The 72,089-nt window shown below is 37.9% G+C and overlaps 1 protein-coding gene and 4 non-coding genes across 6 annotated transcripts; 1 reads left to right on the top strand and 4 right to left on the bottom strand.

The window, feature by feature from the left end:
* Positions 1 to 5,988: 5,988 nt before the first annotated feature.
* On the bottom strand, positions 5,989 to 6,061 carry Trnaa-agc (transfer RNA alanine (anticodon AGC)). The gene has a single exon. It is a non-coding gene; the product is annotated as a tRNA-Ala (tRNA).
* Positions 6,062 to 6,201: 140 nt separating this feature from the next.
* Trnay-gua (transfer RNA tyrosine (anticodon GUA)) lies at positions 6,202 to 6,291 on the bottom strand. Its single transcript is given in 2 exon segments — positions 6,202 to 6,237; positions 6,255 to 6,291. It is a non-coding gene; the product is annotated as a tRNA-Tyr (tRNA).
* A 483-nt stretch (positions 6,292 to 6,774) lies between these two features.
* Trnay-gua (transfer RNA tyrosine (anticodon GUA)) lies at positions 6,775 to 6,867 on the bottom strand. Its single transcript has 2 exons — positions 6,831 to 6,867; positions 6,775 to 6,810 (listed from the first exon to the last, which is right to left on the bottom strand). It is a non-coding gene; the product is annotated as a tRNA-Tyr (tRNA).
* Positions 6,868 to 7,233: 366 nt separating this feature from the next.
* Trnar-acg (transfer RNA arginine (anticodon ACG)) lies at positions 7,234 to 7,306 on the top strand. The gene has a single exon. It is a non-coding gene; the product is annotated as a tRNA-Arg (tRNA).
* Positions 7,307 to 20,700: 13,394 nt separating this feature from the next.
* On the bottom strand, positions 20,701 to 71,522 carry Dnajc5b (DnaJ heat shock protein family (Hsp40) member C5 beta). Of its 2 annotated transcripts, none has more exons than XM_026410026.2 (5): positions 71,491 to 71,522; positions 62,344 to 62,471; positions 33,770 to 33,983; positions 32,085 to 32,256; positions 20,701 to 21,980 (listed from the first exon to the last, which is right to left on the bottom strand). In XM_026410026.2, the coding sequence occupies exons 2-5, from the start codon at positions 62,460 to 62,462 to the stop codon at positions 21,886 to 21,888; spliced, it is 600 nt and encodes a 199-aa protein (XP_026265811.1). In that variant the 5' UTR covers positions 62,463 to 62,471; positions 71,491 to 71,522; the 3' UTR covers positions 20,701 to 21,885. The 2 variants fall into 2 exon arrangements, with proteins under 2 accessions (XP_026265811.1, XP_026265810.1); XM_026410025.2 differs by having other exon boundaries at positions 71,373 to 71,501.
* Positions 71,523 to 72,089: the final 567 nt, after the last annotated feature.

Genomic DNA, 72,089 nt, shown 5'->3' with positions numbered 1-72,089 from the left:
GAAAGGGGGATTCTAAAATTACTTTTACTTTTATGTCAGCACAACAAATAAAATAAACATGTACTGAGTACCAATTGCTTTGTATAATAGCTCCACCTAACAGGTATTATTACTATCATGGAGCCAGCTATGGCTGAACAAAGTGTTGTCCAGAGTCATATGATTGCTAAGTTTGTGACTCACACTTGAAGACTCATCTTTTGATTACAGGGCTCATGGTCTCACCCTGCAAGCTGTGCTACTCCCGTGAACTACAGTAGTGCTGTCCATTAGAATGGTTTGCAATGATTCGGGCATGGTGGTGCATAGCTGTAATCCCAAGGACTATGGAGGCTGAGAAAGGAGGATCCCAGGTTCAAGGCCAGCCCCAGCAATTTAGCAAGACCCTGTCTCAAAATAAAAAATAAAAAAAGAACTGGGAATGTAGCTCAGTGGTAAAGTGATCCTAGGCTTAGTCCCAAGTACCTCAAAAAAGAAAAAAAACCAAAAAAGTCTGCAATGATGGAAATGTTGTGTATCTGTGGTGTTTAACCTCTAGCCACATGTGACTACTGAGTACTTAGAATGTGTACAGTGCAACTCTGGAACTGAATTTAAAGCTTTATTTAATTTAAATTTATATTTGAATGGCCTCATATGGTTAGTGGTACCACATTGAACAATCAGCTCTGGAACATGAAATATAAAAAAAAAAATTGGTGAGAAAATTAAAATGCATTTGAAAGATTCACCAACAGGAACTGGATCACCCACTTTTGGTGGATTCTGTACTATAGCTAGGGTGATATGAACCCCCTCTGGCCACAGAATGCTAGAAGACCAAAGCAGACTTTTCATCCCAACTTTCAAAATAGTTCTGAGTATTTTGAAGATATAAGGCATTAGAAAAGGAATTAAGGTCAGGGGTGCTATTTTCTTGAAGATTCTAGAACAACCTTGGCATTTAATTTACTCATGTTCTCTTTTGTCTCTTTAGCACAGGTAATTGAAAGTCCAGATACTAGAAAATAGTAGAGCTTAGCTCAACAAATATGTTGATCAAACAAAACAGGATTTATGGACAGATGGAGGAAAGAACTAAAGGAAATTAGAAAGATACTGTTTATAGGAAGTGGTAAGGCAGATAGAGGACAAACCTAGTGGGAGAGAAGACAATGGGAATTAGAAAGTTGACCTTGCTTCTGGCTCAACCTCTAACGTAGAGAAGAAGGGGAATTCTTGATTTCTTGTAGCTCACATAAGAGATTTGGTGGCTGACTAAGTCAGTAAAACATGGAAAGGACACCAGATGATGTGGCTGTGTGGGCATAGAGTTAAGGACTGCAGAAGAAGGAGGGTTGGAAAGGTTGAAACACTAAGGCATTAGCAGCCTAAAACTTTCAGCTCAACTCCAGCATAAGTTAAATCTCTTGAAAAATATTTTAATCCCATGCAAAACAAAGGGCCAACTCTTAATCTTGTGCAAGCCAAGTCCTCTTAAAGATGCAAGATTATTAATTCTTCTTTGCAATATCCATCCATCCATACAACTACTCAACCGTCTGTCCGTCCATCCATCCATCCATCCATCCATCCATCCATCCATCCATAATTTAATTAGGGAGAGCACCATATAAGGTCAGTGGTGAAATCTAGGTGAACTAGTTGGTGTTCTAGGCAGCAGGTTCTATTTATTGGTCCTACCAGATAGAGTGTATCTGGCAAGAGATGGGTAGGTATATAATGTTATTTATTTTGGTATGCTAGAGTTCAAGGTATGCTTCAGGAAAGCACTATTTAATCATTAGTTGTCTTAAGAGTTTGCCTCCTTAACTTTTAAAGTTATTGGGGGAAAAACAAAACAAAACACAACACTTCTCCAGTAAAAAGGATTCATGTCATCTCCTTAGGCCGTTTCATCTATACAATACTTAATACTTTCCTTCTGTCTACCTTGTAATCTTTTCAGTTTAATTGTTTCTGGAAATAGGCAACATGCATATATGATTCTAACATTTTTAATGAAAAACAAATAATTAATAAAATTGAAAACCACAGAGAAATGAACTTGATAAGCACTTAGCAGAAGCTAACACTATGTGACACTTCTTTCATTAGATTGCAAACTTCTGGTTCAAAGCTTTTTTTTGTTTCATCTTGATAATTGCTTCTGTTTCAAATCTGTTGTTTATAAATTTTACTTCATCATAAAGATCTCTAAGGAAATGTTAGAAAACTAACATATTGTACTTTCCTCTGAACATTTATTGGCATAATTCAAGTGCCAGAAAGAAACGGCAACAGTTGTTCCAAAAAGTAGCAAATACTTTATAGCCCAAGGTCCTTCCATTGTCGCCTGTCTGAAGTCCTCCCCTGGGTTTCAGGGCCTCCTGAGCTCCACGCCTACCATCACCCACCTTCCGCTTCCCTTACACCCCAGTTTCCTAACTGATTTCTCTGAATTCACTCTTGCCTTCTGCAATTCATTTCTTACACATCACTCCAGAAACTGTCGCATCACCCCATGAAAAAGACATCAATCACTGTAAGTCCTAAGGCCTGATGTGAACTCCTCCATCTCCATCCTGCACTCTCCATAGAAATAAGATGTGACAAATATGAGTCATGTATATGATTTTTAAATTTTCTAGCAGCTACATTGAAAAAGCTAAGAAGAAACAAATGAAACTAATTCTATTAATATATAGCCAAAATATTACCATCCCAACATGTAATCAATGTTTTTCCTCCTCCTCCTCCTCCTCCTCCTCCTCCTCCTCCCCCTCCCCCTCCCCCTCCTCCCCCTCCCCCTCCCCCTCCTCCCCCTCCCCCTCCTCCTCCTCCCCCTCCTCCTCCTCCTCCTCCTCCTCCCCCCCCCCGCTCCTCCTCCTCCTCCCCCTCCTCCTCCCCTCCTCCTCCCCTCCTCCTCCTCCTCCTCCCCCTCCCCTCCCCCTCCCCTTCCCTCCCCCTCCCCTCTCCTCCTCCTCCTCCTCCCCCTCCCCCACCCCTCCCTCTCCTCCCCCTCTTCCTCTTCTTTTTTAAACCTTATTGTGCTGACTATTGTCAAAACCCAGAAAGTACATCCTGATCTTACTCCTGATCTTTGAAGGAAAGCATTTAGTCTTTAACTACTTTTTATTTTCAGTTTTGAAAGAAGGGATAAAACCCAGAGTGGCTTTAGCACTGAGCCACATGCCTCGCCCATTTTATTTTTTATTTTGAGACAGGGTCTTAAGTTAAATTGCTGAGGACCTTGCCAAATTGCTGAGGATAGCCTTGAACTTGCAATCCTCCTGCCTCAGTATCCCGAGTTGCTGGGATTACAGGTGTGTACCACCATACCCATCTTAGTCTTTTCTATTAAATATAATGTTACTGTATGTTTTTCATGGATGCCCACATTAGATTGATGAAATTCCCCTCCCTTCTAAGTTTGCTGTCAGTTTTTAAAATGAGGAATGGAAATCGAATTTGGTCAAATGTTTCTTTAGTCTGTTTAATATGATGAATTACATTAATTTTTGAAAGTTGAACCAGTCTTGTATTCCTGAAATAAATTCCCTTGGTCATAATATATTTTTCTTTTTATGTATTGTTGGATTTAAGCAGCTAAATTTTTGTTGAGAATATTTACATCTCTGTTCATTAAGGACAACTGTATTGTCCTACAGTTTTATTTTCTTGTAATGTCTTTGCCTGACCTCATAGAAATGAGTTGGAAAACACTCCTTCTTCAATTTTCCAGAAGAGTTTACATATAATTGGTATTATTTCTTCCTTAAATGCTCAATAGAATTCACTACTGAAGCCATCTGGGCCTGATGTTTTCTTTATGAGAAAAATAAATGCATCAATACATGTAAAGTTCCTAGAACTGAGTTTGGTTTGTAGGAAGTGCTGAATAAATATTAGCTGTTAATTATCTAATTATTATCATCTGCATTTTACAAATGAGGAAACTGAAGCAACCAGGATTTCAAATATAAGCTATTACTATATTCATTTATATTTCCAGTTAAAATAGTAAATGGGTATTTTGGAAAAATTAGAAAATATTTTAAAATTTTTAGTGAAGAAAAAAGATTACAACTATTAACATTTTTATACATTTTCCAATCTTTTCTATAGATAATTTATGCTTCTTTATATTGTTATTATTATTTGTATTACTCTGTAATACTTTCTTTAGCAATTCAATTATTAACATTTTCCATGTCCATACAAATTCTTAATAAATCTAACTTAAATGATTATACATTTTTATTATATGATCATATTACAATGTATTTAACCATCATTTTGTATTTTTATGATTTTTTTTCCTATTTTCTTTGCACACAGGAGCCAAGCACCTCTTGCACTTCCACACGTACTTAAATAAACGTCAATACAAACCCTCAAAATAATTCCTCTAGGCCTTCACTGTAAGTATGGTTTGCTTCCACACCGCATGAATATGACACTCCATGATTATGCTTCTCCCTTCCTCCTTCCCCTCCAGTCCCTTCCCTCCCTTCTTCCCCTTCCCCTTCCCCTCCCTTTTCTCTTTCTTCCACACTGATAACAGCTAATGCTTATTGTGTACTTACTATGTGCCAGGCACTGTACTAACAGCTTTATAAATGATATCTTAATAAAAATAAATATCCTTATCATCATCTCTATTTTACAAATGAGGAAACTGAAGCAACCAGTATGCCAAGCAGCTTGCCCAAGGTCATGCAGTAAGGAACTGCAAAGCCAAGACAGGTCATCAGGTTTCACAGCCCATAGGACTAACCACTATGCTTATTGTCTCCTGACTTGTATCTTTGAACTTTTTACTGATTTCCATTCCCCACCTGGGCTACTGACCCTGAGAGGTTTCAGTTCTGTCCCATATCACCTGTTGTACGTGTGTGTCCTCCACAGAGAGATCCTGTTACTATTCCTTCCTATTCCCTTGACTTATTACCCATTTATTGTTCTTTTTGGCAATTACAATTAAAATAATTCTCTTTCTTACTTTGTAAATGTGTTTTCATGAACATGTTATATTTTAGGTGATCCATACATTCAATTAAAAAATTATTGAAAGATGAGATAAAAATGGAAAATGAAAAATAAAGATAAAGCAACAAAGCACTGCAGGTTATATACACTGGTAGCAAAAGCATACTAGTTGTCCAGGACTCTAAAATGTACAAGAGTGAAGAATTACCATTTCTTTATTTACCACTATTAGCCTCAAAAAGAAAAATAATTCTTTTTTGTTAGGAAAATTTATGTTTTGTGTTGTGACTTCAACAGCTCTCTAGTGACTCTATTCTAGAAAATAATATGTAAGGAGAATTATTACCAGAAAGATCTTCTTAAGAATACTTAAGAATTCAGTCTCTGAATCTTGCAGCAAGTTGTGTGTCTGCTTTAGTTATTTTTTTTTTAATAAAATTGTACTCAAGGGGAGGCCTAAACAGAACTTTTATTCCAGTTACTTCTTTCTCAGTGCTGATAACTAACTTTCCACAATTACTTCCCAGGAGGACACGACACTAGAACCCCCTTCCAAAAGCAAACCGTCACTCCCTGACTTCTCCACGTTCCACCCTTGCCTTAGCCTGCCCTGCCCCCTCTGCCTAACAGAGGAGTCAAGCAGACAGTGTCCCTTTCCAAGTTCTCGGTTTCCTGCTTGTTTCCCGGTCTGGTTTCCCCTAACTCCCGGCAGTCCCTACATCAAACACAAATCACATAGGATCCGGGGCAGCAAGAGATATATAAAGGCAGTTTGTTACCATCTGTGAAAGAAAGACAAGCAACTTCGTTAATTTCCCAAAGAAAATGGATCTGATTTTTAAAGAAACTTCCTAGAGAAACTGCCAACACCCATTGACCATCCTCTGCGGTGTTTTACCGAGCAGTAACCTCAAGCTTTACTTTACCTTTCTCTTGCCTAAGGTCTGACTTTCTGCTTAGGTTTCAGATAGAGAGCGAACTGAATGAAAAACTACCAAGTGAGACCAGGAAGAAAACTGGAGGATGCGGGCATCGATCCCGCTACCTCTCGCATGCTAAGCGAGCGCTCTACCATTTGAGCTAATCCCCCACCGCTGGGCACGGCTGGTTATCTGTTCCTCTAGAGGAGGGACAGAGCAGGGAGAAGTGAAGATAATTTTTTTTTTTTTTTTAAACTACTTTTGATCTTGTCTAGTAACTGAAACCAAAGTGACAAAAATAAACCGCCCTTCCTTCGAGCCGGAGTCGAACCAGCGACCTAAGGATGGCCACGGAAATGCAACCTACAGTCCTCCGCTCTACCAGCTGAGCTATCGAAGGGAGCGGGCGGCTCCCCTCCCGTCTTGTTCCCATAACATCGCCTCACTTTCTGGACTCCGTGCGGTGTGCCCTGCTTTCCTGGTCCCCAGGGCCCGGGAGTACGAGACGGCTCTTCCCACCTCCTCAGCGCAGCCGGCGCAGAAGCTGCCCCGGGTTTACTAAGAGGCTCTTCTGCCTGGGACCGGCTTGGCCGCGTTCTCTCCGGTTTTTGTTTTGTTTTTAATAACTCGGGAAACGCCAGAGAAGCTTAAGGAACAAACACAAACAGCCGCACTTTGGAACTAACTGGCCAGAGCATGTCCTCGCTCTGGGATCGCAAAAGGTTTCACACGTGGGATGTCACCAACCCACCATGGTGCCAAAGTGCCGAGCTACCAAACTGTTCTTTGGGGTGCTATGATTGACTGAGGGGCACATCCTGAAAAGAAAGGGCTTGTAAGTCACAGGAAGCCGGGGAGGAAAAAAAAAAAGAAAAAGCTAGTCTCCTTCGAGCCGGAATCGAACCAGCGACCTAAGGATCTCTCTTGCTAGGGAACCAGCTACAGTCCTCCGCTCTACCAGCTGAGCTATCGAAGGGACAAGAGGACGGGGCGCGCCCCCTGAGATTCAACACTTAGGAGTCAGAATGCTCTCGTGGTTGGCTGAAAGCATGAGCATGCGCACTTCGAAGAGCCCGGAACAGTACATGCCGGTGTGAAGTTATACGCATGCTTAAGAAGACAGCCCCGCCCCGTTCCTCTCCGCCCCCCTCTCTACTTCGCAAGCCGGTGACCCTGGGAAGGACCCTAACCCGAGTCCCTGTCCGTTGTGCCTAGACTCTGCGACTCCGCTGCCTGTCTGTCGCAGCCTTCCTTTGCTAGCCTATGTTTCCCCTCTGGGTGACTGTCAGGTCCCGCCTTACTACGGTGTCATTCTGAAGGCCCCCCTGGGGCTTAGCGTGGAGGGCCAGTGGCGCAATGGATAACGCGTCTGACTACGGATCAGAAGATTGTAGGTTCGACTCCTGCCTGGCTCGTACTTTTTGATAACTTCCGTATTTCAAAACCAAAAGTCGTTACTTCCCCCCGAGTTTCCCAAACCAAGTAGTTGGATCACTGCAATTCTGTCAGCCACACTTGGAGGCCAGAGATCCTTGGCTCACTTTGACCGCCGCTGCTCTGGCGGTTTCCAGTGCCCCGGGCGGGGCTGGCTGGATGCGCTTGGGCGTCTGGAAACCGGCTGCCCCACGCAGAGCTGAAGTCCCAGCGCTGCACGGGACGCAGCTCAGATCCTCGGCTTTTGTAAATTATTTTAAGACATCACAATCACAGAGTCACTAAAGAAGGCCTCGCTCCCCTGACTCTGCAGGAAGAGGAAGGGCGGGAAAGTTAAGGGTACTTAAAATGTCTTTTTGATCCTGTTCTTACATTTAATTTTCACAAAGATAGTCCCTCCCAGATAGGCCTGTGATCCTGTTACACTGGCCTGGTTTTGTAGTCATAGTCAAAGAGGGTTAGTAAATTGTTAGTGGCTCGTGGCTATTCTGTGATATTCTGAGGTCTCTGTTAGCCCTACATAAAAACCTTCCAATGATGGTTCTTTTAACTCAGGAAGCATGATGTTGGTTTGAGCAAATTGAGTTTCTGTATTGAAGTTCTTATTTTAATCTTATTTGTAGAAGAGGATTTGCAGCTGTTTGGTTAAGTCTCCTGATAAGATAGCAATTCCCCAACATAAAAGCTTTAAGAAAATGTGAAGTATGCGAAGAATGATGTGAAGTTAGGAAAAAGAAAGCAATTAATTTTATAGAGTGGGAATGCAATTTCCCTAAGGTTGCTTAAACTTGGTCCAAAGAAGCTAAAATTGAAGGGAGAAGGGCAAGCATAGACAATTTGGGTAAAATGATGATGGTTTTAATTTTTGTTTCCTACTGAACATAGTTTCTATTTTTGCATGTAACAAGCTGATGTATCTTTAAAGTTATATACTGTTTCTAGAGTTAAAAAAAAATTACTTCTGTGGGATTTGGGGGACATACATTGTACTCCTCCCTTAACGTTTATGGACAGAAGCAAATAAATTAGGTAAAGAGGAAAAAGCCTCTGTCTTATTCCTACCTTTTCCCATTTTATTATGGTGGCAAACAAAGCATTTATTATCTGCAGAGATCATAGTCATGGCCATCATTGCAGGATGGCAGAAACCATCACCCTTGGTATGTCCCCTTTTACTACAGCCAGCCTAAGTAACAGATTTCAAGACATGCATGATTTCTGGCTCTTTTACTTGTAGCAAAAATTCACACAGAGCTAGTGTAAGCAAGAGAAACATTTATTATAATGATGCAAGGATATTTCTCCAGGAAACCTAGAATGAAATGTACCTTGGCCTTCTTAAAGGCTTCTCTCGGTGTCCCTCAGCTCTTGTCTATGTTGCTCTAATATCATATTGAAAAAAGTTCCCCTAAAAGTTCCTGAGCTTTTCTTAGTCTATAACCCTGAGACTCCCTTCTTTTTCTCAGGCCTCACTGCAAAAATTTCCATTGTTCTGGCCTCATTTAGATCTTCATTCCCTGTATTCAAGGGGCAGAATAGCATGTCTTGTTTGGCATATTTGATTGCATTCCTTCCTTCCCAGGAGGAGGGCATTGAAAACAGGATAATAAAGATATACAAAAAGGGAAAAAGATTTGTTGCGACATGGCAAACTATAGTAGGTACAATCAGTAAACTAGAGATTTTTTTAAAATTTCTGGGAGCTGGAAAGCAAATGAATCTATATGGATATAGCTTGGAATAGAGATAGAGAAAACTATAGTTCAAAATGCACATTCTGCAAGCTAACAGAAACAAAAGCATTCTTTCAGTAGAGTTCCCAAGAGACTTCAGGCACAGAACAGTGAAGAGGTCAGTTGTCCACAACATTGTGCAGCTGTTGCTGAATTTATCCTTTGGTGGAGCAGCCTGAAGAGCTGCTTAAGCAGAGTAGATTTTCTTGGAGAGATCATGGATGGGTATAGGTTGGGAAGAGAGGCAGAGCAAATCCTAATAATATACATGGAAAGAAAAGAATGCCACCCCATCCCACTTTTAGAATGAGTCTCTTCTTGAGTTGGTAGTTTGGGGTATCTTGGTTCAGATGACTGTTCTCCCACAACGCACCATAAATGAAAAAGCCTGCATGTCCCCCAAGACCCAGCCATTCTATGATATGAATCATTTTAGTTGTTCATTCATAAATATGAAAATATGTTTACCAGACAATTGAGAGGAAACAACAGCTTAAAAAAAAGAAAGTTCAAGATGAACAAATTAAGTAAATGACCCAGGAGGAAACAGATAATGTGAGGAATAGAACAGAACTTTTTTTTTTAATGCTAATGGATATCCTCAGAGACAGCCAAAGCGTATTGCAACAATGAAAACCAGAACACGGTGATATTAAAAGGAACCACTAGAGAATAATAGAGTTCTTGAAAACTTAAAGTGCAATGGCTAAGGTGAAAAATAACATATCAGAAATGGCTAAAGACCAAATATGAAGATAGGGAAGATAAAATGGAAAATATCTCATAAGACACCAGACCATGGAAAGCAAAAAAATATATAAAAATAGGAACCTAAGAGACCCAAAAGACATTATAGCTATCTATTAAGTTCCAGGGAGAGAAGGAAACAATGCAGGGGAAAGGAATGGAAGAAAGACATTGTTCATCTATTCAAAAGGGCCTCCCAAACAGGAATCAAACTGTGAAATATGATATATTAAGAACGGTGTAATGTTTTGAACTACCAACAATAAAAAAAAAAAAACAAATGTGCCTTGACACAGCCTTGTAAAATTTAAAACCTTGAAGAATGAAGGTGAAACCCTAAGTTTTCATAGGTGGAGGCACAATAAAACAAGGGAAAAACCAGACGAGCTACAAAGAATAAGAACTGGATTATGATCAGACTTCTTGGATTTAGAGGACAGTAGAGTGAGGCCTTCAAAGTTCTGTGGGGAAATAATTTAGAACCTTGAATTGCCTACCCAGTAGGTAGCAATCACATGTTAGAACAGATACTTAATACTTGCAAGGTCTCTAAAATTGAAATTATATGATTCTTTTTGAAATAAATAATAATTTAAACAACATTATTTGAAGATGTCATGCTGAATGGGTTCTTCAAGATGATGAAGCTGAGGCAGAATTAGAGAGCAAATTTTTTCCTGGGGAGTAACATGTGTGAGTGGAAAAGGAAAGGACACAAGTTGAGTAGGAGTACCCATAGGACACTGATGCTGACCTGACAGTTTCTACTAGCCCCGTTGATAGCTCCAAAGCAAAGATTTCTCTTTAAAGGAGTTCTGAGTTGGGCAGAAGTGATTGGGCCCTTGTATCACTACCTTGCTCAGGCATTGACCAGAGACTGATTACCACTGAAGGATCCTATAGACTGTCAGCTGTGCTCCTTGTAGCTGGGCAGTGAGTCCTTTCCTGAAAGGTGGTCTAGCAGTATACTTCTGTATCTTCCACAGATTTACTTTGGCAAAACAAAGTGAAAATCCAAGAAAGAATAGTACACATGATTTAAGACAAAAGGAAACCAACTCAGGGACTCGGGTTGACAGTGCGACAGTTTGAATGTTTTTGTCCCCCTAAAGATTCGTGCATTGGAGGTTTGGTGACCAGGCAGAGTGGTAGGTGGTACTGGCAGATAGGAGTGAGACCTGTAAGTGGTGGTGCCAAGTGGGAGGTCCTTAGGTCCTGAGGCATGGCCTTGGAAGGAATCAGAGGACACCTTTCTTTCTCTGACTTCCTGTTGAGGGATGCGATCCTTCCTCCAAAAATCACAGTTATTGTATCATTTGCCATGGTTGCCATTGCCAGAGACTATATCATGCTGTTTGGACTGTCAGCCTCCAAAACTGTGCTTAATCTTTATCAACTTTTCTGCCTGAGGAGTTTCATTATAGTAGCAAATTCTCATGAGTATAACAAGGATGTTGAGGAGACAAGATGTGTGTGTGTGTACATGTGCATGCATACATAGATCAGAGAGCTCCAGGAAGATATCTTTTAAGAAAAAATGGATTCTTTTACAATACCAAATGTAATTTTAAAAGATCATATGTTACTTTTCTTGGAAAGATTCTTGGGAACTTCTAATACAAAAAAATAAAAAATAAATAATGCCTAAATGTAAAATAAATTGCAATGTGGTACACTTCTGAGAAATTATGGGCACATGTTATGAAATATGTCAGTTCCTTTTACACACACACACACACACACACAAATTCATTTACCATAGATTTAACCCCTGGTACCTCAGATTGTGACTGTGTTTGGAGACAGAGCATTTAAAGAGGTACTTAAGTTAAAATGGGGTCATTAGGTGGCTTTAACAAGTCCCCATTTGGACACTTAGGTTAGGAAAACTGGACCAATGACTTCGGGAGGAATGATGTTGAGAGGCAGTTTCTGATGCCAGGTCAGATAATAACCAAGACATTCTGGAATTAGCAAAGTGTTCCTTTTATTTACAGGTATGCTATTTATCACCTCTAAAACCCAAAAGTCAAATCCATACAATTTTTTAGCAACAGTTCTCCATGATATCTGAAGATACAAAATGTTGTTCAACTTGAAAAAGTATCCACCACATGTGCACACTAAAGAGCTTGATAGTTCTTCCTATCAGTGGAGGAAACCATTCTACAGATCGGGAAACTCTACCCAGAAAGGTTGAATAATTTGTTCAGAATTATCACTCATGTTGGGGATGTAGGACTGAGTTCAGGTTTGGATATTGCACATCCATGGCTTTATCTATATATGTACTGTCCTCAAAAAGGAGACATTCAGAGAATGTTTCCAAGATCAGAAAGGGAACCATTCTGTGGAATTCTAGGGTAAATCAACTGCTTCCAGGTACTCACAGAGTTAGGTTCTATACAGTCACTGCAAACAGTGATTTAGTGGGTGCTAACTCATTGCTTCCAGGAGAAATACAGGGTTAGTTTTCTTTAAGCCTCTGGTTACATTTTCATCAATCGGTCAATGTATAACTTTGTTTTCTGTGTGTTTCTGTTTAAGGACGCCTAATTTAATGTATACATTACTAATTTGTTAATCTTGAGCTCCTTGCCAACAGCACTGCCTGAAGGAAGCAAATCTGACTGATGTACATGTTTCTTCATAAGGCCTCTTGCATCACAACCTCCAGTGCATAGGAGCATTTGACCGACATTACTTCAGCACAATGCTTGGTGCCATTTTTAAAAACAAAATCAACAAAACACACAAAAATGCAAAACACAAGGCACTACATAGACCATGTAAAGAATTTACAATAAGAGATCTGAAGCAAGAAGGCAAAGGATTGCCTTGTTCAAACTCAGTGGGGACATGTACACTGGGTGGCTCACAGATCATGTCATGAAGAAGAAAGTGCCACATTGACTTCAGATCTACAAATAAATTTTAGTGGGTAGGTAAAGGAGTTCAGAACACACCACACCCAAGAATGCGACTTTGACATATTGTCTACTTTGAGCTGAAGCACCTGAGAAACAACAGAAACACTTTCTACATAAAGTCAGGTCATAAAATTTCACATAAGAAAGATGCCCTCACTGTACCAGGAAGGAAAGAACATTCTCATCATGGGAGACTGCGAGTTGTACCAAAGTGAATCTGAATCTACTAAATTAATCCTCATTTTCCAATAGTTTCCCCCATATATTTTCTAGTCACCCTCCATAATTACTGACCCTAGCCCACACCTTTTTGTCTTGTCACCTCTCCACAATTTATCATTATTTACAAATGCATGTAAGCTTTTGACACTAATATCTTCTTTTTAAAATTTTTTTTTGTAGTTATAGATGGATAAAAATGCCTTTATTTTATATGTTTATGCTTATGTGGTACTAAGGATTGAACCCAGTGAAGACACATGCTAGGCAAGTGCTCTGCCACTGAGCTACAGCCCCAGCCCTCGGGCCTAATGTCTTTTTTAAGTCTTCATTTTTCTTATGAATATGCCCATGTACATGAAAATATTAAATAAAACTTGTATGCGATTCTCTTGTTACTGTTTTATGTTAATTTAATTCTCAGGCCCAGCCATAGAACCTGAGAATAGAAGGAAGTTATTCTTCCCCCAGAGGAGGAAGTTTGTTTTCTCTTACATAGGCACATCCACAAACATGAAATCTGAATGATGAGCGTTGACTGTGTTATTAGCCAAACTAAATCCTGAATTCTATACCAGATTACCATATCAAAATATTTTAATTAAACCCATCCCTATCCCCCTCCCTCTTTAAGAAGATTAACAGGAGACATTTGTATTACAGGGAGACGGTGAGACCCATCCATCCAGTTCCTAGGGCCCCCAAAGACCCTGTAATCTCACTTACAGTCTTTCACTCAGGTAAAGTGAGACTAACATTTTTGCTTATTACATTTTCCCAAAATGTCTGATTAGGGATGGGAGGAGAATTTTGAAGGGAGATTTTCTTCAGAAGCATTTATTCCTTTAACAAATATTAATTTAACACTTGATGTGTGCTAGGCATCAGTGTTTCTTCTAGAGCTTGGGATATAGCAATAATCAAGATAGACATAAAAGCCTGTCCTGATGGAGCATACATTCTGGAGAGGCAGAGAGACAATAAATAACAATAATTAATGTATATGTTAGGTTCCAAAGAGGTAAGGGCCAAAGAAAAAAGAAAGCATAATAGATTCAGTATGTGGAGGGGATCATGCTTCTCACAATGGCAAACTGATACCAGAAGCAAAATAAATTGCTATGGGATATATACATATGTGTACACACACACACACACACACATACACACACACACAGAGGAAACACATGCACACAAATACAAACACATACATACATGCACACATTCTTTAAAGGGCAGCAAATAGTATTTCGTTCCTTAGGAAAATGTTGAAATTTGCCAAGCTCTATTTCCTTTGTACAATGAAGAAATAATAAAAGAATGCTAATTTAGTAATCTGAGAGATGAATGCTATATTTTTACTAATGGAAGCTTCACAATTTGTACCTTATTTTGTACAATGGAGAAATTAGATATAATTTCACTTTTATTATGAACAGATAACATTTAAATCATGAAAAGATTTTATATCTTATTGTTGAGAGGTACTGAAATACCTTATTTTTATATATAATAGCAATGTTGTCATCCCAATTTTGTGGACTCTGAAAAATAGATTATATTAACTTGGATTTATAGACCTATGGTATTTACTTCAAGTGGGGGGAGGTACTAGTTATAATATATTGAATGTGAATATTATTTTTACTTTAAATAAGCAGTTGTGTCTGACTTCACAGAATTCAAGTGTGACTTAGGGCACCAGGGTGGCATAGTAATTAAGCAGATAGACTTTGGAGCCTAACTACAGAAGTTCAAATGCTGGCTTTCCTATTATTAACATATGGGTTAATTAATGGCTCTGTGCTCCCCAATTTTTCTCATCTATAAAATGGGAAATAGTGATAGTATTGATCTCAGAGGGTTGCTATGAAGATCACATGAGACCGCTAAAGTAGGGCCTGGCTCATAGTAAGTACCATGTGTTGCCTCTTTTAAAATATGTTTAAAGGCTTTCTTAGCACCATCTAAACATCCTAGAAAATTATAGTCAGAACTCTGTATAATAGAATTTTAAAAATCATAATTATGTATTTTATTTTATGTTACCTATCTATTTACATTTGTTCTGGGCATGGAACCCAGGACCTTGGACATCTGGAGCCATGTGCTCTAGAGCTGAGCCACACCTCTATCCCATAATTATTTATGAATATCAACCACTCTAAAATCACTTGCAAAATTAAACAATCCAAATTTTCACCCACTTGATTGTTGTTGCAGCTATAGGTTGGTCAGACAAGAGAAAGTGGCAAAGACCTTTCTATAAAGACAGCAAAGAGGTACTTGTTCCAAGTAAGGAGGTGCTTCAGAGAGTGAGGAAGGAGGACGAGGTGAAGAAAAGGAAGAAGAAGACATCTGCTGGTTTGCTCTTGAGGAAGTCATTGGAAATAAAGAAACGGATATTCCCCAGTCTTCACTCTCCTTGAACTATAAAGGGCAGTCAATGAAATGGGCCAAGTAACTTAACTTCTGTTTTAGTTTCTTAGTCTGAAATATAGAACTGAAGATGGTGACAGTACTTGTCTTTTATAGATTTTTAGGAGTATTACGTTAATCAATACAAAGCTGTTAGGCTCAGGTATTAAACACTATGCTTATTGGCTATTGTTCATTCAGAATATTTGTTTTAAATTTATGAATGAGTGAGTCATCTTTTTTAAATACAAATAAATGCATCTATGATCCTAAGCCAAAATTCTCATATCCTTTATTTTGAAGGATAGAATGCAGTAGAAAGAGATAAGAGTCAGCGAGCAAGCTAAGAAATGCAGGAGATAAACAGTAAAAAGAATAATTTATTTACCATTAAAACTTTATCCTCTAACTCAAAATAATATGTATGTGTTTTGGATTTTGAAAGCTAAAAATTTTATTGCCTATCACGCTACACATTAATTAAAAAGAATAATTTCCATGTTGTTTTAGTCAGATTTTTATTGTTGTGACAAAAAAAAAAACTGAGAAAACAACTTAGAGGAGGAAGGATTTATTTTGGTTCACAGTTTTAGAGGTTTTAGTCCCTGGTTGATTTGTTCCATTACTTTGGGTCTGAGGCCAAACAAAGCATTATGACAGAAGGGCATGGTGGGAGAAAACTGCTCACTTCACAGCAGCCAGAAAGTAGGGTGGGGGTGAAGGGGCCGGGGGCAACATATACCCACTCAGGGCATGCCTAAAGTGATCTACTTCTTTCAAGTAGGTCCCATCTCCTACAGTTTCCACCACCTCCCAGTAGTCCTTTTAATAATGACCTCATCAATAAATTAGTCCATTGATGTGATCAGTGCCCTCATGAAAAGTACCCCAAAGCTCCTAGGTTATCTCTAAAATATTTTTTCTAAAATTATAATATTCCTGAAAATGCCAGTTTGAAAACTAGCTAATATTATGCATGACCAAATAGACCATTTGTAGATGAATATCTTCTCCAAGAAATCAGAAGTGAAGATATTTAGGTATCAGAACATATCAAAAGTAAAAGAAAAATTCATCATGAGTAGGACCTCTTTTCCTGACCCTGGAAATGAGGGTGTGCCTGGTAACACATCATTGCAGAAGCCCATGATCTGATTTTCAGCAATCAGAAAGCTCAGTTGGCAGACCAGCAGTGAGCAGGATGTGTTAACAGATGTCCTATAACTGCTGATTTGATTCTAGGAATTTAATTTGGCTTCTTGGGGACAGCCCTGGAACAGCATGACAATTCTAGAAAGTGGTGTCACACTTACCCATCCATTTGGCACTAAGCAGGTTTAGATCTCCTTTTGGAGAAAGGCATTTCTCAGAAATAGCATATGTTGAGAATTAGTCAATTAACCAACAGGTAGGTGGTTTATTAGTTTTCTAGTTTGTCTTTAGTGCTGTGGGAAAGATAAACTCTGACTCTAAAATGTAGTTCTGGAAAATACTACTAATTTGTCATCTATAATGTGACAATAACTGTTCTTCAGAGTGTGGTTACATAAGACTAGATCTCAATTTCTGGGCATTTGCAGTTGACAACCTCTCAGGAAGTGAATATAAATGAATATAGTTATTCAGGTGCTCAGGAGGCGAAGAATAACAACTGCAGGCAGGAAAAATAAAAGTAATTTTGGAGAAGAGGACTTGGGTTTCTCAAAAGTTTTTCTCTGTGTGGAGAAGGGTGGTGTTCTGGAAATGGACATTTGCCTTAATATAGATGAGGGTTGAGGATGCTGAAATATCTGAAAAAGGTAACTTTAATCAAGTGAATGAAGTGACAATGAGACTCCCCTCCATCTTCCTATTCTTCATTTCAGAGTATTTCATATAAAATATTAATATGCAAAAAAATATCAATATGCTAACCCTCTGTAAAAATAACGGATGCTAGCAGCTTTTGCATCTCTAGCAGGTAGGAGTTTCTCTTTTCTAGATTATAGGTTAAATGCTTATTTATTCAACAAATATTCTCTGACCATCTACCATGTGACCGGCACAAAAATCAGGCAAAAATCCTCACCCTCCTGGTGTGGGAATCAGACAATGATCAAAATAGAGAAGTATTTTAGTAAAAGGTGCTAAGGAGAAAAAGTAGAGAGGAAGAACAGGAAACGAGGGCGGTCACAATTCTAGACATGGGAAGATCTTAAGAGAAATTTGAGAAAAGAGATATTTCACTTATTTCACTTTGAAATCTAAAAACATTGAATTCATAGAAATAGAATGGTCTCTTTATGCTCTAAATAATTATATGTTCTAAATTAATCTCTGACTCAGAGCGGCAATTTAACAAGGGAGCAAGAAATTTTCTCAGTTAGGCTCTAAGCACCCCCTATTTCTAGGGCTATGAGAATCTACAGGGGTGCATATATTGATTCTCCAGTGAGTTTCTAGGGCTCATTTTGCTCCAGCCTGGTGGCTGCTGAGGACTGTCTAATCTCATGTGATTTTTGAGGAGCCAGCTCTTTATTAGGGCTATGAAACCACAGCTTAATTTTGTCACATGGGCAACCAAGTGCCTCCCCATGGTAGAAGTTCTCCCCTGTGGGGACAAAATCTAGGCTACTCCAGGAACTCCTCCAGAATTCTCAAACCCATCTCAGTATGGAGGACCTTCACAATGGGGTCACTTCTCAAATTTCATCACGCACTTTCTAACAGCCTTTCTAATGGCCTGGCCTCCCAGACAGAAGCTTGAGTGGGAGAGGCCTTGTGCTAAGTAAAATAAACTAGGCCCAGAAGGTCAAATACCACATGATCTACTTGTACGTGGAATCTTGAAATGTTAAACTCATAGAAGCAGAGAGTTGAATGGTGGTTATCAGAGCTGGGGAGTTGGGGAGATGTTGGTTAAAAGGTTAAAAAAAAAATAAGTCTGGTGGTTGTTTTCAGGTCTCTGGCTACCTTTGGTTTGAAACCAAAAGGGTGCCTGTGGCAAAGAACAACCTTTTAATATGATACTCAAAATAAGAGGCTTCATTCCTTTTGGTCTCCAAAGAACTAAGGACAAAACAAAATGAATGTCTCAATCCATTCAAATAACCTTGCCAATACATTCAAATAACAAATGTGGTCCCTTTAAATTATTTGTCTGTCAATATACTCAGATAATTGTGAGAATTATATATTTGCCCCCCCCCTTTGCTTATTAGCATTGTGACTCTGTATGAGGAGTTGGGTAGGGAGGTATTCATCTGAGGGTGTTCTGTTCTGTTTCACATCTCTCCCTTCATTATCAGACCAGTTCATCTAAGAGACAGTAAGCAAGGTATAGAGGTGACCAAGGGGAGCAAGAGACCAGGAGACAGAATAGAAATGAGGGTCCGATGGAGGAAAGGTAGACATGGGAAAGGGGAGGACAGGGAAGAAAATGTACTGAGAATAAGGGAGAAAGGAACAAAGGAGAAGATGAAGTTAAATAGACTTAGAACGAGGGTTGGAAAATGAAATATTGAGGATGGACAATGAAGAAACAAGTTAGTTGCAGAAATTGTGTTAAAATTATACAGAAGGTCAGAAATTATGTTAAAATTATACAGAAGGTCAGCTGAAGGTCAGAAGCCTGACACAGGATTTGGCAGGACTTTCTTCCTGGAGGCTCCATGGGGAACCTGCTTCCTTGAGCATGCTAGCTTCTAGAGCTGCCTGCATTTCTTGGTTCTTGCTCCCTTCCTCCTCCATCTTCAAAGCGCCTCTCAGATCTGAGGTTCAAATTTCATCTCTCTATTCTTCTGCACCACCTCCCTGCCATCACCTCCTTCCTCCATAAATCAAGTTCTCTACTTTTAAGGATTCATGGGATTACATTGGACCTGCCTGGATAATGCAGGATAATCTCCCCATCTCATGGTCCATAAAATCATAGCTGCCCAGCCTCTTTTGCTATAAACCATGATATATTCACAGATGCTGGGAATCAGAACACTGTATTACATCCTCAGGGCCATTGCTGTGTCTCTCACAGAGATTATGCAGGCTTCATTGGAAGCCTCTCTGTTAATCAAAGTATCAGGCAGTGCGGTTTCGGGGAGCCCAGTTCCAATCTAGACCATGTTGAATGCGTCTTAGCCCACATACCATTTGAAATGTAGAAATAGATGTAGTTCCCAAAAAGTCAAGATATTCATTTTGACAAGAATAAATGCATATGCCTTTTTTATTATATTCTAATGTATAATGGCAGGAAAATCAATGGATGACTTTGAAACCTTAAATAAAATCTCCTACTCTGGTAGCATGGTGCCCAGGATTAGGTAGGAGCCACTGAAGTGGTCTCTTTGTCTGACTCTGTGTGGCCATTGCTGAGGCTCATGGTCAGCATATCTTTTCTATCCTTGACACTTCTCTGATAAGATGCTTGTGGATTCAGAATGACTACAGGTGATTCCAGATGGCAGCTCCTGCTAATTCCCCAAAAAATGCTTAAGCAGGCCCACCTCAGATGAAGAACCTATCCTAGTTTCTCTGTGGCAGAGAGGAGTTCTGTGGAATTCACTTCCTCCTTCACAAGTGTTCATGTGCTTGTATTTGCCACACATCATTGTAACAAGAAACCGGCCTTCTGTGGAGAATATTGGCCGGAACCTTCTGGAATTTGATTCCATAATCTGATTTTGATTCTGGTTCATGCCCTGTTCTCTTCTTAACAACACTTGGATCAGCTTCCTGGGCAAGCTGAAAGTGAAAGTTAAAAAATTCCATGTGAGGATGAAAAAGGAAGTCTGGAAGGAAATGAGAAGGTGAGCTGTGAGCTTTGTAATTGGCTATTCAAAAATAAAGTCTGATCTTTACTTAGAGAGAAGAAGAAAGGAAGGAAATGTAGTGACTCAAATTATCTACAATTTGGGCTATTTTGCCTATTGTTTCCTCCAAACACAAAGTAGCATTTGTTGAATTCCAAGCACTTGCTGGTTATTGGGGCTAATAATACTGAGTATTTTTATAGGTCTTATTGTGTGAGAGAGTTTGTATACATTATGTTTGTCTGTATCAACATATTCAAACCATGTAAAATTTTATGTTTGTTAAATTGCTGCCTGACTTTTTAGAAGTTCTTTCACATCAGCTACTTTATCTGGTCTCATAGCAATTCAGAAAGTGTCCAGTACAGATATGAAATCAGAGTCATAAAGAAATTAATCATCTTATTCTCACCTTACTTGGTCCCAGGACTAAGGAGTGTTAGGTTACAATCAAGTTTCTTAACTTTAAAATCAATACTCTTTCTATTTAATTCTGTACGAAAAAAAAATTCCATAACTTAAGAGTTTGAGCAGAGTTTTAATGATTTCAGAACTATCAGAGCTATAACACTAATTTTCATTTACAACATATATTTAACAGCAATTGACCATAATTTGGTGCTGAGGGGAATATTAAACAATGAAAAAAGATAGCGTTTCATGCAATATTATATAAAAATATAACAAGATCTTGAAAATGTAATATTATATAAAGAACTAAGAGACTCAGAAAAAAGGTTTGTTGCTGAACTATTTTAAAATAGTACACAGTTTCTATCACATGATGAATGTAAGAATCAAACAAGAAAATACAGAGACAACTTCTGAGTTCAAATTGCCCAACACGCACAAAGCTAAGCATTTTCTGCACAGTATAATTAATTCCACCAAAAAAGAGGAAGATAATACCTTTAAATTGATTAAACTATAAATTTAGAATTTTACCCCATTACCTCATGTGTTTCTTTTCCTTAGTATAACTAATCTGAGCCAGTTTTACAAAAATTATTTTACTGAAAAATGGTCAACACACTGGTACCGGTTCAGACTCAGAAAGATTTTCTGGATTATTTATAAGATTCAAACAGATTGAATTTTTCGTTTTGTTTTTAAAGTCAACCTAAAGGTACACACAAAATCTGTTTCTTCCTGGTTTTACTTGTTGGTTTTCAATAAATGTTCATTTTTAACCTTCCAAAAAATGTACTCTAAAACAATGTGATTTGTCTTTTAGAATTTAATCATCTTTTCCTGACTCTTGAAATATTTCTCTAGCCATGTCAAATATTAACAAAGAGCTCCACATACAAAAAAATTCCCCTTAATTCTTCTGTCTTTTGCTGATATTGTGGCAGATATGAACATTGCATTTGATTAAGTAGATGGAATCTACTTAATCCTACTTTTGTCTGTGAATATGATGTCTAGCTCAGTTAAGGGACAGGCTCATATAGACTGTCTAATACCACTGTCTTACTGAATTTAAGGAGCATAAAGTGAGTCTTCAGGTCTTTATTCATCAAAATTGAATGTGTTTCATTAGGAATTCTACTCAAAGAGAAAGTCTGCCTACTGAGAAAACTATGTAGTAACCATTTTCCCTTAGCCTAAAAACAAAATACAAGTGTCTAAAAGTTCACAGCATTTCATGTCTCAACCTCCCCCAACCATGTGGAGACATGGCTGAACCAAGAGGAGGTGTTTTGGACCCTCAGGCTCAACATCAAGAGTCTGTGCAATAACTTCGAGGTCCTTCTCTGATCAGCTGTGTTTTCTCATTTGCATTTGTAGGCTGGAGAACAACAGGAAAGTCCACATCTAAAAATAAACAGAGAAAAGCAACAAATACTCTTTATCAAATTATAGTTCCTTTAATGGGGGGCAAGAGGTAGGTATTTTTCTTGAAATGATGAGCAAACCAATTGAATTCATGAAATATTATTACTATTAAAATGCCTACCCCTTTAAGCACTACAAAAGAGAAGAGACACTGTATATTCCTTGCTCAAGTCCTATTAATTTCAAAATTATAAAACTGAAGCTGTAAGCCCAACTTTCCCTTGAGAGAGAGGCTTGCTGAACCTACTGAACTTGAACTTAAGTTTTCACTACCTTGTGAAGATGGATCCCGGGCCACCAATATGGTTGTGCAGGTTGGACACTCCAAAGCACGGTGGGCACCTTCATAAAGACTACAATGTGTATCTATATGACAAGTCTAGTTTATGTGGCACATGACCCCTAAAAAAATTTATAGTGCATAATTTCATGCAGGTTCCCCTCTGAGATAGGAGTCAAAACCCAGAGCTTGCTTAGGTGGAGAGTTTAATAGGAAGTTCTCCACATAAAGGTAGTGCCCCAAATGGTTACGTCTTCTGTAAATCACGATTCCCTTAAATCTGCAGGGAGACTTGTTAGACTTGAGTTTTGGCATTGAGTTGAAGGAACTTCTCTTAAAATGTTTAATGGCAGGCCAAGGAGTACTCAGGTTGACAGATCAAGTTTTGATGATCTGTGTGTTCTAAGCAAGATGACAATTTCATTTAAAGTGGTCCAGTGCAAGATTACTCCCGGGCACCTAGCAGAAGTGAATGACTTCACATTCAACATAGTTCTAAAGAATCCCTATAACATTGCAATAAATGTGATTTCATAGTAAAAACAAAGAGATAAGATGGAAGGGAAGATTACATTACACATAGAAACAATGCACATTGAGTGACAATTTTTCTTTATATTGTATATTAAAATTATACATAATAGTGTCATTCATTGTTATATATTCATATGTACATAAAATGTAACACTATGATTTTATCAGTTTCATTCCCTAGCACCTCTTTTCCTCCCTCCCCTGGTCCGCCCCCCTTCCTCTACTCTACCATTCTTCTGAAGAGAATATTAATGTAGTACAATACAGATCTAAGGAGATTATCTGGGAAAACATGAAAGATGGCAAAAGAGATGAATAGGGTGATAAAATCTAACATATCTAATGCAATTTCCAAAGGGAGGAAAAAAGAGGAAAGGCAGTATTTGAGGATTTTATCACTGAGAATTTTCTAGAATTGATGAGACACCAATTCCACAGATTCAACAGAAACTAAAGAGAAGCCCATATTTAGAACATCTTAGTTCTAATGAAGATCATCAGAGACAGTGGCTTTAAAATCACTTTCAATAGGAAGTATGATACTATGCAATTACATCTTCAGTATGTCAAAAGAAGAACTCTGTCAACTTCACTGCTAGGAGCCACAGCAAAAGTATTATGATACATGGCACTTTTGGTTTAGGTGACTGCCAGCTAGCCATTGAGATGATATAATTATGTTAAGCTTTACATTCATATGGAAATTGGACTCCTGCTGTTCACTTCGGCCTGTTAAGGGACTCACATTACGGGACTCCCGGAGAGTTCCCATTGGTTGGGGAAGGATAATAAGAGGGCATTTCCGGGGGAGGTCCAGGACCCCGGTTCCGGTGGAGAGTACACGTGTGTCGACTGGCTTGTTAGCAGGGCGCACACGGGGACTGGCGGCTCTTTTAAAAATAAAGCTTTGTTCCCGCTTGAGCGGCTTGTGTTTCTGTGCCCAGCCGGGTTGTGGCAATTGGTGGCCCGTACGGGGAATGCCCGAAGCTTAGAGGTGAGTATTCGCTCGCCGCGGAGGAAAGGCGACAGAATGGGTATTCTTATTTTGATTTATTTTGCTTTTATTTCAAGCTCCCTAGCCTTAGAATTTTTTCAGGCGAACTGGGAAAAATGGTTGGCTCAAGGTTTGAAGTTATTCGGCCCTGAGAAAGAAAAAATTGATATAACCATTCTCCTCTCCGTTTTTGTCTCATTCTGTTTTGGCTTTCTCCTATCCTATCTTATTGGGTTACGTTACCTTTATAGTAGATTAGAATCTAGTAAAAAACAAACCGAAAAACTGTTAAGTAAATTGTTAGAGGTCCAGGCTATGGTAGAAAACATATTAGGTCAAGCAAAAGAAAAGGTCCCTCAAGCAAGAGTTCCCATTGGTTGGGGAAGGATAATAAGAGGGCATTTCCGGGGGAGGTCCAGGACCCCGGTTCCGGTGGAGAGTACACGTGTGTCGACCAGCTTGTTAGCAGGGCGCACACGGGGACTGACGGCTCTTTTAAAAATAAAGCTTTGTTCCCGCTTGAGCGGCTTGTGTTTCTGTGCCCAGCCGAGTTGCGGCGGCTTGTGTTTCTATGCCCAGCCGGGTTGCGGCACTTCACTTTGATGATTAACTCTCTAAGTTCTTTTTTTTTTATTAAAGCATGAAATAAATGTATATCCAGACAACTTAAAAACAGAAAATTTGCCACCAGAAGACCAAATTTAAACATATAACAAGTAGAAAGGAAGTGTTATCTGATGGAAGATTTCTGCTGTAAAAAGGAACAATTAGCAAAAAACCACACACACACACACACACACACACACACACACACACACACACTAGGGTAATACTCCAGCCTACTGGCACAAGCACTGATTTACTTAATAAGACTCCTAAAGCTCAAGAAATAAAACTAAATATATATAAGTGCGATGACTTCAAATTAAAAAGCTTTTTTAGGGCTGGGGTTGTGGATCAGCCGTAGAGCGTTTGCCTGGCATGTGTGAGGCCCTGGGTTCAAATCTCAGCACCACATATAAATAAATAAAATAAAGGTCCATCAACAACTTAAAAAAAAATTCTTAAAAAAAAAAAAGCTTTTGCACCACCCAAGAAACAATGAAGAATGTGAAGAGAGAGCCTATAGAATGAGAGATTATTACCAGCCATTTTTCCTACAGGAGATTAATATCCAGAATATAAGAAGAAAACAAACAAATAAAAACCTAAAAAAACAACCCCCAAATAACCCATGGACAAATGAACTAAATAGACATTTCTCAAAAAAGCAAATACAAATGGCCAACAAATATATGAAAAAGTGTTCAACACTCTTAGCAATCAAGGAGATGCAAAAATCCAGGCTACACTAAAATTTCATCTTACTCAAGTCACAATGGCAATCACCAATAAATGCTGATGAGGATGTGGGGGGAAAAGGTACACTCATTCATTGTTGGTGGGAATTTAAATTAGGACAACAACTTTGGAAAAGAGTGTGGACATTCCTCAGAAATTAGGAGTGGAACCACCATATGACCCAGCTATCCTACTCCTCTGTATTTATCCAAAAGATCTAAAATCATCACACTACAGTGCCATGTACATACCAATGTTTATAGTAGCACAATTCACAATAGCCAAGTTATGGAATCAGCTTAGGTGCCGGTCAATAGAGAAATAGATGAAGAAAGTGGTATATAGAGACAACAGAATTCTATTAAGCTGTAAAGAAGAATGGCATTATGTCATTTGCTGGTAAATGGATGGAACTGGAGAATATCATGCCAAATGAAATAAGCCAGACTGACCAAGTTAAGGGTCAAATGTCTTTTCTGATATGTGGAAGCTTAAAGAAAATAGGAATTTTAAGTGGGGATCTTATGAAAATAGAAGGGAGATCAGTAGTGTAGAAGCAGGAGACCTAAGAGGAGGGGAGGGAAAGAGAAAGAACTAGGGAATTAAGTTGACAAAATTACTTCATGTGCATGTATGAGTATATCACAATGCATTCCAATTTTATACATAATGATAATGCATAAATTTAAAAAATAAATAGGGTAAGACTAACTGAATCATACATTTTTATATCCAAGGTCAATACCGTAAGATCTACCTCTTCCTCTACTTCAGGAGAGGGAGGAGGAGAGGGAAAGGAAATGTACTGGGAATTGAAATGGAGAAACTATGCTATATCAAAATGAACCCTGAAATTATGTAAAACTATAATGCACTAATACATAAATAAAAAGGATAATAGTAAATATGTGAGTAGAACCAAAGTATTATTGCTAGATTATAAGATTAAAGGTAACAGGAACCAAGTCTTTCTTTTTCCTAGCCCCTAACATATTGTCAAGAAAATGTTAAGTTCTCAAATAAATATTTGCTGTTGAAAGTTTTTCAATAAACCAGGCTGGTAAATTACTCAACTTTGGCAGCCAAAAATTAAGAAAGCTTAGGTCCGCTTTGCTTTATAATCTTCCTGTGTTCCTAGGATCTCACTGGTACCATTTTGATGAGCTGATTCACTGTTCTACTGCTCTGGCCTGGGGCCTTGATGCTTGCTTGACATTTTCATATAAAAAAGCACAAATTTATGGACTATTTGCAAGCATTATTTTTCATGCATTATTTTCGAAATTGTTCTTCTTGATTGTGGGAAGGAAGCTAAGTGGAGGAAGGTGGCAAAAAGAGGAAGGGTGATACCCTTCCTTGATACCCTTTTCCTGAGCAGTCAGATGTGCTGAATACTGAACAGCAAGTATAATAAATGAATCAATATCTTGGCCAAGAGCAAGAGCCATATGGCTTCTTCTTCACAGTGGTTGTGAATTTATTTGGGTTTGATCCAGGTGAGTGGCAAGAACAGTTAAGCAAACAACATATTTTTCTGTGCACTGAATCACATTTTTAGATCCAAGGTCAATACTGTAAGATCTACTTCTCCTTTAGATACTTTATTCCCTCTCCTTAAAAAAGAAAAGAAAGAGGAAAAATCATGGCTCCACAAGAATTTGGGGGGATTTAGCTGGAAGTTTTGGTTAGATTTCATTTCATTGGCTTCAGCTTAGAAGAAACAAACTCAATTTAGCTCCTGTATTTTTTATTTGCTTTTCCAGGATGTTCAGAAATGACTGGTGTACTTTAGGCTTTTGTTTTGATACCTTGTTACATTGTCACACATACATTCATGGCTCTTGTTTGGAGATGGTCTCGAAAATCCTCTTAGCTAGTGGGGTTCTGATTTCACTGTGACCTTCAGAAACCTGAGGACTACAGAGGCTAAATGAAATTGTTTTAAATATGCCAATCAAAATTTCACAATGTGAAGCTTCTAATTTGGGATCATGAAAGTAAGGGAAATAACCTAGTATCTACTACTTTTTACCTTTCAGGTTTTAACTTTTCAAAGATGAAAAAAAAAAAAAAAAGAAGAAGTGTTCTCCTTTACCCTGCCAAAGACACACTCTCTCTCTTCCATTTGACTTTGATTAATGCATAGGAGCAATATAATCTTCCTGTGCTCCTAGGATCTCACTGGGAGTATATTTTTTATTTTGATAAAGAGATGTAATCATTTATAGGTGCTCTAGTTGATTATTGGAGATGCACTGTTTGAACTTTGTTTCCTTTATTTCTTAAAGGTAGAAGCTGGGTTGTATCCTTTGACATAGTTGAAAGAAATAAAATAACCAAGATATATCCCCACTTTTACCAAATTTCACCCTATACCACCTCTCTCCTGAACAGAGACTTTTGCCATGTTACACTATTAAGAGTATCCTCGCCTTTAGCCAGGGTCAAGGAGTAGATATGATTGAAATATGCACACAGGAAAAAAGCCTTAGAAAACAGTCTAATTTTATAATTGTCTCAAGGTAGGTGAAAAACATTTCTAATGTGTTTTATAAGTCAACAGATAAAAAGGATTTGATATTTCAAATCTGGATTTTTTATAAATTAAAAATATATTTATAAGATCCTATAACATCTTCTTAAAAGTAAAATTTGAGGTGATTGGCCAATGAATTGAAATCAGAAATGTGTTTTTCTAATAAACCCCTACTTTTTCTTCTTTATGGGTAGTCTAGTAAGGCTCAGAAGAAAGTTGCCAGTGATTACTGTTAGGTTTGTTCTAGAGAAAGGATTATCTCATATTAGTTCTATTACATTTATGTCTTGGCATTTCTGGATAAGAGACAATAGAAGAAATGCTACTTCATTAAAATCTTCATGTATTAAAAATACATTTCTTCATGTATTAAAAATAAATTTCCAGTTGTAATATTCATATTATGGTCAAATCTCTAAGCACAGTATAACTTGAAGTATGACATTTAGTCTGACAATTAATATAAATCCCTAGATCTACCCATTCCTCCCCACCCTACTATATCTCACCTCAATTTGTTTCCCCTTCCACTTTCCAGGAAAATGGAAATTTAGCACTGGCTAGATAATTTCCAAAACCCAGTGCAATGAAAATATGATATATTTTATTTGAAAATTAAGAATTTCAAAACAACAACAATGGAGCAGTAAATTCAGTGCTCAGAATCCTTGCCAATGTAATAAGGCAAGAAAAAAGAAACAAAAGGCATCCCATCTAGAATGAAGTGGCCCCCATGGATTGCTCCCAATTCTAGAACCCTAGGATTTTATCATTATCTAGAACACAAGGATTAAAAATCCTCTAAGTGAGACAAGGTTTGCCACTTTTTATTTAATTTCATTAAAGTAAAATTATGAAAGCCCAATGTCACACCCATTGCCTTCCAATCTCCCTCTATTTTCTTCTGATGCTTTTACATTTAAGTTTTGCAACTAATCTTGATGCATATTTATACATTGCTTCTCATTAATTATGAGAACACAACTTTGATATTTGAGTAAATGGTAACTATCTTTGGTTACTAACTTTAAGTGGGATCCCTTCTTTCACAGAACAGATTAGACATTAGTTTATTTATCAGAAGACCACAGTTCAGAAAGCACAGTCTGCTTTTGAGGTCTGCTTTTTCATCCTTACCAGCCTTAATTTGCATTAATTTCACCTGTGAAGTACAAGTCTCTGAGTTAGTGAAGTATAAATCTGAAATTAACGCAACAAACTGAAAATGAAGAATAGATTCTCATAATAAAATGTTAGACTGGAGAGAATTGAGGGATTTACTGCAGAGTGGATGGTACTTAACGCTTTGGGGCCCTCACCTTCAGAGACCCTTCCAAGAGTCTGTGTTTATAGATCAGAAAAAGGAAGATATTTATAGACTATAGTCAGCCCCAAATTGGCTCTTTCTATGCTGACTTTCCCTTCTCTCTGACAAATGAAAACAGAGAGCTTTTGGGGGATTTGCTTAAGGGAGAATAGAGCCGGAGATAGGTTTCATTTGAGTTTAGTGGATTATATTTTTTGTGGTTTGCAGCAACTCCATCTATTTTTAATTATTGCTAGCCATGTGGGTGTAGGAATGCCTTTAGGAATGCTCCTACAGCTCATTATGTCAATTCACTTACTGAGAGGACATGGAGACCTAAGACAAAGGTCACATCATATAATATGAATGTGTCTAGTGGGCTGTGGCCTGGGGAGTATTAGATGCTAAAAACAAGGTTTGAAATGTACAGAGGTGGTCTATGGGAATTTCTTCCAAATCTTACATCTTTTATATAAAATAAGCTAAATAGTTTCCCCAAATTTGACAAACCCTAAACAACACTATCAATAATGAGTTGCAGAGTTGACAGAACACGTTCTAATTCACCAATAATAAAAAAGAAAAAAAAATTGGGCCAAACACACTAGAGAAGAGGCAGAATTAGTTTTATATATTTTTCCTATAGAAAATTGTGTTACAAAAAAATGAAGAGACAAGAATATGCATCCATACAGCATTAGAGGGAAATATCAGGGCTGTGCTAGGCTGTTAACTACATGACTGCTGCTTTTATAGATTTTGTAATATATGTGGTATTTTTCAGAGCTCTACAACTTTCTCATTTCAAATGAATATTCACTTATTTTGTGTTCTTTTTCTTAAAGAGGGCTGAAAAAATTACATTTCAGGTCCCACAAAACCCGGATCATCCCTGCATAAGAGTTTTTAAGTATTTAGAAATAAAAAAAAAAACAATGTTTTCCTTTTGGTTAAGGATTCTTAATGATACAGTCAAACGAGACTCCAGAATCTGACCTCTGAAACAGAATTGGTAGCTCTATGGTGTCGAGTCACTGAGAACAGTGACAGGCACACAGATTCATCGCCAAGCCCTCAGCAGGGAGGAAATCTGGGTGGAATCTGGCACCTAGTCTGGATTTCTGTTTCCGAAAAGAATCTACTGAAATGACCTGGTGGAGCTTTTATCTAATTTAAAAGAGCAAAGACTATGAAGCTTTTCAGAGAAGTGTGAAATACTGAATTTGGGGTATCTAGGTTCAGTTCATCTAGTTTGGGTTTTCCCAAATATAAAGGAAAAGTTAAGACAAGGTCGAGACTGTGGATGATGATGAAGATGATACTCTCCTGTCTTTCTGTCTCTCCCTGTCCTCTGTCAGTGAGTGGATATTGGGCTGGAACAAGAGATGTTTTGGAGAGATCCTATATGGTCAATGCAGCCAGTGACCCCTTATGTGATCTTTTAAAAAAAATCTTTTTTTTTAGTTGTAGATGGACACAATATTTTTATTTATTTATTTTTATATGGTGCTGAGAATGGAACCCAGTGCCTCACACATGCACTCTACCACTGAGCTACAGCCACAGCCCCAACCCCCGCACACGTGATTTTATAACAGTTTATCTCCCTTAAAACAGCAGAAAAGATTAATGTGCTGGCATCATCATTCATAAGCAAGTTGGGCTACTGTCATCATCCCTTCTCTAAAAAGAAGGATTTTCCATGCAAATATCACCACTTAATCCATCAATCCACTCACTAGTAATCCTGCTTGACTGATCATTTTGTATGCCCCAAGAAAAGATAAATTTGCCCTTTTGTATCCCAAATACAGCAAAAAAAATTAGTAATCATATTTTATTCATGAGCCTATAATTTAGCTCCAAGAACAATAATAAAAATGATCAGAAAACCTCCTCTATTTGTTGGACTAACAATCCCCATAGCAAGAGATACAGGTTGCAGAAAAACTCTTTCTGTCCTCTCCAAGCTCCCAATTCTGAAAGAGTCTGGGGCTTAGTACAATTAATATGACTTTTCTTTTGAGCTAAAATAATGGGTCATATTGCATAATAGCATTACATTATATAGAAATTAAAGGCATGTGGAAGCCTTTAAATAGTTTCTAGTGCTTGACATCCTGGAATTTGTTTCAGTGTGACCAGAGCCAGAGTATGGTCTGATCCAGACAAGTGCACCGTCCTGAAATTCCAGCAGTTCTGAAAACAATGAGCCACTGTATGAATTATCAAGTAACTTTTTAGTTAACTTCCAGGGTTCTTTTAGGATTCAGTGATAAAGTCTATAATCCGGAAAAACGATGCATTCCACAGGAGAAAACAACAGTGGATTGTGGCTGTGAGAGGTAGCAGGAAAATGCAATTTGATGCTGGCTTGCTTAAACAAAGATATTTCCCAAAGACTATCAAATATTCTTGGTGTGAATTCTCTGGGATCTTATCTTTCCTTGCATTTTTTTTCTTTTTCATTACTGGGCAGAATAAATTTGAAAAATCAATTTATCATGGTGATGAATACACATAGACATAAGGAGCTGGTTTGGTAAAGCAAATAGCCCTATTTTTTGACGCTGCTTTGAAGCTAAACCTCAAGGTATGTAATTTATAAAGAAGTTATATTTCAGAGGAAGAGAAGTCTGCTTCAGTTCCAGTCCAACTCAACTCCTCTTTATCTATCCAAAGGAAGAAAAAATTAAGGATTGATGGCATTTTTGATGTTCATTCCTTTCTGTTTCATTAGAGACGTTAAAGGAACAAGATGAAAGGCTTTTTCTGGGAAAAATTTCTCCCTTGGGTCTCATGTCCTGGACACTCTCACCCAAACCTTCCTGAACCCAGAGTGCACTATTTTGTCATGAGATCATGAATTGTACTTGCTTTGCATTGTTTTCAGCATATTTCAAGATATTACCAGCTTTTCTCTATGCTTGGTAAAGCCAAATGACCCTTCCTTTTCCCTAAAAGACCAACCCAAAGCTGTAGTCTATGGGATTTCCCTCATGTGGCCACTGGATCTCTCAGTTTAGTAGGACCTGGTGCTTGGACTGGTCTATGAAGGGACACTCACTACCTCCACTCTCATTTTACTCCACCTTTTTCCATGTCAATCTTGATCTGTTCCTCGAGGTCTTCTGGTGACACATAAAAGTCCTCTTCTGACATTGATGATTTGGGCCGGCAGCGCCCACAACAACAGTTGCAGCAGCAGCACAGGCAGCAACAGAAATAGCAGCCAGTCAAAAGGCCAATGATGATGAATAGGGCCTAGGGGACACAGAAACCAAGCACAATAGGGATGAGACCTGGTGGAGACGGAGCACAATCCCAGAACCCAAGACGGCACCCTCAAGAGACCTGAAGATATCACAGCGGATACCACAATGGCATGTCCACCCTCATCCTCACCTCCTGAAGAAAACCTCTTTTGGTAATATCTTTAAAAAGCTGGTAATATCTTTAACTATGCTGATAACAATGCAAAAAATCTTTTCCTCATAAGGTTTTGCCTAATAAGTTCGACCCAGAGGAAATGCCGTGTGCATGAGTAGAGCCAGAGTGCTTTCACTAAACTCATCCTTATCACAGGGCAGCGACACCTGGGTTAAAGTGTCCCCCCAGATTCAAGTGCATCTAAAGCCAATTAGCATTCCTCAGCCGAGCCCACTCCTGCCAGCTAGCTCCTTTCTTTCATTTCAGAGTACCAGCCTGATGCTTTCAGGTGGGATCTGTATTTCCCTTCCTAATTCAGTGAAAGAAAATAGCAATCAGAATATTACCCAGCATGAAACCAGGCTTTTTGGAGATTTGGTTTTTAAAAGTTATTATTTATTACAATTTATATGTATGTGAGCTGTCCACAGACTATACCAATGGAGTATATGGGTAGTCTATATGTAAATAGAATTTTTTTCTTTTTAGTGCTGTGGATGGAATCCAGGATCTCTTTGCCACTGAGCTGCATTGCCAGACCTTTTTATTTGTTATTTAGAGACAGGGTCTCTCTGAGTTGCTGAGGCTGACTTCAAACTTGCAATCCTCCTGCTTCAGCCTCCTGAGTCACTGGGATTACAGGAGTGTGCCACTTGGCTATAAATAAATATACTTTTATCAGAAGATAAGGATAATAAAATTCATAAACAAACATGAATTAGCACCAAACATACATATATTAGGGATTCCTAGGAGATCAAACAAAATTTACTACATAAAAGTTAATTCCGACTTCACTAAGTCCTTACAAAATTGACTTTTGCTTGGCCAGATGTCCATTTCTCTCCCACTTCCTGTTCTCCACTACTTCCTTCCTTCTTCACTACCTCATAGCAGGCTCCATGTGAGCCTGTGACACAATCACTCCTCATCCTCTCCAGTACTTTGTTTGCTGATGTAGCCCAAGCTATAGATAGGACAAATTTAGCCTATCATAATTTATTAAACAGTTGTCACACTAATAAATTATTTTTTGTTTTGAGCAATGAGTCAGTTCTTAGTCACTATAGGGGGGGCGGGAGGCCAGTCAGAATTAACCTGAAGCTCCAAATTCAAATATCATTAATGTCTAGCAGTATTTTAAGTCAGAACAGATTTTATAATTAACTGATGAACTAAAGCAAACAGGATCCCCAGATAATAGCTCTCGGTAGAAGAGATGTGTCATTTTATTTACAAGAGTTTCATGGTAGTAAGCTTAGTCTTTCTTTGAGATAAAGTCTAAAAGAGGGAAGAATACTGGGTTCTTCCAGAAAGTTGCTTTTGAAGGAAAAAAAATCTGATTTACCTTTGCCCACCAGCTTGACAGCATGAAATAGGTATTGACGTTTTCATCTCCAAATTGTTCGGCCACGTAGAGTCCCAGTGATCCATACTTATCATATATGTTTCTCTTGGATATGTCTGTAAGTATGGTGTGGGCATTGTTGATTTCTTTAAACTTCTCAGCAGAAGCTGGATCATCTGGATTCTTGTCTGGATGGTGTCTCAGGGCCAATTTTCTTTTAAAGTAAAAAAAACAAAATGTAAGCAGTGTTATTTGAAAAACATTACAAAGACATTTTGGAAAGGTAGGGTTCATTTGTCCATCTTTTATTTGTGTAAGTCCTGTGAAATGTCAGTTTCACAATAGTGGTGATTTACCAAGAAATGGGTTTTCATTAAATGGTATCTCTGCTTCCTGATATGTAAAAACAATCATATATTATTTCTCTCCTCACATCCTCGAGGGAGTTCTCAATAGTGACACAACTGTTAAGTCACAACTTGCTATGGACAAGTGTGTGAAGTCGATCTTTACCTGGAAGCCGCTCCATAGCCCACCCCAACACAGAGAGGCCCTTAAGGGTTCTAGCAGCAGGTTCTAGTTTACACTCACATTCCATTTAGAACCAGAGGAGTTTTCCAGAAGGACAGAACCTCAGGTCACATATTCTAAAAGTTAAATTCAAGTATAAAAGTAGAAGACCCTGAATTAACACTCCCTTGAACACTTTTGATGACCCCTTCTCAGATCACTGATAAAGTCTTAACTCATTTTTGACTTCCTAAACAAACACTATGGCTTCCTTTGTTTTCTAGTGTATATTTAACCCCTTTCCAATTATGTCTTCCCACTTCAAACACTCTGTAGACATTTGCTGTGGGTATAGGGCCCTCTTTCCCCTGTGGATCCTAAAGTAGATCCTGGGAAGTGTGGGACATCCTCTGTGTTCAGAGTGGATTGGGGATGTTCTTTTCTCTTTATACTTAGGTGTAAGAGTGGATGTGAGAAGTCAGCTGTGCCAGACTCCTACTGGTGGCCATTTCTCTCACTTGCCCCTGAAAATGATTTAAATAATACTTAAAATAACATTCAAAATTTAGTCTGAACTATTTTTTTTTTCACTAAAAACTCAATTTTATGACTCCTGTTTAGAAATTCCCCATGACTTTTCTTCCTACTGTGCCCACCGTAGGTATTTGTAGTCATAATAAACTTCTACTTATTGTATTATTTTAGGTAGAATGTTTCATTTTAATGCAGAGATAAAAGTCCAGAAGTAGAGCATAAAAGTAAGTATAGCTTGAAAGCCAATCTATATGGTACACTGAACAAGTCACCCGTTTTAGGGATTAAAGTTAGGGGTTACTGGTTAAGAAGTAGGTAAGTACACTCATACATTGCTGGTGGACTGCAAATTGGTGCAGTCACTCTGGAAAGCAGTATGGAGATTCCTTAGAAAACTTGGAATGGAACCACCATTTGACCCAGCTATCCCACTCCTTGGTTTATACCCAAAGGACTTAAAATCAGCATACTATAGTAACGCAGCCAAATCAATGTTTATAGCAGCTCAGTTCACAATAGCTAAGCAATCTACATGCCCTTCAACAGATGAATGGATAGAGAAAATGTGGTATATATACAATGAATTATTACTCAGCCATAAAGAAGAATGAAATTATGACATTTTTTGGTAAATGTATGGAACTAGAAACTGTCATGCCAAATGAAATAAGCCAGTTTCAAAAAACCAAAAGCTGAATGTTCTCTCTGATATGTGGATGCTAACACACAATAGGGGTTGGGGGTGAGGGAAGAAAAGAAGTTATTGGATTAGACAAAGGGAATGAAAGTAAGAGAGGAGGTGATGAGAATAGGAAAGAGCATAGAATGAATCAGACATAACTTTCCTATGTTCATATATGAATACATAACCAGTGTAATTATACATCATGTTCAACCACAAAAATGAGAGCCTAATTAGAATAAGTTATACTCAATGTATGTATAATATGTCAACATACATGCTACTCTCATGTATATCTAAAAAGAACAAATGAAAAAAAGAAGTAGGTAAATATTTAGGCAGTGCAGCATTAAGTTGCTTAAAATGTACAAAAATCCTTAGAAGTATAAATCATGATGTCTAATACATTCTAACTCTGAACTCAGACTAAATAAAAAAAACAAACATGACAGCTCATTTCAAATTTGTTTAGTACAAACATTTTTCAGCCTTTATTTCGAGAAATGTTTAGAGTACCTTTAAATTATTATAAATGTGAACATTAGTGTCAATGTTTCTTATGCACACAAAATTTATACTGCAACCTCTGGAAATTGCACAAAATGCCTATTTTGTCATTTTTAACCTTTTGCAATGTTTATTACATGCCATCACTTTTAAACACATTAGAAATATCAATTCATTAATTCTCACAACAACTCTATGAGATAGGTATTATAATTATCCCTTTTTTTCCAAATTCTTTTTTTATTTCTTACATACATGAAGAAATAAAAATGAAGTAGTGCAATGCATTACAATCATAATTATTCATTCACAACACCATTTTTCGTAACTCTGTATATAAAGTGTGTTCACTCCAAATTATGTCATTTTACAGAGGATATTTAGGCACTGGGAGGCTGAATATTGCTCAATGGCTACACAGCTAATAATTAGAACTAGGCTTTGAACACAAGCAATCCAACTCTGACCACAAGCTCTTTACCACCACTATGATTCTCTGATGTTGATATTTTTTTAATTTCAAAAGTAAGGAACACAGAATGCATAGTAGATCATTGTAAGTATTTTGGCTTTAATCTGGTGACATGGGAGAGGACTTTGTAGTTTTTCAAGAAGAGCAATAGTTTTTGAAGGATCACTTAGTATGGTAGAAGGCAAAGATGAATGTGAAGAAACTGTTTTTGGAGATGCGTTATAGTGATCTAGGCAAAAGGTTTGTGGTGGTTTGAAGAAGTGTGGTAGTAGAGGACATGGTGAGAAGTGCTGGATTTGGGATATATTTGAGGAATAGCTGATAAATTGAATGTGGGGCAGGAAAGAAAAAGATGAATGATGATGGCAGCAAAGTTTTGAGCACAGCAATTGGAAATCACTATTTTTTTTTAAGAGAGAGAATTTTTTAAATATTTATTTTTTAGTTTTTGGTGGACACAACATCTTTATTTTATTTTTATGTGGTGCTGAGGATCAAACCCAGCACCCGGCGCATGCCAGGCTAGCGCGCTACCTCTTGAACCACATCCCCAACCCCTGGAAATCACTATTTAATGATTTTTTAAATATTTATTTTTATTTTTTTTGTGGATAGTAAATTTTCTAACATCCGTGAGTTCCATTTTGGACACCTTGAAATGCCTATTAGACTTCTAAGTGGCGATGAAGATAGAGAATTCTTGCCAAGATGTACATTTGGGAGTTTTTAGCAGGTAGCTGACATTTAGAACCATGAAACTGTTAGAGAATCCAAGAAAGTGTTTCCAAGAAGTCCAAGGACTAAGTTTTGGGAAAGGATAACCAGAAAAAGAAACTAAGAAAGAAGGACAAATGGCTCACAAGGAAAAATCTGAAGAGTATGAGGTTTGGGGCTCCAAGTGAAGACAATAATCATCTGTGTCAAATGCTGCCGGCAGGTCATATAAGATGAGGGTTAAGAATTGACTGGGAGATTTAGTTATTTGGAAACATCCTGGGCGACCTACACACACACACACACACACACACACACACACACACACACACTCTTGTATAGTGTCTTTAAGTAGGGAAAATTACAGTAGAAAAATAAGCAGAAGTCAGAAAATTGAATAAAAAATAAAATAAAATAAAGAAAATTGAATAACCCAAAATGAACAGTGTTCATAGCTGCACCGTTCAAGATTATAGGTGATGATTTAACTTTTGCTTATTATAAAATGTACACATATTAATCAATGTTTATTTCCTAAACATTTTTAGAGCTCTCTAGTTCCTTTAAATGACCCACTACTATATTAAGGGTAAGGGATGAAAGAAAAAAAAAATCCTCAAACTAGAATAGTGATCATCATCAAAAGGCCTCAAATAGATTCTTCAAGCTCATTTATTTTAAGGAGTATAGTATTCCTGGAATTCTCACTCTGTTGCCTGGAATACTAACAGGATCCTTTCCCTAATAGTTCTAAAGATATTATGTTTAGGCCAATCAAAAATAAAAAGCTGTTAATTCTGCCTTGAAGGGCGGGGGGGGGGGCGTAAAAATCCCTGGAAAATGCCCCTTTACATCCATTTCCTTGTTCCCAGATGCAGACTGATACACACTGCCCAAGACAGGGAAGCCTGGCTTTCTGTCATTTTTTAAGCTGTTTGGATCTTTGTCAAGCTCACAAGGGCAGATGCATCAATCCATTCATCACCCTCCCCTAACAATGGAGTTGGCAGGCGTGGAGGGCTGGAACACCTCCACCTGTAACAAATCCAAATCTTGGTCGTCAGCAGCCTTTTGACTCCTCTTGGCAGATGCTCCTGGCTGGGAGGAATCCTTGGGAAAGATGGTGAGCAGAGACAGCTGCCAAAATTACACAACTGCTCGAGGAGGTATTTGCTTAGTGTCCCACCCTCTTAGTAATTGTCTGTAGAGCAAAAAAAAAAAAAAAAAAAAAACTTGTCAGGAATTTAGGGTTTAAGGAAGTGTTTGGAGTACATTTAAATAGAATAGTCACCTGTTCTTTTTAAAGGTCTTTCTTTTCATTTCTAATTTTACACTTAAAAGCGATCTAATATTCAGTCAGAATGTGAGCCTTTAAATGTAAATCTCCTGATGCTTTTAGTCACCTGTTAATCTAGAATGGTTATAACTAACACCATTAGAAATAGCTTCCAATACCCAATCAGGTTAACCTCAAAATGCAATGACATATTGCCTTTCTAGTGTCTGATGTATTCTGCTGTCTGTATTATTCTCTACTATCCCCCCTCCCCTCCCCTCCCCTCCCCTTTTCTCTCTCAACCCCTTCTACTACTAGAAAGGCAATATGTCAATCAATGGAAGGGTAACTGATGTGATACAGCAATCTGTATACGGGATAAAATTGGGAGTTCATAACTCATTTGAATCAAACTGTGAAATATGATGTATGAGGAACTATGTAATGTTTTGAACGACCAACAATAAAAAAAAAATGCAATGAGAGCTGTCAACTAAAATGCATGGTGAATTCAATGAGTGGCAGAGAGATAAACATGGGGTTTACAATTGTAATTACCTAAGGCCCCCAAGATCATCTACCCATTTTTGAGGCAGTCGAGTAGTGAATTGTGATGCTTTGTCCTGTTGTCTTCCTTGTCCCACTAACACTCTCTACAAGTTTCTGTGTTATCTGGGGCCAGACTCTGATCACGACACCCAGTTCTTGGACAAATCTGTCTCCTTGGGGTTAAGATGTCAGAGAACTTCCTGTTCAGGAAGACTAGCCTCTGAGCCTCAGGGAACCCAACCATGGCATACCTATGTCTGTTGCTGCCTTTCCCCACTCGACTTGCAGTTTGGTTGTTTTTTTTTTCTTTTTCCAATTGTTTTTTGCTCTTTACTATTTCAGAGATTTCCCCACTGATGACTTTCTGCTAAACTCTCAGCCATGAAGCTGATTGCCCCTCTACTCTCCCAGAAGAAATTCACCTAAGAGGACAAAGGAAAAGAGGGAGGGTGAATAATTTATTTCTTCCTATATCCTAGAAATTTTAGAAACACACTCATAGCAGAGCCAGTGCCATCTGCAAAGAATACAGGCCCAGATTATACTGGAGAGAACAGAATCTGAGCTCATACTGGACCTTTCTAGAAAAGAATTGGCAGTGATGAGAAGGAGACTGATGGTAGAAAGAAAAATGAACTTCCATAAACCAGAGTTTGGAGGTGAAAACACCTTAGATTAGTAATCCCTCAGTGCATGGTAAGTATGGTGATAATGGAACCAGAACATTCAATAGGATGTCATGATGGTGGAGACTCAGTGGAATTCCTGTTCCTTCTTGGACTCAGGCAACACCCAAATGAAAATAGAAGAAACCAATGTATGAGTTCCCAAGCACACCTCCCTGACATCTGATATTGAGAGACATTAAACATATATATATGTACATACATATATATAAAACACACACAAAGTGTTATTTTATATACACACATACACAACACATATATAAAATGTAATATGTACTTAATATATATTACACACACACACATACACAACATATATATGTGTGTGTGTGTATGTGTGTATGTGTATTCATATTGTGATTTATAATGAGATTTATATATATGTCATTTGGACATCCTGTAATTAAGTGTGTTTTAGTTTTTTACAAATTTTAGTTTGGTTTTTAAAAATTTACTTATTCCATTTAAAAATACATATTCTATATAAGTCCTTTGTCAGTTATATGTATTTCAAACATCATCTCCCATCTGGGTCTTTGTTATCATTGTAACTTTCTGATCTTGGTTTTGAGGAACATCAGTTCATAATTTTAATTTTGTTGAATTAATAATCCCTGAACCAAAAATATATCATTCTATAAACTCTAAAATATTTATATATTTTGCCTTTCAAATGGAAGTCAAAGGCTCATTTTTAGCTGATTTTTTTTAATGTAGTGAAAGTTGGCATCCAATCTCACTTACTTATATAGATAGCCAAGTATTATTGTACCATTTATTAAATAAGTAAAATACTGTCTCTGGATTTCTAGGATCTCTCTTCTGCTCTATTGGTCTCTAATTATTTCTGGGCCAATAGCAGTCTTTTTTGTTTGTTTGTTTTGGGTACCAGGGATTGAACCCAGGAGTGGTTAACCACTGAACCATATCTCCAGCCCTGAGTTTATGTTTTATTTTGAGACAGGGTCTCACTAATTTACTTAAGAGCCTTGCAAAATTGCTGAGGCTGTCTTTGAACTTGCAATCCTCCTGCCTCAGCCTTCTCAACCACTGGGATGTTCCAACAGGTGTGTTCCAACCCAATAGCAGTCTTACATATGATGCTTTAAAATATGAAAATATTTAAAATACTTTAAAATATATCTTAGTATTTTAAAAAGGAAGTTCTTCAACATTTTTCTTCAAGAGTTCTAGATTTCTCTGAATCCTCTATATTTCCACATGAATTTTATAATCAGCTTGCCTGTTTACACACACATGCACAAAATTTATTGAGATTTTCATTACAATTGCATGGACTCTGAAGATTAATTGAAGATTTGTATAATATGTTCACCTGTTTAGATCTTAATTGACTCTCAAACTTTTACAGTTTTTATCATTTAGATCCTGCATGCTTCATTGGATTTATTCATAGGAACTTAATTATTTTTATGGTTTTGAAACTTTAAATTTGTCCTAATTTTTCATTGCAGATATAAAGAATTTTTATACATTTTTTAATCCTGCAAACTTTCTAAGCTCTTTTCTTAATTTTACTAAATTATAGTTTTGTTTGGATTTTCTGCATGCTCAGTCATAAAATCTGTAAATAATGATTGGTTATTTAAATCAATATTCAAATAATGATTTTTCCTTTTCAATTATTTTATCATTCACATTTTTCCTTATCTTACTGGCCTGGCTAAGACTTCAGTATAATATTAAATGAGAGCAGCTTCGGCTGCCATCCTTTTCTTGTTTTTTTACTAAATTCTTGAAAGTGAATAGGTGCTGAATCTTATCAAACATTTTTCTCTCTGTGCAGTTGAGAAGATATGTTGTTCCTCTTTTAATCTGTTATTATGATTGGTTGAGTTTTTAATGTTTAGTGAATCTTATATTCCTGGGATAAATTCGATTTAGTCATTATGCATTTTTTAATTTATTGCTGGATTCAGTTTTCTACTGTGTGCATTGAGCTCTATAATTTCCCTGTAAGTGGTACTTTAAGTGAATTTCACATCTTAATATATAGCATTGTTTGAAATGTTTTCTAATTTCAATTTCAATTTATTTTACCCCTGAGTTATTTTAAATTATATCTCCTAATCTTCATAAACACATGAATTTTCTAGTTACTTTAAAATTTTAAAGTTACTTTATAAATTTTTTGCTCTCTAGTTTAATTGCCCTGTCAGTTGAGAACAAAATGACATTTTGTATGACTGGAATTCTTTAAAGTTTGAGAATTGCCTAATGACTCATTATTTTTATGAATGTTCCACGTATACTTAAAAAGAATACATATTCTGTATCTGCTGGGTGCTTTGTTTTTATATTAATAACATTCAATATTGATTTTTTAATTGCTTTGTTTGAGTCTTCTATATCCTCAGCCATTTTATTGAATTCTCTTACCATGGCTAAAATTTGCATAATTCTCCCTAAAGTTGTGTATTTAAGGCTTTGTGTTTTTAGAAGCATACAAATTAATAACCATTATATGTTTTTGGACAAACGTATTTTGCCTTGTCAGATGGTTGTGAGCTTTTGGGGCCTAGGGGCGGAGTGTTATGGTTTGGATGTGAGTTGTTCCCCCAAAACTCACGTGTGAGACAACGCAAGAAGATGCAGAGGAGAAATGATTGGCTTATGAAAGCCTTAACCCAGTCAGTGAAAGATCACCTGATGGGATTAACTAAGTGGTAACTGAAGGCAGGTGGGATATGGCTGGAGGAAGTGGTTCATTTGGGGCTGGGCTATGGAGTATATATTTGTATCTGGCAAGTAGAGACTTCTCGGTTTCCTGGTAATTATGTGAGCTGCCTCCCTCTGCCACCCTCTTCCACCATGATGTCCTGCCTCACCTTGTGCCCTGAAGAATGGAGCCTCTATGGACTAAGCCCTCTGAAACCATGAGCCCCTAAATAAACCTTTGTTCCTCTACAGTTGTCCTAGTTGAATCTTTTAGTGACAGTAAAAAAAAAAAAAAAAAAAAAGATAACATAAACGCTAATGCTGTTAGCCCCCTCTCAAGTTAGGTGCTATCAGTAACATGTACTTCTTTAAATCTTGAAACCTCAAAGAATAATTATTTTGTACAGTTAGCATTTAACAATATTATATAATTAGTATTAGTGTACATTTACTCAAATTATTATTATTATTATTAGTTCTTTCCTGCATGTCTGACCATCCATCTGGGACCATATTCCTGATAATTAATTCTCACATTTTTAGGCTTAAGTCATCTTTCTTATTTAAACTTCAATGCTGAAGGGTATTTTTCCTGCATATAAGGTTGTAATTTATCAGTTGTTTTCTTTCATCATATTGAAGATTTCAGTTCATTGTCTTCTGGCTCCCATTATCTCTGTTGAAAAGTCATCTAAAGTCTATTTATTGCTCTTTGATAGTAGTCTGTATTTTTCCTTTGGTTGTCATAAAGGCTGAACCTCTCTTGCTTTCAGCATTTTTTTTTTCTGTGATGTGCCTGGGGATAGAATTCTTTTTATTCTGCTTGGGTTTCATTGAGTATATGCAGAATGAAATCTTTCATGATCTCTTTTTAGACTCCGATTATGTCTATAAAAACACCCTTTTGAGGAATCATCTGTCTTTTCTCTTTGTTTTCTGACCTTTTGTAATTATTTCTGGCCATTTAATTCTGACCTATTTTCCAGTCAGTGCTCTAACCTAGTAAACCCAACCTTTGAATTCTTAAGTTTGATGCATTTTTTAGTCCCAGAAAATGTTTCTTTTTCAAGTCTGAAATATCCATTTGCAAAGTTTTCAGTCTTCTAGGAAAATTCTCAATCTTGTGTTTTACCATTTTGATCATAGAAAATTATTTTAAAAATCTGTATCTGATAATTCTGATACCTGAAATTCCCATGATTCTATAACTTCATTTTTTTTATTCTTGACCACATTGTCTTAACTCATGTGTCTGATTGTGTGACAGATCTTGTATTTTAAAAACTTTTAAAGAAACAACTTGAGGACTAAGGTGTAATCTTATTTCCTATTTACAGAAGTCTGGGAGACTTTCCAAAACTGGGATCATCTTAATCCAATATTAGGAATCAAGATTTTCTCAGCTATCCAGATGACTCAAAGTTCTTTACAGTTCACATATGACTGCTATTTCTATCATCTATGTCTCTGTAACAAGTTACAGTAATTTAAACTTTAGTGACTTGAAACAACAAGCATTTTATTTATTTACCCACAATATTGTAATTAGCTATAACTTGGTGGATCCAATTTTTCTGTCCTTGGTGTTGACTGTTGCAGTTGAAGGATCTACCTCCAAGATAGCTGCACTTACATACTGGAATTTGGCCCTGGCTATAACTCAGGAATTAGCTAGGACTGTTGGCTGGAGCCCTATATTTCTCTCCATTGTAGCTTCTCCACATGGCTAGATGAGGATTCTCACAACATGATGGTCACAGTGTAGTCATATTTCTTAAGTGATGGCTAGCTTAAACCAGATTGCAAAAGCGGAGACTAGAAAGCCTTTTGGAAATTAGGTAGAGCTCACTTTTAGGTACAGAGAGCCAGTCTGGATTCAAGAAGGCTATGCAAAGACATATAGGGTTTGTTGAAAACTGCCAATGTAATTGTCAACCACAGATGGTTTGCTTCCAGTTTACCCTTTGTCCTGAGTTGTAGCACTTTAGAGTCTCAATAAAATTGTCAGATCCCTTTCCTTGTTAGGCCACTGTCTAAGATTTTCCCTCTTTTCCCTGTCGAGCTATTTGAAGTCGCACTCAGACTCTCAGCTTCTCTTCTCCCAGATCATGGGAGAGCAATAATTCTTTGCTCTCTAATGCTTTTAAGATACACATTTTCTTTCAGTTTTTCTAGTTCTCACCAGGAGAGAGAACTGGTACAAATGACCTAGTCAGTGATGACCAGGAAACTTGTTATTCAGAAACTCCTGATTATCATTTATGTCTCTGTTTTCTTCTTTCAATTGTTTATTAATCCCTCCAGAGTCTTTCTACCACTGTTATATAAAGGAGCCAAAGATGGCCTCTGTGTATTGGCCTCACGTTACTTCTTCACTGCAGCTGAGACCCATTAGCGCAAAAGCCTGCCACAGCCAAAGTCAAATTTTTACACATCCAATTATTATAAAAATAGCCCAAACAAGCAGATTTTTTTTTAGCCACTTAAAGCCTCCCTGTTTTACATACTCTGTGAGCTCTCAGGCCACATCTGCTGACCATTGATGAGATAGAGCTTTATGATTTTAAGACCCAAAGCTTCCATGGCCTCTTGGAGTTCTCAGACCTAGAGACTCTGTGTGCTGAGTTGTATCGCCTGCACACATAAGCCCTTTCTGACTTCCTCTCTCCTTGGAGTTGCCTTGCCCTCCTTCCCCTCAGGGTGGTGACCCCCTAGCTATAAGCCCTGGGATGACTTTAGGCAGTGAAGACAATGCGCTTGTCAGATAACTTGGTCCAACTGCCACCCAGTAAAGGTTGTGTGTTACTGACTCTCATGATGATATCTTTTCCCTTGGTCACTTCCCAAATCCTTCAAGCCCCATACAACTGCTTCATGCATTTGTACCCAGGATAGTTTCTCTCCCCACAAGAAGCTTCAAAACAGTGTGTTGTTGAGAGAAACCTGAAAAATGAGCGCCGGGGCTCAGGAAAGCAGAATCCACTGTGCCAGACTAGTGTAGAGACCACAAGAGGGACAGAATAGAAAGGTCAAGGCATCATTTGGCTTCAAATTGCAAATAGTGATGCCAAAGACACCCCTGCTGTGTGATTATTTCTGAAACACCTGCTACCATAATGTATGATTCAAGGGTTTTGACCACAAAAACCCCATGAGGGCATGCTGAAGGCCTCATTGCACAGTCCTATGATGTCCTCACATTTGCAGATGGAATATCTGAGCAGATCACCCCACTATTGTTAAAGCATTGCTAGTTTTCTGGGATCCAGAGTCACATTTGTGATTCAAGCCAGATGGCATGAGATAATTACAGGAATCATAGATGATGATATGTTTCAGAGAACTGGTCTTTTCCCTCCTGCCAAACAGCATCGAGAGTCCAGTGCTGACCTCTAGTGGCAGGTGGAATTGGTGATAGCACTCACTATAAGTGATCCGGCAGTGTGTCCCCAGTTTTTACTAGTGTGTGCATGGACTTGACTTCATCATACTTGAATTTTTAAAATATGAGTTAAAAATACAATAATACTTAAGCTTTCAGAAGTTTAGATACCAATTGTCAGAGCTTTTTTTTGGCTTTCTGACCACTACAATTCTTTTCTATGGCTGATTAAGAGCCAGCTCTCCCCCACAAGGTGGAACACCCTGGGATATTTGTGCAAACATAACTGGATAAGATGTGTCCAAAATTATAATTATTTTTCTACACCAGTTACAAAAGTGCTATTTAGGGAATGGGGTTTTGAAATTCTGCCACTAGGATCTGTAACCAGGCCTCAGCTTGACCAGAATCTGAAAGCTGAACACAGTTCAGTATCTTTGTATTTGGCTAAAGCTCCTAATAGAAGTTTCTGGGGCTCTACTTTTTTATGTTTCTTGAGGGGAAATTTGCATACTTGATTTTTGTTTCTTTTCTTTTTTTCTTTCCCAGTCAGCAATCTCTTTTGAACTCTGAATGTCAAGAGACAACATGACTTGGATGTAGGAGAAATGGTTATACGGACTTCCTAGGCTTGATACCTTGTCTGCTGCTTCCAACAGCAGCTCCCACACTGGTTCTAGTCAAAGCTCTGAGTGGGCACAAGCTCTCTGTCTCCTGCTGGCTCTTGGCTCAAGCCCCAGTGATGGTGAATTGCAGCAAAGCTCCAAGTAGGTCCTGGTAATGTCCAGAGGCAGTCCTGACTGGCAGTTCTCACAGGGCTCTCAGCATTTCTGGTCTTCTAAGCTTCTCAGTACAAAAACATATAGCATTATCCTCTGACACATCTTCTGTTCACGGTTTCACTTAAACCTGTGTTTCCTTCCTCCAGCTAAACCTTCTTTTTGAACCTTACAGGACCTATTCTTCTAGACTGGCGATCTTCATGATTTAATTCCCCTAACTTTAAAGTCTGAACCTCATGGTCATGCACTTGAATGCTACTCAAACCATCTTCCTCAACTCCTTAAATATTCTGATTCCGTTTCACATACCCGAAAGGAGATGATTCTTACCATTCCTAATTCCACTCCCATTTAGGGTCTGCTCAGCATTGTTGTATGGACTGTACAACTGTGAAAATGGAGTCAGTAAATATACACAATTTCCCAACTCACCCAGTCTTCCATGTAACTTGGCAGCCTTTTTGCCTAATCTCAGTAAATTCCCTTTCATGGATTCTAAGTTTTAGGTGTTCAAACCTCTACCATTTCTTGATTCTTCCTCCTCATTCCCTTGCCCTCTTTCAACAAGCAACCTCTCTTCGTATTTCAAAAAGATAAAAAGTTATGAGAAGGAAACTTCATCACAATCTTCTACCTCTATACTTCTGGATAGCCATACCAGTGCTTTTATCCTTATTCTCTTTGAGGACAAGAATTTCCCTTCCTTAAGAATGATCTTACCAATGCTAACTATTGCTCAACTTCTTGGATCCTGACCCATCATGGACCCCTACCCCCAGCTCCAGTGTCTTCAATAATGTCTCTAGTAGCTCATTCTCCTCAGTAAGCAAATATACTCAAGTCATGTTTTTAAAAAGGAATGTTTTTTGCTTCACTTCTCCTTCAAACTACTGGTCTATTAACTTTCTCCACCTTCCCTTCACCATAACACTTCTTCAAGTCATACTTGCTTGTCCTAATGTCCATTCACTCTTCAGCCCAGTAAGTTCTCTCCTGAATTTACTCTCCCCTTTCCACAACATTCTAACTGAAAAATTCAATGGCATATTTTTAGCTCTCTTGTGCTTGACCTTTCTGGAAGGTTCTATGACCACCCCCTTCTCCTCCCTTGTCTTCCTGGACATCTACTCATTCTTCCCTTGTCTTGGTTGAGAGGTTAGAAAAGGAATTATAGGCAGAAGATGTATGTGGGCTCTTGAGGCCCAGGCAGAAGCAGTGTGTCTTATACTAAAGGGTCAGTATTTCATGAGTGACTACTTAGACATCAAGTGAGTACAGGAAAGACCATCAAAGAACCAGGAATCCAGGAGCAGGAGCTTCAGAACTGAGTGAAAACATCAGAGACAGACTTTAATTCATCCCCTGTCAACCAGAGGAGGGCCACCTCTCATAAAAGGACCAAAACCAGACTAGACCATCCTTTTGTTGCTATAGTCTTCTATGCCTATTGTTTCTCCTCAACCAGTTAAATCAGTAGTTTTCAACATCAAACATTAAGAATCATCTGGGTATTCCTCCCAGGGAAGAGAAGGGAGGGGGCTGCAGAATGATCTCGAAGCCTATATGTTTAGATATGATGGTGGAATGTGATGGACATTATTATCCAAAGTATATGTATGAAGACACGAATTGGTGTGAATATACTTTGTATACAGAGATATGAAAAATTGTGCTCTATATGTGTAATAAGAATTGTAATGCATTCTGCTATCATATATAAATTAAAAATTAACTTTAAAAAAGAGAATCATCTGTGAAGGTTTTTGTGGGTTTTTCAAGTCTGGGCATCTGCATGTTTGCAAAAGCTACTCAATTGATTCAGCTATGCACCATAAGTTAAAAACAATTTACTTTGTGGCTTTGTTGTTATTTCATTTGAAATTTGGCTTGTTTTATTTTTATGCATAATTTATCTCTTATCTTTTTCATTATAAAATATCCTTCTTTGTCTCTAGTAATTTTTGTCTTAAAACTTTTGTCTTGAGACTAGTATAAGCTACTCTAGTTCTTTTGGTTACTGTTTGCAGTTAACATCTGTTTCCATCCTTTTACATTCAACTTACTGGCTTGGGAGTAAGTTTTTTTAATAGATGGTATGTACTTGAATCATGATTTCTAATCAATACATTTGCCAATCTGTGTCTTTTTGTTGAAGAGTTAATTCATTTACATTGAAAGTAATTACTGATAATAAAAGGCTTCCACCATTTTGCTATTTGTTTTCTTATATCTTTTATCTGTGTTCTTAAATTCCTCTGTGATGGCATTTTTGTGTTATTTTAATTTCTTTATCATTACTTCACCATCTATTTTTTGAAGGATTTTCTTCTGGTTGCTCCTGTGATACAACTAACATCTTCATGTATAATAATCTAGTTCATATCGATATAATTTCCTGTCAAAAGTGCACAGTTTATGTAAACTGGGAGTTTTCAACAAAATTATCCTTCCAAAAATAATGAAAAATCAAGACGTTTCTAGATAAATAGAAACTGAGTCATTAGCAGAATGATCTCGCAGCCTATATGTCTATATTATTATTCACTCCTCTCATTATGCTGTTATTTTTAAAAATTACATTCTTATACCTTGTGCACCCATCAACATAGATTTATTATCTATTGCTTTATATGGTTGTATTTTAAATTAAGAAAAAAGAGGAGATATGAAATAAACATAAATTCTTTTATATTTATCTATGAAGTTAATTTCCCTGGTTTTCTCTGCTTCTTTACATGGATTTAAGTTACTATCTTATATCCTTTCATTTCAGTCTGAAAGTCTCCTGTTAGCAATTCTTAGAGGGCATTCCTACTTATGAGTCAGTTTCTATCTATATTGAAATGTCCTGCTCTTTCCTTATATTTTTGAAAGGTAATTTTCTGAAAATTCCTAGTTTATATATACTATCTTTCAATGTTTTGAATATGTCATCCTACTGTCCTCCAATGGGAAATCAGCTGTTAATCTTATTGAAGATCCTTTATTTATAATAGTCACTTCTCTCTTGCTGATTTCAAGATAGTCTTTGACTTCAATAAATTCTCTGCAGATTGTTCTGTGATTTTGGACAGCTACTTAACCTACCTTTTTTAAACCTCAGTCTCTTCAAGTGTAAAGTGAAAATAACAATACTACTTCCAGTACAAAGATGTGAGAAAAATTAGAATAAAGTATACAGGTCACTAAGCTCAGTGCCTGGCACACATGATACATGTTGGTTATTTTTGATATTTTTGCAACTAATGACTAATTGTGATTCTTGGGTTTGTCCTTCTATTTTTCCTTTGGTTATCCTCAATATACATTAGAATTAATTGTGCTAAAATTACAACTGCTTTTACTTTATCTAACCTTCTCTAACAGCTATGTTTGCTACATATTCTCATAGAATCATGTTCTTTTCTTCAGAGAACTTACCTTACTGGTAGTACATTAATTTTTGTGATCATTTGATTAACTTATGACTCTTCCACTTGACCCCAGGTTGTGAGATCAATGACCATTATTTATTTGTCATTTTATCTCGAGCAACTAAAATAGTATCTGGAACAGGAATGAGTGATATAATGAAATATTCACTTTCACTTAAGTGGCCTTTGCTCCATCATCTGTTATGCTCCAGTACATCTATACTGTTCTTTACAGCCTCCCTTGTTTTATAATATATATATATATATATAAAAATTATAAAATTATATATATTTAAATATATATAATATATATTTTATAAATTACATATATTTCCTACCATTATAGAGCTTACTATATTAAAGAGTGGCATTTACCAAGGTACATATTTAATGACAAGAAAAACAAGAGAAGCTATTTTAGGTGGCAAAAATAATGTGCATAGGGTTCATATTAATGAATACAGTGAAAAAATATATGTGCATAAATATGTATAAATAAGTATCAATACTAAATATGTATTGATTGAATCAGTGAAAAAGAAAAAGTTGCTGATCATAGTGATTCCTGTTCCCAGAAACGATCGGTTGATGCTACATGAAGAACTAAGAAGATCAAGAGGATTTGATGCAGCCCATCTGGAAGAGGACTCTGACATGGCCTCACATATTCTTCTTTTTAGTGGAAGGTTTTAGAACTCAGGAAGCAAATTAGTGGTTGATAGAGATTAATTTCAATTAATCTTGTGAGCTTGAATCACCACTCTGCCTTGTAAATATTTACAACTCTTCTATTAGCTATGCATTCCCCTGACATTGACATTTTATTCACAGGCAGCTTCTGTTTTTACCTGTAATTGCTAATAAAGATGGGTAAAAGCACCACAGATTGGGGTTGCCACAGAAATGACACTCTTTCCTGCTCATTGTGACAACAGTATTTGCCTCCCTTTGCTCTACTGTGAGGCAACTCACCTCTTTAAATTTGGAAGATAATTTCCAGAAAGTTCCATGTAATATTAAATCAAATAGAAGAATGAACTGAATCCCCTGTTGCCTCATGAACCAAGCTATTTGGAAATTTGTCATTAAGGAGATATTAAACTCATCCGAAGACACAGAGACTTGCTTGCAGATGTACAACACTGGTATCCATCAAATTCATGGTTCTCTGAGGAGCTAAAGAAGACCTAGGTCTTTGTGTGATTTCTTACCCATAGGACAGCATTTTGTTAGGCTCTTGTAACCAAGCATGCCAGGAAAACCAATCAACCTCGCTTTTGGACATCTTAATCTTAATTCTGATTTTTAAAAATGTACATATTGGTATATATAAAAACTAACCTTTATGTTACATAGGAGATTTTTAATACTTAAGACTCACATTCTTTAAATTGACCCTATTTTCTACAGTGCTTTCTTTTCCTTATCCTCTGTATTTCTCCCTTGAAGGTTTCAGAATCATTTAAAAATGCATTGTGTCCCAAATTGAAGCTACTGTTTTTCATTGCCCATGTATCATGAGTGCTCCACAGTGAATGACTCCCCCATTCAGCAGGGTGACTAAACAAATCATTTGAGACAAGATACTGACGTGCTGAGAATACAGTCAGGGAGAAAACAGACATAATCAATATCTATTTGCTGATCAATTCATTCTTGCTTTAGGCAACACTAGTATAACACTAGGGATGGAAATGCAATGGGAGACAAGGCACAGTGTTTGTCCTCAAGGAATTAAAACAGTGGGAGAAACAAAAAAAAATGGAAAAAGGGAATTACAATCTGTGAGGGCTTGGTAGGACAGGACAGTGGAACAGGGAACACAAAGAAAGTGCTCTGTCTTCTAAGAAAGATAGTCTGCCATGGTCCCTGAAGATCATCCAGACCCCAATCCATCAAATGCCTTACTGTAATCATTTGGGGGCTCTCTCTCTCTCTCTCTCTCTCTCTCTCTCTCTCTCTCTCTCTCTATCATTTGGGCTCTCTCTCTCTCTCTCTCTCTCTCTCTCTCTCTCTCTCTCTCTCTCCCATCTCTGGTTCTAACTTTTTGCTTAAGTGCCCCTTACAATAATTTTGAGGAACCATACCCTTCAACATTTTAATTTAGTATCTACAAATTTTTATAAGATTAAACAAATGCAAAGGATGTGATATTCACCATCCTAAAAATTTTGGCATGTTATAATTAAAAAATTGTAATGCTTTTATTTATTTATTGCAGTTCTGGGGCTCAAATGTAGGGCCTTGCCAATGCCTAGCAAGCACTGTACTTTGGAGCTACATCCCCAGTCCATGTAACACTCTTTTAAATGTATTCAGTGGAATTTAATCATCACAGAATCTAATTATCTACCCGCTCCCTCACACATTCCTTGGAGAGTCACCCTGTACCTATGCCCTAGCTGAGTTTGAAGAGCACTGTTGTATAGAGCTATTTATCTAGCTTTTTTTCTTTTTTTCCTACTAGGGCTCTTTTCTTAGCACCCAGGTGTCAGAGCTTAGCTTTGAACTTGACATATATCATCTCATTTAATCCTCAGTAGCCATCTTAGGTCAGTATTGTTATCTACATTCAGTAGCATATTATTTAGTCTCCAGGTGTTGAAGAACTTTTTCTTTTTATTTTATCATTGATTTCTAATTTCATTTCATTATGATCTGATAGAATGCAGGGTAGTAGCTCTACTTTTTTATATTTGCTAAGAGATGATTTGTGGCATAATATATGGTCTATTTTAGAGAAGGATCTATTTGCTGCTGAGAAGAAAGTGTATTCACTTGTTGAAGGATGAAATATTCTATATGTCAGCTAAGTCTAAGTTATTGATTGTATTATTGAATTCTATAGTTTCTTTGTTTAGCTTTTGTTTGGAAGATCTATCCAGTGGTGAAAGAGGTGTGTTAAAGTCACCCAGAATTATTGTGTTGTGGTCTATTTGACTCTTGAACTTGAGAAGAGTTTGTTTGAGGAACATAGATGCTTCATTGTTTGGGGCATATATATTTATAATTATTATGTCTTGCTGATGAATGGTTCCCTTAAGCAGTATGAAATATCCTTCCTTATCCCTTTTGATTAACTTTGGTTTGAAGTCTACTTTATTTGATATAAGGATAGAAACCTCTGCTTGCTTTCATGGTCCATGGGACTGGTATGATTTTTCCCAACCTTTCACCTTCAGTCTGGAATGTCTTTTCCTATGAGATAGTCTCTTGGAGGCAGCATATTGTTGGGTCTTTTTAAAAATCCAATCTGCCAGTCTATGTCTTTTGGTTGGTGAGTTTAGGCCATTCACATTTAGGGTTATTAATGAGACTTGATTTGTATTCCCAGCCATTTTTGTTTATTTTTGGTATTGAACTTGACTTGGTTTCTCCCTTGATTACTTTTTCCTTTAGGGTAATACTTCCCTTTGCTGATTTTCATTGTTGTTTTTCAATTCCTCTTCATGGAATATTTTGCAGAGGATGTTCTGTAGTGCAGGCTTTCTAGTTGTAAATTCTTTTAACTTTTGCTTATCATGGAAGGTTTTTGTTTCATCATCTAATCTAAAACTTAATTTTGCTGGATATAAGATTCTTGGTTGGCATCCATTTTCTTTCAGAACTTGGTATGTATTGTTCCACGATCTCCTGGCTTTGAGGGTCTGGGTTGAAAAATCTGCTGATACACAAATTGGTCCCCCCCTATATGTGATCTGATTCCTCTCTCGCGGCCTTTAAGATTCTATCCTTATTCTGTATGCTAGGCATTTTCATTATAATGTGCCTTGGTGTAGATCTGTTGTAATTTTGTACATTTTGTGTCCTGTAAGCCTCTTGTATTTGATTTTCCAATTCATTCTTCATTTTGGGGAAATTTACTGATATTATCGAAGAGATTGTGCATTTTTTTGGTTTGAAATTCTGTGCCTTCCTCTACCCAAATAACTCTTATATTTGGTCTTTTGATGCTATCCCATAATTCTTGGATGTTCTGCTCATGGTTCCTTACCATATTCATTATGTGGTCAACTTTATTTTCCAGATTGTATACTTTGTCTTCATTATCTGACATTCTGTCTTGCAAGTGATATAGTGATGCTTTCTATTGAGTTTTTTATTTGGTTTATTATTTCCTTCATTTCAAGTATTTCTGATTTTTTTTCAGAATCTCTATCTCCTTCTTGAAGTAATCTTTTGCTACCTATATTTGCTCCCTTATCTTTGTTGGTGTGATCAATGGATGCCTGTATATGCTCCCTTATCTGTTTATTGGTGTCATCATGGTTGCCTGTATTTGCTCTCTTATCTCTTTGTTGGAGTAACCAATTTATGCCTCTATTTGCTCATTTAGGTCATTCTCTAATTCACAGATAATTTTAGTTATGGATGTTCTGAACTCCTTCTCTGACATTTCATCCACTGTGCTGTCCATGGGTTCTGTTATTGTAGTATCCTGTTTGTTTGGGGCACTTTCCTCCCTTGTTTTTTCATGTTGTCTATGTGATTTCCTTTCTTGCAGTGTGGATCTGAGGTATTACAGTTTCTACCCTATAATCCTGCAGTATCTGTGCAGATTATATGTACCTCACTTTGGCTTCCAGACCCTGCTGGTGCCCCAGGATGGATGCTACTGCCACTGTAGGAGGTGGCCGCAATAGCAGGAGGTAATTAGAGATAGCAGTGGAGGTGCCTCAAGATGGACGCAACGTCTTTCAGAGATGGAGCTGAAAGGGTGGGCCTTACACTGGCTTGGTTATGCCTGCTCCAAGATGCAGCTGCTTCTAGGCCCTGTCTGTTGTCCCAAGCACAGGTTACTGCATGGGGGAGGCTATGGGGATAGCTGCAGTGACTCAAGATGGAAGAGGGTTAGACCTGAGATCACAGGTGTTAGTGGTGGTGTGTGGTGGGGTGGACCCAAGCTGACCCTGGGCCCTGGCTCCTACACAGGTCAGCGGGGCGGTCTGGGCCAGGCCTGAGCTCTGGTGGGGCTCTGCCAGTGGCTGGATGGAACCGGGCCTGCCTCGGGCCTGAGCTCCCATGCAGGTCCACGAGGCAGGTCTGGATGTTCTCTACATTTTTACTTATGAAGAAAATGAGGCCGTGAGCAGGGTTTGACACCAGGTCTTTCTAACTTTGTACTCTGCACTTTTTTGTTTGGTACCAGGGATTGAACCCAGGGGGAATTAACCACTGAGCCACATCCCAGCCCCTTTTATATTTTGAGACAGGGTCTCACTAAGTTGCTTAGGGCCTTGCTAAGTTGCCCAGGCTGGCCTCAAACTTGTGATTCTCCTGCCTCAGCCTCCAGAGTTGCTGGAATTAAAGGCATGTGCCACCATGCCAGCATACTCTGTACTTTTAACTGCTAATTTATACTTAGAATATACTGCGGTTGAAAAATTTAGTGTTAAAGTCTATGCAGCACACCTTAAAAAGAATATGAATCTTCCAGCACACTCCCAACACTTCCTACCCTCCTACTCTGCTTTGCTTATCTATTATTAAACATTCCCATTTTCCTGACCCAGAACATAGACCTATATTTTAGGAAGTCAGTCTATTTTTTTTTCACTGCTATTTTCTCAGTACCTAGAACAGTGTTCAACATATTGCTGATGCTCAATAAATGTTAGTTGGATTATGAAAAAAACTTACTGTGTATAAAGCTATTGATATTGTCAGAGATTAGGCATACTAGGGATTGCTATGTGTTTCAACCAACCTTCCTGGATTCCACTACAATCAATACCAGTATGAGGTGTGATCAATACTCTACTGATTTGGATTAAAGGATGTTTGTATGCCAGCCAGTATCTAAAAAAAAAAAAAAAAGTATTGTAATCACACACCCAAAGTGCTTGCCGAGCAGCTATAAAATGATACATTCTGTTTATCTCATTCCAATTACTGAGGATAAAACATGGACTGGTATAGTCTTATTGGAGGACTACATAAGGACTACATTCTTGAGTCATCATAACCTATCATATCATTCACTGTTAGAGTTAGGGCAAAGTCAGGGCATGAGCTAACAGTAGCCTTCCAGAAAGGAGTCCAATCTATTGCTAGGGTGGCCACAGATGGCTAAGTCTAAACCCAGTGGAACAGCCTGAGCCTATCTGAGCATGGAGTGGGAACTATAGAATGCTCTAGGAAAGAATGCATCATAGGAAAGAAGGAACCATATGTGATGAGCTCTACCTATCTTTACCTGTCAGAGAGAATTGAGATTCTGAGTACAACATCATTTCCACTAGTCTCTGACTCATCCCTAAGCATGTGCTGGTTTTAGTGAAAAAGAAAGCCAAGAGAAAAAAAAAAATGAGAGGAGCTTTTCTACTAATGTCTAGCCCTTACTGGGGGGTCTAATAGAGGGTATCACAAAGGTCATTCCCTAAGCCTGGCCCTGCACCTCCCAGGGGTACAGCCCAGAAAGCCTTGATGACTCCCTTGAGCATAAAAATAAAAACAGTAGATGAGGCTTGTGAACCTGAAGGAATAGTCAGAGGGCTTGGAGACAATGGTTAGCAAGGACCACCTGCTATGCCTACCTCAGGGGGTAGATGGGGAAGAGCAGCAAGTAACTGTGCCCGGTGGAATAGCGGTGTGCAGCTGAGCATAGCAGCAGTCTAGAGCCCAAGGTTGGATGTTTCGGTGACCATGGACATATCCACTGAACACATGGCAAATAAGTATCATTGACAGAGTGGAAACTTGGCTTGGCAAACTGCTGCTATGTGAAAATGAACAAGTTCCTAGACCCCAGAAGAATTTTTCAGAGCAGACCCCTAGAAGGACTTGGGTACTGGAAACTTTTCAGGTAACCCAAGTTCTTGAGTCACTTGAAAGGGGGCGGAGCCTGACTATTGGGTTTCTTTATAGAGCAATCTTGGCCTCTCTCATTTCAACAGGCTACTATCTCCCAGCTGTCTAACTGTGTCACTATTCAATATTGTTTCTCTCTCTCCTCCTCCATCAACTTCCTTCCTCCACCAGATTCCTAACTTAAAATTTTTGTTGACTCGGAGAGACCATTTAAACTAGGTGGGAAGACAACGCAGGCCAGTGTTTAAGGCAAATGAGTGAAAGATAATCTTAACCATTCTAGGTGTCATAATTTTAAAAGATTTACTCAAATGGGTCTCCCGATAGCATGGTAGGAGGACATAATGACTTCAGCTCTGGAAGATTGAGGAAAATATTTGCTCATCTTGTACAAGCTGTGGTAGGAATTGAGTTGGTCTGGCCAAATTTGAATTTAAATGAGCCTGACTTAGAGTTTAAGCTCTTTAGGATGATTATGCTGTACAGTGCTACAGGCAGGTTTATTCATTTGTGAAGATCCCAGATGAGACTCCTACCAAGAGTTTCACTCTGTGATATATCACTTTCTTTTGTGGACTGCAAATTTACCTTATGCTAGATAAATTTTTTTTAACAGTAGTATCAAATGGCAGGATAATTTTAGACTCTGAGGATGAGGGGATATTTTTTCAATTGCAATAGTGAGTGGTATTTTCATTGTGTTGTTCCACGGGGGCTCTACATATCTTGGAAAAAAAAAGTGATCTCATTTCTTTTTACAGAATCTCAATGAGATAAGAACTTTAGTTCCTGATAGACTGACATAGTAAAAGCCTTCCTCCTGTCACTTTTCCCTGCTGTTCTTTGAGGTAGCAGGGGACTCCAATATATCAGCTGCTTTATGAAGAAGCATGGTCAAGTTTCAGAAAATGTAGGAAAAAGATGCTTTATAGACTCCATGATAAAGATTCATAAATAGATACAGAAGAGACTGAGACAGGTCTTTGAAGCTGCTATTTATGATCATTATCTAAAGAAATAAAGAACTAGAGATGCTGATAATATCTTTCCCAACTTTATACTCTTAGAGAACACTGACCCTTTTCCTTTTCACAGATTTAGACCCCACACCCTTGCTCAGTGGCAGGGGAGGGGGGTTGTGATTCCAGACTTCTGATTAGAAATAGAGCTAGTCAGACATGGGTGAGCATAGGATTCCTCTGAGTCTTGGGATCTTGTGCCAGGATTGGGATTGGGACATACAAAAACTAGAAAGTAAACAGGAGTTGAAATCTTTCCTCACTCTTCCTCTACTTACCTTTCTGGGGCAGAGGGATTTCCCTCTCTAAGAAGCTCAAAACTGGTTTACAAAGACAGCCTTGAAGGGAAACAGACTAAATATCTAACAACATGAAACTGATTAAATCATGGGACAGCCATGTCATGGACTATGACATTGGCAGTATGAAAGAATGAAGAAACTTTCCACATATTGATCATTCTATAATGTGTTGCATAATATATAAGATAGGAGGCATAACACACCACCATTTGTATAAGAAAAGAAATATATGTTTAGACCACTTACATTGAATATACTTATGTCTTAAGGCTGCCATTATTTTTGTTTTCTGTTTCTCATTTCTCTGTTTTCCCTTCCTTGTCCTTCCTGTGGGTTGTTTAGGATTTAATTTTGACTTATTTGTACTATGTCAAAGTATTAGTTTGTATAGCTCTGTGAATTGAGTATTTGTGTGTGTGTGTGTGTGTGTGTGTGAGAGAGAGAGAGAGAGAGAGAGAGAGAGAGAGAGAGAGAGAAGCTTATCATGGTCTATTGGATTTATGTTTTCACATTTGTACTTCCAGTTAGGTCTCTTTATCTTTCCACTTCTAAATATCATTCTCTTGAGTATCAGATGGTGGTATAATTTTTGCACCAATCATCATGTATACTTAAGAAAACTCATGAAAATGATAGTCTTTTGTATTTACCCATATTTCTGCATTGTTCTTTCTTCCTAATAATGTAAGCTTATCATTTCCATTCTTTCAAATAACTTCATTAAGCCATTCTGTAAGAGTAGATTTTCTTGTGACATATTCAGATTTCCTTTACCTGAGAATTTATTTATCCTTGATTCCTGCAATATAGTTTCCCCAGACACTGAAGTTGTACTTGACAGTTCTATTCTTTTAGCAAAAAAAAAAAAAAAAAAAATCGCCAGGGTCCTCAGTTGCTTCAGATAAAAAATATGCTGTGATTCAAGTTGGTGTTACCCAATAGGTAACGTGTTATTTCTCTCTGAATGCTTCCCAGATTTTTTTTGTTTTTAGTTTTCAGAAGTTTTAAATTATATTGGATTTGAAATGGATTTCTTTGGGTTTATCCTATTAGAATTCACTCAACTTCTTGAATCTGCAAGTTTATATCATTTGTCAAATTGTGGAAATTGTCAGCCACCAATTCTTTGAGTATTCTTTCAGTTCCATTCTGTTTCTCCTCTCCATTGAGGAAGTCAATTTTATAAATGTTGAATCTTTGTTATTGTCCTGCCAGTTCCTGAGATTGTCTCCCATTTAGTTGAGGAGCTGAAAGGAATTTCACCTAGTTGGGTGCTTTAAGGTGAAGGGAGACCTAGCCTGCAGGGACAAAAAGCACTTTCTGGGCTGGATTCCTGTTGCAATGGGTTCTCCCTTTCTAATGTTCTCTGTCAAGTGGGGTCTCTATGTGGGACTCTCAGGCTGATGAGAAAGAAAAGTACTCCCCCTGGCCCATTATTGTTAGGGGGACTTCAGGTGGCATTTCTTGCTGTATCTGCAAGGATTGTCTGGTGGTTTGGGCAGGACTGAATCCCTTCTGTTGCTAGATTGGATGTTGGGAAAAAGTGGACCTGGGTTACCTCCTGATGGGTGAGGATGGAGGAATCATAAGATGCTTTGCTGCTGTTGTCTCCCTTTGCTCCTGAGGTCCCTAACCAATCTGCCTCCCTCTTTCTGCCTTTCAGACTTCCCTTTTGATTGTTTATTGTGTTATTTTCAAGGACTTTAGTGATGCTTAGCAGGGAAGGACAAGTCTATGCAGTCTTGCCTAGACTGGAAATTCTCCATTTATGCTCCTCTGAGCATAAGATCTCTAAGGGTCCACAAGGAAGTGATAATACTCCCCCCCCACCACCCCCAGGAAGTGACCTAGGGGATAAGAGGTAAATGGGAGGCCTTTTTTTGTGTGTACCTATATGTACGTTCTCATTTTAATCAAGTGAATATATTACTTATTCAAAAATAAAAATAAAATGTAAAAGAAGCAGCCTCCTAACTCAACATTGTTTTCAAGAGGACAACTAAAAATTATATCAGAGGGCATGCAGCACATGGATTCAACAGTTGGTAACTGTATTAAATTTCATTGACTTTTAATTTCACTATGCTGTCACTACTTTGATCCAGATCTCTGAATATAAGAATAATATTCTCAGTGGATTTGCTGCTTGCTCATACATTTTGAATAACTTGCAGAATACAAATTTGCAATTTGGATAGAAGTAGATGCTTTTAGCAGCATACTAGTACCCTAATCAGCTGAAAAAATAATATTTGTATGACATTAAAACAAAATTAATAGGAAGACACTGGTTACATGAAAATACTTCTTTGTGTTGTAATTATTAAACTTGTAAACAAGTCAGCATAATTAATGCCTTAATTAGGATATGATCTGAAATTTTAGCTTCCAAAATTAATAAAGGCAATTAAAAGGCACATTTGTAAAGTAAAATGAGTTTTAAGAATTACAAGGTAGTTGGACAAAACTTTTTTATCCTCATTTGGGGGACATTTTTGAGGATATTGAACCTACAATGCAATTGCTCTGATACCCATCCATAAGCCCTAGCACAATAGCACAGCCTGAATCCTTAAGAGTCAAATTTAGTGACCTTCAGACAAGAATGTGCCCCAATAGGGGCTGAGCATTCCCAGAACGCTCCTTCTAGATAGTTCTAGTGAAAAATGAAACGGCAAAGACTTTTCTCTGAATCAGAAGACTGATATTTACAGACTCTACCACTTTCACAAAACTATTTAGGTACAAATAATAGTTTTCACTGGTATCATTTATTCTTTAATACAAGCTTCTTGAAGGCATTTCAGGTTGCATAGTTCACCATGTGGTGAAGCACCATACAAGGCCAAAGAATTTTCCATTAGTAGATAACAAAGGAAAATTTAATAAATATTGGTGGGCTGGCGATTTGAGAAAAAAAAAACAACCTTATTTAATAAGGACTCCTACCATTATTCCTTATGCCAAAATAAACTCCAGATGGATCAAAACTGTAGTGTAAGAGCAAAATCATAAATGCACTAGAATAAAATAGGAATAAATATTGTAATTGAGAGAGGCTTTTTAATGTGACAGGAAAAAACAAAAACCATAAAGGAAATGACTAACAAATTTGACTATTCAAAAATATTTAAACTTCCATAACATTAAAAAATCCAATTTTAAAATTTAAAAAAATTAAAATTAAAATTTTAAAATTAAAAATCTAATTCAAGACCAAATCAAAAAGTAACTTCCTATAAAGGTCTACTTTATTTCCAAATAAAGAAATAATTGGAAACATGCATCATGATTGGTGCAAAAGGATATAAAATATAGGGTAAAATTAAAATAACTTACAGCTTCAATAATAGCTCATAAAATGATTATATGAACTGGAGAATAACTATAGGCTGCAGGAGAAGAGGGTGAAGGAAAGAAAGAGGAACTGTGGGGCTGAAATAGGGTAAATTATATTCCGTGCATGTATGATCATGTCAAAATGAACCCCATTATTATGTATAACCGTACTGCACTAATACAGCTTTAACAATCATAATATGTAATGACTTCATGATATTTTCACTGAAGGACCTATAAAAAGATAGTTGGAAAATATAGATGAATTCAATTTAATTTTTAAGCATCCTATCTCAACAGAAAAAAAGACAAATAAAAATATCAATAATTATTATTTTTATGATAGAATTATGAATAAATATCACTGTTTTCATTTTTGGTAATTTGCAAATTTTTCACAATAAGCAAATTGATTTTGTACTCATTTTTTTTATTCCTTGGAGCTTTAAATAAAAGGATATTTCTATTTTCCTAAAAGTATCTAACATAGAATTAGATTAGATATGAAAAATCAAAACTGAGGTCTTGAATAGTATAGCTTATAATATAGTAATTTTAACAAACTCCCTTTTATTAAAAAAGAAAGAAAGAAAGAAAGCCCTCCACCAGATTCAGCAATGCTATATCACATGGGTTAATCGCAGCTATTGGTTGTAGTTGGTCCTCCTCTTTCTCTCAGTTGTAGGATGAGAATTCTGGCTGCCCTTTCCTAAGGCTTGGTTATCACCAGATAATTCTTCCTTGAAATCATTGTCATGCCTGTCTATTCCTGTCTATGTTGCAGAGCAGGCACCATGGGGTCCAAAATTCAGATTACCTGGTCTTGGCAAGAAGCTTATGTCTTAATTGGAGCCACTTGCTAGTCACAAAATTGCTATCACTAGTGGCACAGGAAATGTCACCATTGAATTTCCTCTGTACCTGTAGGTTTTCTTAATTTCTTCATTTGATGCTCCCTTGGGCAAACCAAGAATTTCATATAGAGCTTCTCCATTTGTCGACAAAGTCCGCTGTCTTTGGTTAGGTATGTTACATGCCATATTCTCAAGCTGCAAAAGCAGAGGGAAAAAATAGTCATGAAGGTCATGCACACTGGATTTCTCTCTCTGAAAGGGAAGACAGTTCATTCTTAACCTTTTGTGAAATGACAATCTGAAGTATGTTTGTGTGCTACCTGCAAAAGGAGGGGAGAAAAGTGTTAAGAGAGCCAAAAAAAAAAAAAAAAAAAGTCAGGTATCAAAGGATACAGACAGCCACACAAATAAAATACAGCTTTGTCTACGTGGTTATATAGAAGCAAAATGTTATGTTACCTAAACATCTAGCTGATTTAGAAGTGTTGAGAATCAGTCTTCACAGATTTTGCAGATGTAGGAATTTTGTTTTGCTTTGTTTGGGTAGAATTTTCATAATATCTCTCTCTCTCTCTCTCTCTCTCTCTCTCTCTCTCTCTCTCTCTCTCTCTCTTGCTATATTTTCCAAACTTAGCCAGGAATGGAAAGAATCTTTCTTTTTATTCCAACTTGATTGGTCTAACCATTGATCAAGAGTTTGAAAAATAAAAACAAAACTTTTTAAGTACCAGGAAGAAATTCCTGTCCTCCTCTAGGACCTATGTTAAAAATTCTCTGCAGCTGGAGCTGTGGAATCCCAGAGGTCTATACCTCTACCCTACAACACCCCTTGGTTCTGTACCTGAGCTGACTCCTTTTCCTTTGGTCTATCCAGAAAGGGTTGGGCTATCAATTCCCAAGGAGTCATTTGCCTGTACATCATGGCTCTGGGGGACTCAGGAAGCAAGCAGATCTGGTCAGGGGGGATTTGGCATTTCTGTATTCTCTACATGGGGCTCGGGGTATGGCTCAGTGGTAGACTGCTTACCTAGCATGTGCAAGGCCCTGGCTTCAACTCCCATCACCAAAAACAAAAATACAGAATGTATTCACAAGTTAAATTCTCTGAGCATTAATATATTCACCTGTAATAATGTAAAGATTAAAGTTCCCCACATAACAATATCTTAAGGGTATATAAATAATGCATGTAATGTATCCAGGACATAGCAATCTCATGGAAATTTACTTTCATTAAAGGCAACACATAGTGCACTGTAGTCAACCCTCTAGGGTAGAAGATTGGCCTTGCCATTTTTTGCTCCATGTGCTTCCTCATCTGTAAATTGGAGATGAAAATGTACCGTAAACTCATGGAGTGTTGCAACAATTAAATGAGTTAATATATATGTGTATACAACAGTGTATGTATCAGCAGTAAGCATAAAAGTTAAAGGGTACAAACAACTCAGTGTTCATCCCCACAAGTGAACAAATGAACAAAATGTCATGTATTCATAGAATGGAATAATTATTGAGACGTGAAAATAAAGTGGAACTCTAACGCATACTACAACATAAACAAACCTTGAAAATATTATTCTAAATGAAGGAAGTCAGTCACAAAATGATAAATATAGTTTCATTCCATTCATCGGAGGTACCCAGAACAGGCAAATTCATAGAGACAAAGAGTAGAATAGAAGATGATAGGGGCTGGGAAGAGTGGGAAATGGGAAGTTGTTGCTTACTAGGTTCCAGGGCTTCTGATTGGAATGATGAAAATTTCTGGAAATAATTGGTGGTGATGGTGAGATAATAAGGGGAATGTACTCAATGTCATTGAATTACACACTTAAAATGGTTATCAGGGTAAATTTTGTTATGTATATTTGTTATGATTTGGATGTGAGGTGTCCCCAAAAACTCATGTGTGAGACAATGCAAGAAGGTTTAGAGGAGAAATGATTGGGTATGAGAGCCATAAGCCAATGAGCAAAGTTAATAATCAACTGATGGGATTAATTGAGTGGTGACTGAAGTCAGGTGGGGTGTGGCTGGAGGAGGTAGGGCATTGGGTTCATGGCTTTGGGGTATATATTCATATTTGGCAAGTGGAGATCTAACTCTTTCTGCTTTCTGATCACAAGTGAGCTGCTTCCCTCTGCCACACTCTTCTGCCATGATGCTTGACCTCACCTTGAGCCCCGAGGAATGGAGTCTGCTGTCTATGGATTCAGACCTCTGAAACTCTGAGCCTCTAAATAAACTTTTCCTTCTCCACAATTGTTCTGTTCAAATCTCTTAGTCACAGCAGGAAAAAAAATCTGACTAAAGTAATATTTTATCATAAGAGCAAAACTGAAACAACTACAAATGAAAACTACCGAAGACAGCAAGCTCATCTGACCCAAGTTCTTTGAAAATCATTGTCCATCTCTTGGCTTTGGGCTTGTGCAGCAACTGCTATAAGAGAGAATGGATGTGAATGAATCAATATACCAGGGCTAAGGAGATGGTGTCAAGGCTTTGGAGATGTTCATGGGCAGCACAAGGAATCCCTGATTGACAATGGTGCATCAGAAGAGCTGGGCATGCACATCCCAATGGTGGATAAGCATGGTTAGAACAAACCGCCCAGCCCTGCTCCCACTAGGTTATAAACATCAACATGGGCAAGAATAGAGGCCACAGGATGTCACCTGGTGGGCCAGGTGGTCTTAGAGTCCTTGGAAATCCCCAAATGGTATAACAAGGGCTGGTGGTCCTAAGGAATTCAATTAAAGAGAACAATATCCAGAACTTGAGAATGTGTTTGTGAGACTTCAGCTTCCTTCAAGTTTAAGAAAAGGAAGGCACTTGTAAAGGGAGTCAGGCACCAGGCAAAACCTCTGCAGCCCTGAAGGCTCTGAGGACAGAACTAGCCAGCCATGGCTGCAACTGTGCAAGGTCAAGGGCTTGCCATGTGACATGGCACATTGTCCACTCCCATAAAAGCCAGGAAACCTTGGTTCACATAAGGACAGAGGAGAAGGAACCCTGATTCTACCCACCACACTGTAAAACCAAACAGACACACACACTGACTGGCAGCCACTCGGTAAATGGCTGCACTTATTTACCTCTGCTCTGCCTGATTTTTCTCACCCATTCTCATCTGAATTTTCCTGGGGAGTAAGCAATTCAAATTGGGTCTACGTCATCCTAACCCCATAGTTCAGCCCTATCTTGGAACTATAGCCTTATTCACTCACTATTCACAACTGAAGGAAAAATTGCCTGATTAACTGATACCTTCCTACTTCCTTCCCAGTCACCTCTCCTCTGCCCCCATCCCCCCCGACACACACACACTCAAGATACTAATAATTTTCTGCCCCACATATCCACCTAATGTTTCCCAGTAAGTCAGGTAGCCAACAGGTTTCTCTGCAAGTCATACCACATGTCATGAATTAATAGGATTTGGAATATTAGGGCTTCTGTGTGGCTTGGTGGACAAGCACAGGATCATAGTGAGCCTGCTAGCTCCTTTACTGGGTGGCAAGATCCCCAAAGTCATTGGTTGGCCATACTAAGAGTGTACCAACAAATCCCACTTCTGAGCTTAAGTACAAAGAAATGAAATCAGTATGTCAAAGAAATATCTGCACTCTCATGTTCACTGCAGCACTATCCATAACACAAAGGTAGAGAATCAACCTAAGTGTCTATCAATGGATGATTGGAATAAGATGATGTGCTGTATAAATACACAATGGATTTGTTTTTTTTTTGTTTTTTTTTTTGTATTGGAGATTGAACTCCAGGGTGCTTAACCACTGAGCCACATCCTCAACCTTTTTAATATTTTATGTAGAGACAGGATCTTGCCAAGTTGCTTAGGTCCTGCTAAGTTGCTGAGGTTGGCGATGAACTTGTGATCCTCCTGCTCCAGCCTCCTGAGCTGCTGGGATTACAGCATGCGCTTCACACCAGGCTCCATTCAGTTTTACAAAAGAAATAATCTTGTCATTTGGAAAAGCATGAATGAGCCTTAGAGGACATTATACTAAATAAAATAAACCAGACACAGAATAATAATCACCATGTGATTTTATTTACACGTGGGATCAAAAAAGCTTATACTCAGAATCAGAGTAGAATAATAGTTATGCTGGAGTGGAAGTGGGGGATCAGAGAGACGTTGGACAGAGGATATAAAATGTTAGTTAGACTGGAAAGGTAATTTTAATAAATCTAAATATGGTAACTAGAGTTGATAATCATGAATTATAGTCTTAAAAATTGCTAAGAGTAGATTTTAAGTGAGAGAGAACTTCACAGAAAAGGTAAAATCTGAACTTCTAATAATACTATGATCCGTCTTTGTAGAACTTGGTGAATCTTTTTCTATTTTGGTCCTTACATCCAGGTATAATTTTGGACCCATATGGACTTGGACCCAGTGACTTTTTTGTTCATTTATTTGCACAGACCACAATGGAAGAGGACACTTCTGGGTTTGGAGGCTGAAAGAGGAGAGAGAATCTAGCTGAGAGAGAGGATGAGAGGAGTCTAGACCAGACAATGGCCACTGGTCCCTGTCCTGGCCAAGAACATGCTTTTAAGCTCCTCTGGGGAGAGAGGCTAAAGACCAAAGAGATGTTTTCATGTTAAGGGATAAAGGGAACAAAGGTTTGGAACTTTGAACCCTCATCACAGGGAAAATCAGCACCCAGGCAGGTTCAGGCCAGCATTTTCCCACGCAGGAAGCAGAGGCAGAGCATGTGACAGTCAGGGGACACTGCTGCTCCTCCCCCAGGGCCTGCTAAGAAGGGATAGTCTCAGATGGCCCACAGTCACTTCTGAAAACTTTTACAACATTCCTAGGGATGCTCAAAAATGTCTGGAATCTTTGGAAGCTTCGGAATCCCAATGTAAGAAAGACTTAGTACCCACAAGGGGCAGAAAGGGTGAGGGTTGGAGGGAGTGAGAAGCTTAAAGTCGGATAGATTAAGAAAATCATTAAGAAAATAATGATCTATATGTGTATGTCAAAATACACTCTACTGGGCTGGGGATGTGGCTCAAGCGGTAGCGCGCTCGTCTGGCATGCGTGCGGCCCGGGTTCGATCCTCAGCACCACATACCAACAAAGATGTTGTGTCCGCCAAGAACTAGAAAATGAATATTAAAAATTCTCTCACTCTCTCTTAAAAAAAAAAGAATTAAAATACACTCTACTGTCATGTATATCTAAAAGGAACAAATAGATTTTTTTAAAATGATCCAAATAAAAATGGGGACTGATGCTCATAGAGACAATGGGGGTGAAAGGTGGACACCCAAGCCCCTCTCTGCAAGTCTCCCTTAGCCTTGGCACATCTTCAGGGGAATTTTGCAGGGAGTAGAGCTCTGTGGTTGCCCAGGTGAGATCTATCAGCAGAATAGCATGAAAAGCAATGAGCCCTCATTTATCCCCAGAGCTCATGGCCTGGGAACAGTGGCGTTATGCCCAGTCACATGTCCCTCTTCACGACCGTACTCTGAGGTCCTTAAGGACTATAAATCTATTTTTGTATTGATCTTCATAATCCCAGTGGCAGATGGTCTTAACGTTAGTATACTACATGAAAAGGAAGGTAAACAGGGAACTAGCTAGCACTTGCTGAGCACAGGTCTGTGTCATATCACTTAATCCTGATATCAACACTTGAGGGCATCAGGAAGGGACCCCCCAGGAGTTCAGAGAAACAGATTGCTTTCTGAAAGTTGAACAGGGAAGTCAGTGGATCTGGGAAGAGCTATCTTACAGTCATTCTAAAGAGATAAATGTCTCCTAGGCCTGCACAATGGATGGAAGTTGATAACTGCCTAAATGTAGAGTTAGCAGATTTTTCTTGTGTTGTTATTCAAAAGAGTGATTAGATGGGAACATGAAGAGAAAAGCAAATGCAGAGGCAAATGCTGGTTGGGCCAATGAAGCACAACTGAGGGGCAGAGCCCAAGGATCCAGGTCCCAATTGAGTCTTGACCACTCCAATGATGATCTACCTTTCCCTGAGGTCTGCCCTTGCCCTTTTCCTTATAAGAATGATAAATTAATACCTAGATTTTATGCATCATCCTGGAACACAGTTAGAGGGAGTCTGGCCTTCAGCAAGGCCTGCTCTCTGGGTCTGCTCAAGTCAGCTGAGGCCCAGAGAGTCTTACTGTTTCCATCACAATAAGTTCATGATATGTTGATTACTCCCACCTTATGCAGGATTTTTTTTTTTTTCTTTTCAGTGCTAGGAATCAAACCCAAGGCCTTATGCATGCCAGGCAAGCATTCTATCACTGAGCCACATTCCCAGTTCTATGCAGGCTCTTAGAAGAAAACTACCTGGTAGTCCCCTAAGAGGCAACAAGGATTTGCCCCTAGGTATTGCTCTTCTATTTTATAACTGAGGAAATTGAGTCCAACTGAAGAAAAAAAAATTATTTGCTCAGATTAACACAGGGAACTCTTGAATTCAGATCTGCCTAATTCTAAAGCCTAAATTCTTGCTAGTGTGCCATACGGAATTCTTGCTTACAATTCACTCATCATTTCTCACAGCCAGTAATTTCATTTGATCCTCATAAGAAATCTGAATGGTGATGACACTAAACCAAAGCAGCCTTGCCCTGTTTCTCTCTCCAGGTTAAAGGGGGCCCTTTGCCCCCTGCTGCTGTGTCTAGGGTGAGGGGGCATATGAAGGTCCAATGGGATCTCAGGGCTACAAGTGCAAGTTTCCTCCCTCAGTGGGGCCACTGAACTTACATATAGACAAAGAGAGTTCCCAAAGGAGAGTTAAGAGAGAGGATAGTTAAGAATGCATGGGTTACACAAAAATTTTGAAACTGCTGCTAAGAGTACAATTTTTAAGTCACATAGGAATGAAGATTTGCCACTGTGTCAAAACTGCCTGAAGCATCTCTAAAGAGCCTTGTGACAACTCTCAGGACTATGAAAACCACAGTGCCCATAGCCCTGAGGCCTTCTAGCCTATGCTAAACTTGTTCCTGTTACGAAAAGAATACACTCTTCCCTCTCCATTCCAGGACTTCTGATTTTTACTTATTTTCCCTTTTGACTAGGGAGTGATGGGAAGAGATATATTAGATTTGGCATTAGGTATCACTTTTACTAGGTTCACCAATATCTGTGAGCAAAACTGTCGGCCATTAGCATTCATAGTCTTCAAGAAGACACTGAGATTCCTAGAGAGTAGATTGCTTTCCAATTGTGATTAAGGCAGTTCTCTGGAACCATGGTGAGCACCAGCACATAGCTGCTTACCATTTGAAAGTCTGCCTCCTTCAAAATTATCCCAAGTATGGAACAAGGGAGATAGTCTCAGTTGGGGGCTATTCCTAAGCCTTTCTAGAAAATCATCCTGGAAGCATCCTGGGGCTCATGCTTCCCTACCCCAGACCCATGTTTCTACACACTCTTTCCAATGGGGGGGGGGTGGGGAAAGGCAGATTCTACATCTTAGTTTCATACACAGAAACTCACAAAATGGTAGGGTAACAAGCTATTTCTCTGGTTTATATATATTTTTCAAATCATCACTTCACTTAAAAATCTAATTACACACTGGGTGTGGTGGCACAGGCCTGAAATCCCAGTGGCTTGGGAAGCTGAGACAGGAGGATCACAAGTTTAAGGCCAGCCTCAGCAATTTAGTGAGGCCCTAAGCAATTCAGTGAGACCCTGTCTCGAAATTAAAAATCCTAAGGGCTGAAGATGTGGCTCAGTGGTTAAACACCCCTGGGTTCAATCCTTTGTAACTCTCCTCAATTCTAATCACATTATAATTTATTCCTGTTAAGTGAAATCCAGTAGCTGTTGGTTGCTTTGTGGTGTGAATTGATCAATACTAACAATGGGTGGTATGGAGCACTTACTGTATTTATTGTCTACTCTGCCCTATTCCCCAAAGGTTTCTTTTTAGACAGATAATATCTCTTAATTAAGGTTCTTTCAAAAAAGTCCATTTGCATTATATTGAAACTTAAGAAAAAGATAGATGATCAATAGTTGGCTGACTGTATAGACTGCAACAGAAAGGAAAAGACTGTAAAGCTGCTTTGTGCATCAAGTAGCAATGACATACTTTTTCTATCTCCTTGTTGAGCTAGAAGCCAGACTTCTCATATATTATTGATTTACATGACATTTGGCTTCAGATTCAATAGAATAATATGTTCAAATGCTTAAAGTATGAAAACAAAGATCTTACGCCTCAGATGCTCACTACAGAGTAGTAGTCAAAACATCTTGTAAAAATGCTTCCCAAATAAGCTTATATAAATCATGAAACCATAACATTATTTAATTCCTTACAGAAAATATCCTTGATTCATTCTATTTCTATAGTCTTTGTAATTCTAATATTCTTATGTAAAATTCAAGTCTTTATTATTTATTCATGGTCTTTCATCTACAAGCCATCCAACGGGAAAATGTTGTCATGCAAAGTCATTAAGTAATTTAATTTTAATCATCCAGTACATGATACTTTATCTTCTGAGCTTAGATTACTCTTTAGCTGAATTATAATGCCATTAATATCACAATTTCTTAAAGCATTAGCCACTATAGAGTCACTACTGAGCTCTATGCTGCTCCCCTGTTTCTATGCAATTTTATGTTGAAATAAAAATTTCCCTTCAAAGCAAAAGAAGTTTCACTTATGTCTGTTATGTGAATTTTGAAAAATTAAAAAAAAATCAAGCTATGCATTTCTTGCCAGGGTCCCTTTATAACAGAGAACATGAATGTGGGCAGGGGCTATTAACTCATTAAACACAGCAAACACACTTCCAACTGTTGTCACTGGGGACACATGCGTTACCATTTCATTGCTACTTCTCCAATTCCTTTATAGAAATCTGTTTAGTGGAGCAAAATCCCCATAATCCAGATAATTTGTCTTAAAGCCAAAAACATCCAAAAGGTTAATCCTGTGTTAAAAGTAATCACTCTCCCCAACATGATTACGTATATGCAATTTGGAAAAAAAAAATTTTTTTTTCGATCTAGTATGTATATAAACAGTCCTGAAGATGAGGCAATTTGGAATTGTTACAAATAACCCACTGTACCTGTTCCTATGACTCCAATTCAGTTCTCCAACAGGAACAACTTGTTGTTTTCAACTATTCTGAAAGTAGGCGTGCAGAGAAATAAAAGAAGGCAACCACGAAAAGAGCTGTTCCCTACCTGTTCTACTGTTCAGAGCAAACAGCTGCTCCTTTCCATCATTCCCAAGCAGGAGTCCAGTAGGTCAGTGGAGTCAGGTTACTTTTCGGCAGCTACTCTATCAGCCAATTGGTTATCCCTCTGGAAACCATAACAAAGAGAGAATAAAACATGCATGACGGTACAGTTTGGTATTACAAGGCATCTAGAGATACCAAAATATATACTACACCCACTCTTCATTCTTTGTCAGCCAGTGCCTGTCTCTAAAAGGACTTTCCATTAGGAAAACAAGCTAATCTCTTGACCCATAGAGTTAGGTCTTTGAAATTTTCTTTACTTATTTATTCATTGATTTATTCTGTTTTGATCTAAGGCCAGGACTAGTCAGTTCATTTATAATTGCTGGAAAGACCATGCAACATTCATAAGGGGGACATGTAAATTGTTCTCTGTATAAATCCAAGTATTTTCTTATCAGTACATTGTACCCTAAGCTTCTTCAGAAGGCATGGAGTCACAGTAGTTGAATCACTTGTTAAAATGATGGCCAAACTGTCTTGTAAAAAGTCATATGAGAAAACAGTTCATTCCTATGATTTCAATTAAGATCTTACTGA

This window comes from Urocitellus parryii, chromosome 7 (assembly GCF_045843805.1).
Source record: "Urocitellus parryii isolate mUroPar1 chromosome 7, mUroPar1.hap1, whole genome shotgun sequence".
Lineage (NCBI taxonomy): Eukaryota > Metazoa > Chordata > Mammalia > Rodentia > Sciuridae > Urocitellus > Urocitellus parryii.
Note: the sequence above shows the minus strand (reverse complement) of the source record. Positions and strands in the feature narration are given on the sequence as shown.

Excerpts from the sequence above, each read along its gene's own strand:
- Dnajc5b (XM_026410026.2), bottom strand. The coding sequence starts at position 62,462 with ATGGCATGTAACATACCTAACCAAAGACAGCGGACTTTGTCGACAAAT. Across the intron at positions 33,984-62,343 it reads GAAATTAAGAAAACCTACAG|AAAATTGGCCCTGAGACACC; the intron begins GTACAGAGGAAA and ends TTACTTTAAAAG. Across the intron at positions 21,981-32,084 it reads CAAGATTGACATGGAAAAAG|ATGTGGACTTTCCTGTTGTT; the intron begins GTGGAGTAAAAT and ends GTTTATTTTTAG.